This window comes from Lineus longissimus, chromosome 17 (assembly GCF_910592395.1).
Source record: "Lineus longissimus chromosome 17, tnLinLong1.2, whole genome shotgun sequence".
Classification (NCBI taxonomy): Eukaryota; Metazoa; Nemertea; class Pilidiophora; order Heteronemertea; family Lineidae; genus Lineus; species Lineus longissimus.
This window is the reverse complement of record NC_088324.1, coordinates 4,969,400-5,030,347: the sequence shown is the minus strand read 5'-3', so window position 1 is coordinate 5,030,347 and position 60,948 is coordinate 4,969,400. Positions and strand designations below refer to the sequence as shown.

The 60,948-nt window shown below is 40.9% G+C and overlaps 1 protein-coding gene and 1 long non-coding RNA gene across 2 annotated transcripts; one reads left to right on the top strand and one right to left on the bottom strand.

Annotated features, from left to right (window-relative positions):
• Positions 1–11,081: 11,081 nt before the first annotated feature.
• On the top strand, positions 11,082–30,518 carry LOC135501870 (70 kDa neurofilament protein-like). The gene is made up of 13 exons (XM_064794267.1): positions 11,082–11,652; positions 14,344–14,555; positions 17,594–17,780; positions 18,550–18,645; positions 19,310–19,471; positions 20,355–20,480; positions 21,330–21,437; positions 23,846–23,955; positions 25,502–25,605; positions 26,409–26,551; positions 27,032–27,136; positions 28,257–28,367; positions 29,041–30,518. The coding sequence occupies exons 1-13, from the start codon at positions 11,335–11,337 to the stop codon at positions 29,077–29,079; spliced, it is 1,821 nt and encodes a 606-aa protein (XP_064650337.1). The 5' UTR covers positions 11,082–11,334; the 3' UTR covers positions 29,080–30,518.
• LOC135501871 (uncharacterized) lies at positions 19,568–26,598 on the bottom strand. The gene is made up of 3 exons (XR_010449658.1): positions 26,468–26,598; positions 25,421–25,948; positions 19,568–19,774 (listed from the first exon to the last, which is right to left on the bottom strand). It is a non-coding gene; the product is annotated as an uncharacterized LOC135501871 (long non-coding RNA).
• Positions 30,519–60,948: the final 30,430 nt, after the last annotated feature.

Here is a 60,948-nt window from a genome sequence, read left to right as displayed (position 1 = left end):
ATACGCAGCAAAAAACGACCCCACACAGTGAGAATTTGCCTGTCGCAACATGCACGCGTGTCACTTGCATCACGCAAATTTTCACCGTGTGGTGCAGGCTTTACCGATTGCCAAGTGGCGTTTAATCATTACTTCTCAACAGAGCAATTTGGAAGATCATTGATGAAATCCAAATTGGTTCCCAACGCAACCGCTATAAACCGGATAGCGTTGGTATTGACCGCCATTTTGTTAAGCCATGTTATGTCATACACCTAGTTTTCTTGGAGCCCCCTCATCGCCATGTTATTTCTAGTCGGAAAACACCCATGCCAAGAGTTATTTTGAGAATGGAGCCCCCCCCCCCCTTGTGGCCCAGTTAAATAGAAAACCACTAATACACAATGCCGTAGTGCAGTTATTATGAATACAAATTTCTTGAAAATTTGTATTTACAGTATTTGTATATCAGTCTACACAAAGGCAAAAAGAAAATTATATTCAGTATGTTTTTAAGCAATTGAAAGCATTCAAATTCAATCACTATTTCAAAATTCTAACGAACGGCGTAGACCTGTAACCACGTGGATGATGTCTATATAAAATTCTCTATCATCTACATGTATTTTCCTTCTGTATTTCCATCAGGGGAGGGGAAGGATATTCCTTCTTCTAACGATTATGGCATTAAGTTATAATAGTAACGCCAATAAACTGACTTGCGTGTCGGTGTAATCCCGGAGAAATTCTCGTTTGCTATGACTACAACTGCACCTGCATCGGCTATTGATGGTTCATTCTATTCGGATTACAACTCGTGATGAACATGCCGTGTAAAATGTAAGATTACCTGTGTGGACGAAGTTGTATGAATATGGAAAGCTAGGTGGAAAAAATTCAGGACCCAAATATCACAGTGTCACGCGTGTGAGATCTCCACTGTACTGTTAAGTATTGGGGATGGGAGCGCATCAGCGAAGAGGGGGGGGGGGGGGGTAAATAACATTGATTTTGTTATTGAACACCGACCGATGACCTTGGGAGAGTACCAACGCAGTAACTTAGGCCAAGACAAAATAAATAATATCATGTGGTAACTTGAATTTACATTAGAATATTTTGAGACAGTATCAAGTTATAATTGTATCCAGAACGAAACTCATAATTTTTGGATGTCCTGCGAAGATGTATATGCGTAGTGCAATGCAAACAATTTTAAAGGAAAAATGTTGTATTGCCGATTTTGTAAGTACTGATATGATTCTTGCAAATATTCGATACTGTCTCAAAAATAAGCTATGAGGTTAATTTAAGCAACGGCGTGTAAGATAATTTATTATCTGCAGCGCATATCATCTGTTCAGCACAAAATATTTTACATTCCTGGGGTACATTTGGTCCTGAATTTCTTCCGTTTTGGCTTGCCATAACTCGACCACGGAAACTCCGAGCTGTCTCCTGACGTCAAATCTGGTAATCTCTCAGCTGGTCTAATGACATCACATATGTTAATGGTGAACATGGCGGTAAATACCAGGGCTACCCAGTTTATTGCGATGGCTTTGGGAACCAATTTGCGCCGAAACCAACAAGGGCATGCGCAGATGTGCGCTTTTTCACGCAAGCGTATTTTCAGAAAAGAGGCTTGATATAGGGGAAACTCGTAAATCTATATGCAGCACACATGAATTGAACATGAGCGGACTATGCAGAAAGCAGTCATTATGTTTCTAGTCCCCTTGACGATGATTCGGTGGGTTTAATGGCAACCGCCCAACATACGTCATCTACCGGCCGATGGTGAAATAAAAAATACCTTGAATAGACTGAAAATCTCTGTTGATATTGAAATCAGGAAAAGTGTTTTCCATCCGGGTAACGCGAAGAAACTAGTCACGTGTTCGATGCCAAAGTGTGTTATTTTTAGCTCTCGGACGGTTTGCTATTTTTATCTCCCAACCGAAGGGTGAGCCTAAACCCTCAACACGAAGCAATGTGTATAGAGCTGTTACCATGGACGCTCCCCCCCCCCCCATTACATACAAGTATAACTTTTGTATGAATTCTATTCTAGGCCTGAGAATTGTTATTTGACATACGAAAAACACTGCGCCTTGCACCAGGCGGAGGCAAGCTTACTGATCAGCACTGCACTCGATAAATCGCCCCTTTCATCAAAGGACAGACAACAGGCGAGTCGAAAAGTATGCCTCACTAAATAGTTCTAAAATCGTTATTTTCAAGTCATTTACAAAATTTAAAAGAGTTGTTATACAAAAACATGCATTTGTTTGCGAACTATCTCGTTCCCAAATGCATCGCGGAATAATGTTTTCCGGTCCCTTTTATTTCATAATCTTTAGCTGGTAGTAAATATTCGCAAGATACACAAACTGAACGACTAATCTCAGGGTAACCTTGATAAAAAGTACCAAAAGGAAGGCCTTTTTAAGGGGGGGGGGGGTACTTTCGCCAAAACCACCAAAGGCAAAGAAACGCAATGGCGAAGAAAGATGAAAGTAGCGACAACTCGCCAAACGGGGATCGTTGCCTGGCTTATTAGCTGCGAGAAACGTGCTGCCCGAGAACACATTAAACCTGCTTCTCATAGAACGGGATGCATTACCCGGGACACATAGAACAAGGAAGCATAGGAATGACTCCATCACTACCGAGTTATCGGCAATATGTACATGTATTTTGAAGGTGTAACCAGGAATGGTCGGACAATCTCAGAAAACTGGTCCACCAGTGTCAGTTCTATAATACATCTATGTTTCTTGCTCAAAATAGTTCTGCTAGATGTACTTTTTAACATCTACACGAGACCTCTCGGTGACGTGATGAGAAGCGAAAATGTAAATTCATTTGAAATGTATGCTGACGACAATCAGCTACTTGGTATTTTTCCATATGGTAATCTAGGACTTGGAAGTTTAACTGTTGCACGATTGGAATGTTGCATTCGGAGTGTGGGGCTATGGCTTCTTGTGAACGATCTATGCTGCAATGGCTCAAAGACAGAGTTTTTGGCAATAACTTCTTCTCGTAGAAGTCCGTCAGTGACTCAACTTAATGTTAACGGGACCGTTATAAGCCGCTGTGATGCTGTGCGAGACCTGGGTGCTTGGTTCGACCAACACATGGACATGAACGTCCATGTGAGAAAGATTTGTCAAAGCGCATTCTCTAATTTGCACAATATTGGCCGAATTAGAAAGTACCTCGACACCGCCAGTACATAGCGACTTGTCCAAGCGCTTGTGATCTCCCGCCTTGACTATAATAATGGTCTCATCCACGGTCTTCCCAAGAAGACTATTGCCCCATTGCAAAAAGTGCAAAACTCTGCGGCCAGGTTAATAATAAAGACACGGAAACGCCACCATGTGACTCCAGTATTGAAGCGGTTACACTGGCTTCCAGTGCACCTGCGATCGCAGTTTAAGATCATCTGCATGGCGCATAAGGCCGTCTATGGGAACAGTTCACCTCTCTATCTCAGGGAGCTGGTCAGTCCATTTGTTCATTCCCGCACTACGCGTGCTACATCATCAGGATGCAGTCTTGCAGTGCGACGCACCAGAAGCAATTATGGGGACAGGAGTTTCTCTGTCTGCGCTGCAAGGCTGTGGAATGGCCTGCCCGGCTCTCTGAGATCAGCTGAGGACTATGTGTCTTTCAGAGGCCAGCTAAAGACTTGGCTCTTTGGGAAATTTTAATTATAAATCCAGGTGGCGCTTTTAACAGCTTTTTCCGTTCTGAGAAGCGCCCTAAAAATGATCTATTGTATGTATGTATGTATATGCTATCCAAGTCTGAGACCTTGCTTTCATGTATCACACAGCAATTAAGAGTACAGATGTACTTTGAATGTGTATAGGCTTACGAATGCTAGCCGTACGCAGACAAATAGTCATTGCCAGTTGCATGCGTCACGAATAACACTGAGCCGCCGTGTGCGGATGACTAGCGACTTGTGCACAACCTTAGAAATACTCGGCGATTTGACGGGCCTTTGCGCATGCGCAAATGGAGATGACGCCATTAAACGAATTGCATATTTTGGCTGTTATTTATGTAATTCACCTTGCGAGCAGGAGGAGATTAAAAGGTATCAAGAGTCCTGCCGTCAGGTCTATCTGGTGCAGGTTCTGAAACACGAAGAGGCCGCGTTACGGCCAGACCACACAATTTGCGTGAATTACAATAAGAAAAGAGACATATTTTTTCTATGCAAAACGTGTCGGGATGTTGCAACATAATTTTCCTCTCATATGTATGAAATGATACCTTCAATGACAAAAGGCAAAAACAATCTAAGAGAGCCATGTGACGTAAAGACGCAATGTGATTGGCTCCATCGTTACATCTGCGCTGTTGACAGCGAATACGGCTGAGCCACGAGGTGCAAGCGCCTGCACATAGCTACCCGTGACTGCGCCAAAAATAACGCTGTGCCAAATTGGCACTTGACATCAGACTGATTTGATTTTAGAAATATGGCTGTGTCATTTGGCGCAAGCTCGAATAATGCTGAGCCATCGCCCACACAGAGGAATTTTCCGTGGCTGTACCACTTCAGATACGACAGTGCCAAATAAGGCTGTGAGCACCATTCGTCTGCATGCGGCTAGCATACGTAATATCCTTTCTCCGTGGTTGCACCCGCTTAAGTTCGAAAAGTGGTTAAAATGGGCCAGTCGTACAAATTCGAACTGTGTGAGACTTTGCGATGAATCAATCAAGAATATCTGCCGAAATCAGGTTGGAACATGTAAGCATTCATCCTGACAATATCAGGCCACTTCACTCGATACATATTTACTCACTCAAAGCCCTGATGAACTCGGTCTATTTTCGTAATGTAGAGTGGCTGCTGCGTTTTCTTCCCCCGGCTGTCCGAGTGATGTTTGCATATGTACTGATAGATTTGTTATAAACCGCGAATAAAGTATCGTAAAAGCTTCCTTAAACTTGAAAATTCTGACTTTCTTCAACTCATGACGTGAATTTTGGAGTTTGATTGTGTCTTGTAGTAATTTAACCGTGATTTCATGTGTTTACGGCTAGGGTGCATCCACTATGAGAAGAGCCTAAAGATAGCCCCCTGATTTCTTGGGGATTCCCAGAATTTTTATTTATACCCACCAATCTTTCTGCAAAATTTCACTGTCCAAATCTTGTTTTTTCTGGAAAGTATACGCAGCCATGCCGCTTTTGCGGCGTGGAGGTTTTGCAGAAGAATGGGAGGAAGATATTTCGTGGGACTTACAAACATCTTGTGCCCACAATAGCCTGTATTGAGACTGCGAATGCAGACTCGCGTGTTTGAATCGCGCCTCATCCGCCATGTTGATTATCTTTTCTACTTCAACCTCGGTCACAGTAACGAATTTGTACACAGTTGTATTATTATTATACAGAACTTATATAGCGCCCTAATCAGAAAATCTCTCTAGGGCACTTTACAGAGATAAAACATTCATTGCACACAAATATTGAAAAAGATAAGATATTGATAGTACATGTAAAAACTTGTAAAAATTTAAACATTGTATTAGCTTTTAAAAAATAAGGTCTTCACTGACTTCTTATATACATCGAGACTGGAAGATTGTCTTACGGCCAAGGGCAGTGCATTCCACAGGCCAGGTGCCACCTGTTTGAAAGATCGATTTCCATGTCGTACCGTCCTGGTTCTCGGTAACGACAGAAGACACTGGTCTGTGGAACGCAACGCTCGAGTTGGCGCGTGTCTCTTTACTAAATCCTCAATGTATATTGGCGCTGTTCCATTCAGTGCCTTGTAGGCATACAGCAGAATCTTATACTGTACCCTACAATGCACCGGAAGCCAGTGAAGCTGAAAGAGAACCGGAGTTATATGGTCTCGCCGTTTTGTCCCTGTTATTATTCGAGCTGCGGTGTTCTGCACTTTTTGCAGTTTCGACATCAGTTGGTCAGTTATTCCATACAGAAGGCCATTGGCATAATCGAGTCTGGAAACTACGGTGGCTTGGACAAGAGATTTACATGCATGGTCATTTAGATAGGGTTTGATTCTGCTGACGTTTCTCAAGTGAAAGTGACAAATGCGCGATACATTATTAACATGTTTTTCCATTGTTAAAGAGGAATCCATGAAAGCCCCAAGATTTTTAACACAGTCAACAGGCTTGATCGAACAACCACCAACTCTAAGACATAACTCCTTGCAGAAATGCTCCAGGTGTTTAGGATAAAATGCAATAAACTCTGTCTTATCGTCACTTGTAGTGTATGAGATGTATGAAATCGGACTTTCCTGACCTGCCGTACAGGTTGGCTTGATATCATAATGCGATGCTCTGATTGGGGAAACATTTTCTTTCGCGGCCACCTCAGGAAATGGCGCGGAATTCAACAGGGTTAGAAACATGCGTGTTTGAATCGAGCCTCATGCGCCATGTTGATTATTCTTTTTTCTACTTCAACCTCGGTTACAGTAACGAATGTGTACACAATTGTAGTGTATGACATGTATGAAATCGGACTTTCCTGACCTTCCGTACAGGTTGGTTTGATATCATAATGCGATGCTCTGATTGGGCGAAACATTTTCTTTCGCGGCCACCTTAGGAAATGGCGCGGAATTCAACAGGGTCGGAAACATGCGTGAGGAGAAGTCGTGTTGTAGGCCCTGTTTGCAAGAGGATGGTAGTCACCATGCGTCGCCTTGATAATGCCGTGTTGCAATGAATAAATCGCGGCACTTTTAACCGGAGTGTGGCGAATGTAATTCAAAATTCCCTCCACGTTCCCAACACTCATGTGGTTATCATCGGGCGGCAGCACCAATATCGGGCTCAAATAATTTCGAAGCCTGGATAATTTGCGAATATCCATTCATGTATTCGTGTTAAAAACAAAGACCACCATCACAACACCATGCTGCGGTGAAAGTATTCCGGAACTAAGGCGAAATAATTATGTAATATGCAGTTCTACAAATTCCGTCAATCGTCTGGTAGGTAAATTCCAGTCTAAAAATAGATTACGAAGGTTTCCTGCGGAATTTTCGCTCGTTATGTGATGAATTGCTGTGTGTGATTACACCTTTAAAGCTGAACTGCATGCACAAAACCAGAGCACCCCATGCGGCAATAGTAAGAAATTCCAACGACCGAAAGGCCCTTCTGAATACGGCCTGAAACATGATAGACTTCGATGCGCTTGATTTCACAAACCAGCAAGCCGTGGGACGATGCGGACCTTCGCAGAGAATTCTGGAAGGAACAAAATAAAAAGGTCCTCTCATCGGGACCCGAACTCGAGACCTCTGGTTTTATTTGCCGACACTCTTATCCTCAAGGCCGCTGGGCTGCTGGAAAGGTTCATGCCCATTTCGCCTTGTCTTTTTTCGCCTTTTCCCATTTTGCCTTTAAAAAATATACATTTCGCCTTCTCCTATTTCGCCTTTTCCAATTTTGCCTCTTCCCAATCCGCCTTATTCTATCTCGCCTTTGTCTTTTTTCGCCTTTTCATTTTTCGCCTTATGCTATTTTGCCTCTGTTTTATCTTGCCCTATCACAAGTTGCCTTATCCATTCTTGCCTTCGTCTCAGTTTGCCATTGTCTTAATCTGCCTTCTCCTATTTCACCTTGTCCTAATTTACCTTTGTCCCAATTCGCCTTCATCCTATCTCGCCTTTACCCGCCCCGCCTTTGTATTATTTCGCCTTCTTCCTACTTTGCAACAAACTTGGTGTCTTTACCCATGTTTGTTGAGTCAATATTTCATATGAAAGTGTCTTCAACAGTGTTGAAGGGCTTCTAGGGTCCATTCGGGGGTACCCCCAACCAAAACCTGGTGGACATTGCCAAAATTACAAGTGTAGATAACTTCTCAGCCATTATAGTCATATTACATTACATACCATATTACAAAAGACTTTTGTCTCTTTTACCCATGTTTGTGGGACCAATCTTTCATATAAGAGTGTTTCCACGAATTATGTTTTGGTACCCTACCCAAGGCTGCTGCTTAATTACCAATATTTTCAAATCTTCATAACTTCTGAACCATCCACATGTAAGCTTACATGTATCTCCAAAACCAACTTAGTATCTTTACCCATGTTTGTCAAATCTTAGAGTTTTCCAAGTCTTTCATGGAAATATTTTGGCATAGTGTTTTGGCATTCTTTGATAAGTAAGACTTGTGACCTGGTACTATATAGGAGGGATGGGGGTGCTAAGTATTTTATTGATCATTCAAAGTGTGAGTGCTTCTGAAGTTCTTTATTATGGACTATGGTCAATAGGCCTACTCAAATCCAGCAATCTGGAAGATGTATTCCTTTGATCATTGGGGAATTATGAGGCCTTCTCACAGAATGAGTTAGCTCTCAAGAACGTCCCACGCAGTGTTCCCTTTGGATGGTTTTGGTATGTTTGATGTTCTTCATTCTCAGCAATGCTATAACTTAGCATGAGATAATACAAGTCCCAAAGTTTTTTTGAACAGAATCATTAAATTACTCAAAACACTCCCCCCCCCCCCCCCTGCGAATAATAGACCCCTTGCTTAACGAAGGCTGATTGATAAAAGGCGAAGTGAGATATGGCGAAACGGGAGAAGGCAAAATGGGAAGAAGGCGAATTGACACAAAGGTCAATCAAGAAAAGGCAAGATGAGATAAGGCAGGATGGAACCAAGGCAGAATAGGACAAAGGCGAAATAAGAAAAGGTAAACTAGTATAAGGCAAGATGAGAGGAAGGCGAGTTAGGAAGAAGGCCAATTGGAACAAAGGCGAGATAAGACGATGGCGAAATCGTAGAAGGCGAATTGAGAAAAGGCAAGTTAGGAGAAGGCTAAATGGGAGAAGGCAAAATTGGATAAGGCGAATAAGGTTAAGGCGAAATGGGCAGATACCGCTTGAAATGCTTGTCGTTTAATACGACTTTATAGAATGTGCAAACATTTGTGTGTAATCTTTGAGCGGCTTCCAGTGGGCAACTGCAGGAAGAAAGTAATTTTTTCTTTGCGGTGCGTGATTATGTATGCGGAGTCTACGTTTTCCCTTAGCAATGTTCACCTTTGTCTTGGTATCTTCTTCTATTACATGTACTTGAGAAAATTTCTGGTTCATCGCTCAAAAATAAAGCATAATCGCCATTCATATATTTGCTGGCAGCAGTTCACAAGGAAGCCCCCCCCCCCCCCCAGCTCAGACTGTTAGAGCGTTCGTATTCTGAGCCCGACCTTCCCGGGTTCGAATCCCTGGAGAAGATTTTGATTTTTTTCTCTTCCATAATTATCCGAGACTGTCCGCATCGTCCTGTGGCTTGCTGGTTTGTGAAATCAAGCGCATCGAAGCATTGGAGGTCTATCATGTTTCAGGCCGTATTCAGAAGGACCTTTCGATCGTTTGAATTTCTTACTATTGCCGCATGGGACGCTCTGGTTTTGTGCATGCAGTTCAGCTTTAAATGTCACGGTGCTTAGAAGTTATTTTACAATGCTATGATGGGTAGATATGTTTTATCATTCCCGTTTAGGTTTTAAAATGATGACGGGAATACCAATCAAAAACATTGGCCGGGCTCTCCTTTTCTCCACCTTACCGCATACATGGTATATATATATAACAATGAGAATAACCCTTCCCATTCCAAACGCAAAACAATTGAGCTGGACTCTTATTCCTGTAGGCGATTAGCACCCCCCCCCTCCGCCCATTGACATAATGCGTCATGTTGTCCGAAATGACTTTAGTGGTCGCACATGAAGGATGAAAATCGGGAAGCTCCCATACACAGTCATTAATTTTTCCGACTTTTTAGAGTCGTAGGACGCACCCCTGAAGTTAGGCAGTATTTTCGAAGATGTAGCCAAATGCGACGACTTTCGCTGGACATGAATGTTTTCGACTCCCTGGTCGCCTTCGTATGAATAGCTAGCGTATGAATGTAATTTTGTCCGAAACGATTGGAAATGAGAGTGCTGGATAGAGTTTTGCAAATCTAGCCGCGTTGATCTCCTATCAAAATCTGGCCCTTGGCGACAAAATTACTATAATCAAGTGACGAAAAAACATTTAAATTCGCCGTTTTTTACTATCGTGAATCTGATAGAATTCGAGTTAGAAACGTTCTAGTAGATCTACTTCCCAAACCAAGTTTCAAGTGATCACTATATTGGGGCTACGTGAGAACCATGCTGACGCCACCTAGTCCTAGCCTTTGGTATAAGAGTCCGCATCATAGAATAAACTTTAAAAAGTACTGTACTCCCGGTGGAGTCGTCGTTCTCGGATTGGATAGCAAAACAAGTATCATAACGTCTCAGTTGAGCACTCCAAGGTGGAACTTTAGATCCAGGCCTTTTAATACATGTTGCATTATGTGTGGATTTATATACTGTTTCTCCCTTGCGGAGGTTACAATAAACAAAATATAGAAGATGGTCGAGAATGTTATGGTCACATGGCTCCGAGTGGCTATGATTAATTAGCAGCAGTTTTGTGATATAACACACGCCATATATTGGTGCCCTTGGACACTCTCCGTAGCAGAGGCTAAGAGTTTTGTCAGGTTTGATTTTTACAGTTTTTCGTTGTTCTCGGCATCACGAATACGACCTTCCAGAAAGGCTTCACGGTGTTTCGAGATGACGGCGAATATAGTGTCAAATGTCTGTATACACCCTCATATTTTTCAAGCAAAATTCCTCATTTCAAGAGCAATATCTGGTTTATGGCCTGCCATATATACAATTATCTTGACTTTCTTAAAAAAGGCAACCATGCGCAGGTTCAACTAATGAGGTCGTGATCACATAAATCTGTCACCCGCTAAATATATGCCTGCACAATACCGATTAGTGTTAGTAGCAAACTTCGAAAAAAAGTTATTTTCTCTGTCTTATCATCGTGGCAAGCAGGGAGTTGCAATACGTTGCAATACAAAAGACACGCCTTTCCTACTTTGATAAACATGTGTATCAAAAGGAGATTAGTTAGAATTTGATTTTCCATTCGAGTTCCATGTTGCTCTGCTAGGTGAAAATAACACTTCTCTTCTTGATTACAGGGTAATTGTCCATTTTCGAAAACCGGCTTTCTCCACATGCACCCCTATAATTGAATAACAGTCAATCAAGAAGAAAAAAACGCAGAACAAAGTACAGGTTAATCAAAGCAATTCTTGTCTGAATTGGGGTGCGGCCGACTATAAAATGCGAAGAAACAGGAGGCCGATCGCCTTCTCCAATTTCGCACTATTCAAGGAGGGAGTCCACATCTAGAATTTCCTGATAGTTCCTGTTTCGTTTGCCCCTCTGTCTCTCAGTGATTCACTTTCGTTCTTACCATGTCCCGAGTGACCAAGACAACGACGTCGGAGCGGAGGGCTGGCGGGTTCAAGAGCTCCGAGGCGCCCGCCTCACCTGAGGTGATTCAAACGGAGTCTTTCTACAAGTCCAGTTTCTCGCCCCGACAGACCATCATCCAGCGGACCGGGCCAGGTAGTTTGGGCAAGAGTTATAGCAAGTCTATAGAGATGAAGAACGCTTCAAGCCTTGCCGGGCACACTCCATCTGCCGAAGTGACAGGGGTAAAAAACACCCGGGAGAGAGAGAAAAGAGACATGCAGGATTTGAATGAGAGGTTCGCTGGCTACATCGAGAAGGTAATTTTGAACTGAATTATTAATTATCAAATTGTACGAACTAACCCAACCAACAACGGCTACTCATAACAGAACACAGTTACTGGTGTGCGTTTAATGTAATGTTCACTGAAAACGAGCCAGCCAGTTTTTCAGAGGAAGAGAAAAACACGCCCTTTTTAGAATTTGAGTAACTCTGAGATGTATAAGTGCACAGGAAATATTCTAGTCCCATCCGGTTATTGGTGGAAAAAGGGCGCGAGTAGGTCAAATGGGTCATAGTTGTACAAGCAACATTTGGTGATCTCTAATGTTAACTACAAGAAACTGGAGACCTCAAAGTAAACTAGAGCGTTGCTATCTATATTTGACGAGAAAGTGTCGAGGTAGGGATCCGACCACACAACGTCTTGGCATGCTTGGATGAAAGGCGCTGATATATACAAAATGTACTAAGAAAATACCAATCTTATCGAACGAACTACACCATGTAACCCAAAAACAAAAATTATAAACGAAAATATCAATCATATGATTTTCTTTGTGGATGGTACCGACGGATCAAAAACTGTTTAAATTTATATCTGGTATCCTTGGGCAAGAATAATATTGGTGGCGCAATAATTGAGGCAAAGGTTTTGTAAAAAATTTCAAGAGAAATATTGTGTTAGTCTATATTGATTTTCATACAATCGAAGATATTCATCTTGACGCTTTAGATAGGGACACCATTTTTCCTCAGAAGTTTGAAAGTTGACCGCCGGTTGTATTGGCGGCCTATTTATGGTCCCACGCGTGCCTTGGTCTCTTGCACTCTTCGTTTCGATTCATGTCAGTTGTTATACGACATCAAATCGCCTCCTTGACCCATATTGCTGACTCTCTATTTGCGAGTTTTCTTTTATCCCATTTCCTGCAGTGATTGTCTTTGGCTTCATGAATTGTGATGGTAGATATGTTAAAATCACTCAACAAAATTTTTCCCAAGTACGATATTTTACAGTATGTACGTCTTACTGGTATTCGTTCAGCCATAAAATACTAAAAGGAGTTTCAAATGCGCAAAAACCTCTATGCCTTAGCGATAGCTTGTGTGGGCTACATGCTGTTGCCACATCACATATCCTCCTTGGTATCATTCTGCTATCTCTGTGCCACCTTGTACGTAAGGGAGAACAGCCAAGAGCCTAGCCCTGCTGAAAGGATTAGATTTTGAGTGTTTTATTTGTTTATGATTGAACAGCTTTCAATCAGGGGAAGCTTGGGTATATCATTTCGACTTGTATTTGAAACAATCCCGAGACCAATCGGAATAATTTTGTGATTTTTTTATAACTCTTATGCTTCCAGGTGGTAGTTTATGAGTTGACGCATTTTATATTGAAAATTACAGAAATATTCTGAAATCCTGAATATTCACCTTCAGGCAACTTTTATTCGCCATCTAGGTGGCCATGACCATTTTACTTTATGTTTCTGAATTACCCAGACCAAGCAGAAAAACACACATATCAAAAGCTCAGACCCCAACCAATAAGACCTGTAGTTGGAGGAGCGCGATTTGCATCGAATAGAAAACTTGGTAAAAAGCGAATGGTGGTGTCACCTCAACCTTGGCATAATGCACTAGGATGCCATGGCGGGAATGGTTTTCTGTTCAAGCCATTCCGTATAAAGGTTCGTGACTAATAAAGGAGACACTTGGTTTCCCATTGTCGTGACGGAACCTTTGGCTTTATGTTGTACATGTATTTGTTGCCCCGGAAGACGTACGCGGTGGTCAGTAGCACAAACTCCGACAACACAATGATATCCTCTTCCGACAGATTAGTCAGGTTGTCATATGTCATGTATTATTACATTTGTATGGTATTATCATGAGCTAGAAGCTACTTGGATGAATCTCATTCCAACCCAGGATTCCGAGTTGGGCGTGGTTCGGGGTTAACTCAGGCTTCGACGCGATGCCGACGTCGAGTTGGCGTCAATCTCTGAAAGGGGGGGGGGGGATGCTGGGTCTCATTTGAACGCTGGATTAGGCATATATATCGCTCGATATCTACACTCTTAAAAATAAGTTTAAGATCAATGAAAAGCCCTAAGAGTTTTTGAGCGAGTACAATATCTACGGGCTGCATAATTGGTTGGCAGAAAAATCCTTAAAGGTTTTCTGGAATCTCATAAACCTTTTAGAGTGTAGCAATACACTAACACTAGGTCAACTTGATGGTTACATTGATTTCCCTGTTAACCTCTTTCCGATGCGGCCGGTTAGATAGCTGACAGCTAGTTAAATAAAGGGTACACACTTCTTTTTCGCCAGGCGCCTGGCATTAAATATAGGAATTTTGAAGTAAAGGGTGTCCCATAAGCCAAAGCTGACTGGTCCTTTCATTAGAGGTTACACTATCATTAAGTACCCTTTACCACGCAATTTACCGTTTTCTGATTAGGCAGTTTTGAAACATTCGTTACAATTCCCACAGTTTAAGATCAGTAAAACGGTCATTTGGTGGTTTATTTACTATTATCGTCTGATTAAATTTATAGAACTGTGTCTTCTCAATGTGTCTACTTTTGCTTTTTGAAAATAGGACTATTTCTGACTGACGGCGCTTAATACTGTGTCCGTTAAGAAATTGTTCAATCATTCATTGACAAGTATACAAATGTTCTGTTTTTACTGACAAAAATGTATTCAAACATCTTCAGGTTCGTTTTTTGGAAGCCCAGAATCGCAAGCTCGCCTCGGAGCTGGAAGCCCTGAAGTCTAAATGGGGGATTGAGACGTCGGAGATCAAGCGGCGGTATGAGATTGAGTTGAAGGACGCGCGGTCCATGATCGATGAGCTGACCAAGGAAAAGTCTAAGTGGGAGATAAGATGCCACACCGTGGAGGAGGAGCTCACAGACCACAAGGCAAAGTGAGTACAATGTTGCTATTCACTCACGAATATAACTGATAATTTTCATTCGAATTGCCCATCAGGTGATCGACATCTATCCCAGCAATAAAGACCCAAGAAAAACAAAGTAGAAAAAGGTATTGGGCAAGGCCGTCATATAATACCAAAACTAAAAAGTTGAAATTGGACCTGTATCATGTGTATTAAATGTCTGACAGAACGGTTCACGCACGGCATACGCTTCTGTATTTTTTGCACGACAAGAGAAATTGGCCATTAACCAATAATGAATAATGACAAAGTCATATGATGCATTTTAAAAGTCATTCAGACGGTGGTCTATGACTTTCATTTGCCGACCTTTATTCTCAATGCAAAATGATGAGGAATAGTTGTCTATTCGGTCAGAATTTGCTACTTTTTTCTGATGCCTGTATCAGGATAGTCAAGTGCAATGAGCAGGAATGGAGTTCTGTTACACCATTTTTATCAACTTTGTTTTTAATGAGCCGAGCTTACAACACTACTCCATCTTCATCTTGAGTGATAACTTGATACTTAGCTGCTGTGGCATATCTAAACTTACGAGTCCATCGATTTATACTCTGTCATAAATATAGTTTTCCGTCTCACAGTTGTGCAAGAAACTAAAAAATCACTTCCGCGCAACAATTACCGACAAAGTGATTGTTTTCCCAGCCAGAATTACGGTAATTTGTCGGATAATAAGCAAAGCTAAACTTTTTCCATAATTGCGGGAAAACGTAGTTTTTTTACACAACGTGGGAAAGTTCAATGACCATTTAATTCTGTGATACGTTTTTATGACATGTTGGTTGATAAATATTGTTATTCACTATATATAAAGGATTTACTTTAAAGTGGTTTGTTGCCGGTCTCGCTCAACTCTTTTCATCATTTTGTCATCTGCGTTAATATCATGAAGAGTATGGTCGTTAACATATGAAGCATTAGTCGATTTACGGCCTATTTATGTTTTGTCCGCATCGTTTCGGGCTCTTGGGCGTGATTTGTAGATCCAAGCTTTGCAACTAAACATAATATTCGGGGTCAGCATGTCATGACATCTTCTGTGAATCTCAATTGACGTTTGGTCGATATCCTGGCTGGGCCATGTTTTGTTTCTTGATGTTTCTCATTTATACTTGGCGCACTCGAAGATGGACCCATAGAAATAGTAAGATGAACACGTCATCCATATTGGTCGAGCAATAAACCGTACAGAGCAGAAAACGCCAAAGGTCAATGCACTACAATGCAATACAAAAATGCGGACAAAACATAAACGAATGGACTTGTGGATTACTGGCAAGATTGGGTCAGCTTAAATCATGATAAATTGGGTGATCACATCACATAATAAAGAAGTTCCCACAAAAATAGTTCCACGCTAACCAGATATACCGACTTTTATCACGGGAATATTCCATGCAAAGTCCAGTTTTTTGGTTCACTAACTGGCTCCCAGGTGGCCAACACTGCTCCATCCAGTGCTGCAACATAGGATACAATTCTATTCTAGAACTAAAATTGCTATTTGATATAAGCTCAGTTGACTGGAATCTATTCTTACTATTGTCAACACATCTGATTTAGGAGCAACTATTTTTGTGGGGACTTTTGTTTTATTCGAAGTAGGCCCCTTACTTACCCTACTATCATTAATAACAATGTTGAATATGCCAGTCTCATGTTTCCATCCTGAGGAAATCAAGGGTTAATGTTCTCCGGCCCTCTGTGTGAGAGTCGGAGAAGCGAACATTAACCCCGAATTCATCAGTATGAATGTTTTATGCCAATTGTAAATGGCACTACTACGACTCCCCTGTCTGGCCAATGGTTTTGCCCGTCTGGTGTTACGCCTTAGGGTCTTCAGTCAAAAAGGGGATGCTTGTCTAACCACCTATACTTGTTTGAGCCATAATGAAATCAATCATTCTGTATGTTTTTGAAGAAGTGTGCTGTGGTATGTTAATTAATATGCCTGAAATTGAAATACGATAGCTACTTTAGAATTCTGGAAATTTGTCTAACAAGTAGGCCTATGTTGTAAAAAAATCCAAATGATGACAAAAATTCACAGCCTGTGTCGGTAAAAGTTCAATTGCCACTCAAGGGTTACGGATAACGATAAAACCCCTGAAATTTACGTTAAAGCTATATTGTTATATCAACAGTGTATTCGGATTTCAGCAGGATGCGAATTCCGGTTAAGCCTCGGCAGCAAAACCTGTAGCCTAATATCATTAGGTCCTACGTGGTGGCGCTGAAACGGCTACTGCCGTGGGCCTAATTCTAAACGATTTTATTTTTGTTATCCTTGACAAGAATTTGGTCAAGGCACAATGTTTGACAAGGAATTAGTTTAGGTATTTAAACGACGCAAAACAATTGCGAACAGTTGTTTTTTTCATATGAGTATGGACTAGCAGATTTAATATATCCTTGTTTGAAAATCGACGACCAACCTCTGTAACATACGTTGTCCCCGTAATGCAAGAGAGTGGTTGAGTCACTCTGCAAAAAGTGTCAAAACCAATTGATCTGCCTGCTTAACTTTCCCAAGTTAAGGACATGGCGAAATTTGGGTAACTTTAACGTGACATGATTAAATGTTATAGTGGAGAAAATGTCATTTGACAGCCTTAAGCACAAATGGAACCTACATATCATATCGGTACTTCATCTGCATGGCCGTGGTGTGGCGTTTTTAGTAGTACTAACTACAGTACTAATTTAGCCACCGCCGAATTAAAATTGTCTATTTTACTTTCGTCAATCGTATTGTAACAACATGGTTAAGGTTGAAATATGAATGGTGCGCACATTATGACAATCACCAACATCGTATCAGGACGCCAAACGCTCATAAAAGCATTGTTTTAATGTTATACAGTGACCAAGCGACAATACTACCCCTTGGCAATAGGCTTAGACTGTATCAATTGTCCACTCCGTGTTCCTATTCAAACTGCTCAGTTAAGTGACATGCCGGTGTTTCTAGCTCTCATACATTCAATCTGTTTGCGTTTCAGGCTTGATGACTTTCTCAACCGTCACAATGCTGATCGTGAAGCGCTGCAGAAGACTCACCAGCAACTTTCCGACTACGAGTCTGAGATTGCCCTCCTGAGGCGGCGCATTGCATTCCTAGAAGAGGAGCATACGAGAGATAAGGTCACCATCAAGAAACTCAATGATGACGTCTATAGACTCAGAGTGGTAAGATATTCTGCGTGTTACACACGAATACTGTTATGCTGCATGCAGAGCATTGTCGAAAATTGATATATTGAAAGGGGGGTAGCCGCACGCTGAGTAAGTATGAATTTTGATCTTGTTTGGTTAGCCGCTCGCTAAACAAACTGATAATCAATAATCTCGCGCAGTTAGCAGGACTTACGTTGTAGTGAACAGGTTAGGAATTCGGCCTTGTCTGGCAAGCCGGAGAGCTTACAAGCTGTTAGCCAATCACAGAGAATTGACGACAGAATATACGCGTAATTACCAATGGCGGATATCACGCACTGTATTTAGCTTTTGTCAATAATCGATATAAAGTGGCACTCGCATTTTTAGGATTCGAAAGAAAGTTGGAACATTACGTTATTTGTCTTTTTATCGGTTTAGGCTTGTCGACCCCATGACATCTGTTTCACGGGGGTAGATTTTATCAGGATATGCCCTAATAACCATTTAAAAAGATAACACAATGGAAATTAGGCCTAGGTGCGACCTGGCTTTGTTTAGAGACAATAGACCGAGTAATGTTTAGGCCTGAATACTTTTGACTGCGAGGCAAGGGGCAGAATAAGATAATGAATGTAAGATATCTGTATTCTAAACTATAACTAATTTCATTGTGTGCATTTTTTGGTTCATCGCTAGATCGCTATTTATTTCATGAAAAATTCTAAGTGATTCAACAGTTGTGCTCTATTTTGTGAATGGTTCTCCAAGAACATTAAGGTACTAACTTTTTTTCTTCAAGGATCTGGACAATGAAACACTGTTGAGGATTGCCGCTGAGAATGAGAGACAGACACTGGAGGAAGAGTTGGCGTTCTTGAAGACGATCCATGAACAGGTGAATAAGTTGCTCATGTCATCATGCTTTTTTTGCTCACCTGAACATTCATAACTGGCTTAACATACTTAATATACTGTTGCCATTCGATCAATGAAATAGTAACCTGAATATACAGCAACAAAATAAGATTCGGATGTCGAAAATAAATTGTAGTGTTATTTAACCAAAGAGATGATTATAATTATGGGGTCGGCATAAACAACCCGACATTCGAAGCATTTAAGTCTTTACCATTGGCAACAAGAAATTATGCAAAAGGTATTAACATTGCAAGCTGCTGATTGGCTCAAACAATTATGACGTCATCAAACTGCCGTCTTCATTGCTCCGGTATTAGAAAATGGCCTAATTTTTTCCAAACCTTTAAAAGCTCCAAAAAGTATTGAATTTTGAGTTTAACTGAACCTGCTTTGCTTTCACACCAATCCGCTTAGGTTCAACTCAGCCTATAACAATGCCATCAGTCATGTTAGTCTTCTCACAGTAAGTTGCGAGATCGGACGAGAACAACTCGGTCCTCGAGAAGCCTTTGCGTAAAGGTGAAACTATTGACCATCTCGAGTGAAGTCATTAATCATTAAAGTTTTCAAGTGTTTGTCCCCTGACATGGCTGAACGAAACCATAAATTGTCGTTGCTGCTAAAGATATTCTCTCCTTCAGGAACTGAAGGAACTGGCCGCGCTTGCCTACCGTGATTCGACCGCCGAGAACAGGGAATACTGGAAAAGTGAGCTGGCTGTGGCGATTAGAGATATCCAGCATGAATATGAGGATAGGATGGGCAGCATCAAGACAGAACTCGAGGCTCATTATAATCTAAAGGTGAGTTCTATTCGGGATCTGGGGAGGGGGGGGGGGGACGAGCCAAGAGCGGTGCTTTCAGACTTTTCAAGACGTACTGTCGTCAGAACGTGATTTAATAGACTGTTCTGATTTGAATACATCGCATTGCTATTATGGTCAAATCAGCTATTTAGCTACTGATGCATCGTTAATCCAATTGATAAATCCAATTCGATTTGAAGTTTGAAACACAGCTAGAGGTGTCCGGAGTTAAAGTTCCCGGGGCAAACTCGGAGGGTTCTCCGCAGCGTTTGTTGTTGCAAATCATCTGATCAATCTTCCCTGAAAATTGTAAGACGATAGCATTAATATCAAGCGAGCTACAAGCTGAGGTAAAAAACACATTGGAGCTCATTATTATTCTAATCAGTTACATACATGTAACTGAAAAAATCCAACCCACATGCACAACTTCAACATATCACCTATCATCCCTTAAAATTTCAGGGCTCTCTGCCAAGCGGTTAAGGAGGAGTTGTCCGGAATTGATTTTTTTCTCTCAAAAATTGGCCAAAATTAGCCAAAAAAGCAATAGATTTCATGGAAATTACGTAATCAATGATAAAAAGGACAATGCCATTTTCGTTTATATCCCCCAACTACATATATGTGTGTCAAAATTCATTGAAAAAATCCTAACCGTTTGGGCTCCAGTGGCGATAAGAAGAAGAAGAAGAAGAAATATTTTTTTTAATTGAGTAAAATTAATAGTCTTCCCAGCTTGTTGGTTGTGACGTACATGCATTGATGGTTATGTCACTTTGAGATTTCATGTAGCAGTCGGGTGCTCAGATCAGACTACTTCAACCATTTCTCTCCCTGTGAAAGCAATGTTGTTTAATTTTGTGACATTGTGTTGTAGATGTCCCAGGTGAACACGGGCAAATCCAGGCAGAACCTCGAGATGACCCATTACAAGGAGGAGACGCAGAAGTTGCGAAACCAGCTGCAAGAGCTCCGCAGTAGGATTTCCGACCTTGAGTCCAGAGTAAGTATTCGTGAGTGAATAACTGAACATCTAAACAGAACGGTACCTCAAGTTCCAAGATACAGTAACTCGGGGAACTCCTTTAGAGCTACAAGTTGACTAGAAGTCATGTTCCTGTTGTACCATCAGTTAATCGACCCCTCCAGTGACGGTAATTTCTACGCGATGGTGTATATTGTCGCCCTGATCAACAAAATGCAGAGGTTGCCTCAGGTGCTCCGTGACACCGGACTGGCTCTGGTTCCGGTTCTAGTTCTTTTATTCGCAGTCCTCCCGAGGGGAGTTTAACGCGAATTCTATTGGCTGTCAAATAGAGATATCATCAACGCTTTGAGTATGTGGAGCAAATTTAACTGCATTAACTGAATTTCGCAATTAACAATAACGGGTGTTATTAACCATTGAGGCTTTTATCCATGCGTTTTTATCCATCCGTTATGTGGTATCTCGAATACGCCGAAACGGCTATTTTTGGGGGAGATTATTAGTCTCGAAGAAAAGGCAGTTTACAAACCTCATGATAATTCCCACATGTCTGACATGAACAATCGAGTGGCAAGAGTTTGTAAAGAAGGCATAATAGGTCTTGCCAACCAGGCTCGTCCATAAGACGTAGAAGTCGCGCCAGAACTTATTCACTGCGCGTAGGATTTTATTAACTTTCATATTTTGTTGGTTGCAAGTCATACGGACTAGATACAGAGCGAGCGAGAAAAATAGGCCACAGGGTCATGCTTTGGAGTCATGTACCGTTATGTGGGTCAACGTAAGCGAAGGATTTATGATTGATTCCTGGCTCTTGTATAGTGAGGTATTTAACATAGGTATGTATCTTTCTGTGTTCTCTAGTGTTCCAACCTGCAGAAGGAGTACGACATCCTGTTGCGCGAGTACCAAGACAAAGAACATCAATGGGACCTGGAGAAGACCGAGCTTATCCACGCCTACAATGATAAGGTATGCGAAACCTTTGTCATACCTATGACCAATTTGACTGCAGAAGCAGACGTTACAAGCATTGCAGTAGCACATATGTCGATAATTCGTGTAGTTTGAAAAAAAGAGCTAAATATACTCTACCCACTGTCTATTAACATTTGCGAAAGAAGAAGGGCATCCCAGATATCAGCAGTGATTTCAGTCAGCCATGATGATAATCTACCTCGTCTTATAAAAAGGATTAATTTTCTTAACATAAGGGTTCTACCCCTTGATTTCAGCCCGATCGGTATGGGACTGAGCAGGACGCGATACCCTTCATTATCCTGTCGGGGATGATCGAGGTGGTCGACTCTGCGATATTTTTAGTTTAAGTTTAAAGGAGCATGTGCAGGCTACACCAAGTCTCCTGGTCAGGTCAAACTATAACACCTCATTGCTGTGAGAAAGATCACTGGTGGCGTAGCGGTTAGAGCTCATATCCAGGAAGTCGTGGGGTCGATTCTCGGACGGGTCTCAGCTTTTTCATCTTTGTGTCCTTTAGCAATGACCCTTTATCAAATTTGCTTCTCTCCACACATGAGTAAATGAGTACCTAGCTGGCAGAGATGGCAGACTATGAATATTAGTGCTGAGCGCTTCGGACCTGTAATACTCCCAGCGAGTAGAGCTCGAGTCATGAATATACAGGCCAATAGAGGTTCTTCACTGTCGTCACATGATGACGTTGCCAATTGTTTTGCACTTGTCATATTTGCCGTCACACGTGGTCACGACGTAAAGGAAATGCATTGGCAGGGATATCTCCCACATTCGCCTAATCCACTTTCGCCTAATCCACATTCGCCTAAACCTTTTTCGTCTAAACCTTTTTCACCTAATCCACATTCGCCTAATTCCCATTTCGCCTAATTCCATTTTCGCCTAATTCCTTTCTCGCCTAATTCTTTTCCGCCTATTCCATATTCGCCTAATTTTGGCATATACCTAACCCCCCTGCGGCACATAAAATGGGTCATTCCAAAATGCCATATCTTATGGTCAGTGATCTTAGCTTGGGTTATGGAATATTCTTACTCATAATATGGACCATTCCTTTTCAAAAAGTCATTTCCTTGGTTCAGTGATCTTAGCTTGGGTTATCCATAAAATGGACCATTCCTTTTCCAAAGGCCATCACTCAAGTTAAGTGGTCTTGGCTTGGGTTGACAGCTTTGAATAAATGATGAATCATAAATTTTTTTTTTGTCTTACATAATTTGTGCTGATGCTTTTACTGATGCTTTTACCTGTCTAAACAAACTGAGATGGAATCGATCATATATCTTGATTTGACTGATGTCAAAAAGATTATGAATTGTACATTAATGTGCACACTTCTTTTTTCTGGGTTGAAAAGCATCAGTTACTAGCAATAAACCCTCCGAGCCCCATCCACTACCCCCCCCTCAAGTTAGGGCAACCCCTTAGTAACAGGACCTGATATTCAGAGATCCCGCATCACTTAAAAATTCTACTCTCCATAGTCTATACCTTGGGACTCGATTATGAAAATAATGAGCCGGTGATTTAAAAAAAAAGAGTCTACCGTATAGCTCAAAATCCCTCCCCCAACCCTAACACCTGGCACAGGAATCTTAACCCCTCTGACTGGAAGGGTCCAAGTGATAGGGGTGGTACCTGTTAGGCGAATATGGAATTAGGCGAAAAATGAATTAGGCGAAAAATGAATAGGCGAATGTGGAATTAGGCGAAAGTGGAATTAGGCGAAAAAGGAATAGGCGAGAAAGGAATTAGGCGAAAATGGAATTAGGCAAATATGGATTAGGCGAAAAAGGAATAGGCGAATGTGGATTAGGCGAAAGTGGAATAGGCGAAAGTGGAATAGGCGAATGTGGAATTTTTTAGGCGAATGTGGATTAGGCGAAAAAGGATTAGGCGAATGTGGCATAAACGTTGGTAGGTGGCCGTGAAAACGTCACGTCGTGACGTCACGTGAAGAACCTCTATGAAGCACGTTAAGCTGCTGAAAGCAATTGGATTTAGCGCTAGCTTCGAAACCTCTTTCTATCAGTGACAGAAAAGTCTCTTATCCAGCTTCTTGTACTTTTTGACTGATAATACTGGCAATACTCACACATCCTCGGGCCTGTAATTATGGAATGATCACTCGGCCAAAGGAGGTGGTGACGTTTTGACTCAACTCAGGACATTAAGGCTGCGGACCTTTAGGCCTAACATGTTTCAGATGTTAACAAAACAGAGGATTAAGATCAGTCTTCCAGTGGTAAGAAGTACCATAGCAAAACGGTAAGATTATACAATCGTGTCATGGGCGGGGTCTGGTTTGCCCCCCCCCCCCCCCCCCGCACGAGGCTAGCTAGAAGAAACGCGGTACCAACGTGTGTTCAACTTCGTTCTTTCAGGTGTCCGAGATGGAGGCGCTGACTATCCAGTTGAATGAACTCCTTGACGCAAAACTCTCCCTTGAGCTGGAGATTGCCGCATATAGGAAACTCCTCGAGGGCGATGGAAGGTGCGTGACTTCGTGCTATTTATGGATAATTTATTTTCCAATTGCTATATGCACTTACCAAATTTTCCCACATTAGGATGCCAATTACTCATTTCTTCATCATGAATAAACCAGGTTTTGGTTCACATAGGTGAGCTTATATGTCACTATGTTCTGTTTGATGCCCTACGTCAGCAATGGTGGCTCGTCTGTTCATCATTAAGTTTAGAGGGTTACAAGGTGGTGTGTGGATGTGGTATGACAACATGACTTGACAAATGAAAACTCATCGCTATTTAACCTACTCTCTTGGTTCTAGCTGGCCATTTTCGATAACATTCTTTTGTCGTCATCTCATAGCCAGAATCACGAAACTTAGATTTTACCTACATTTTAAGGTCACAGAGATCGAACTCAGATATTTTATCGAAGGTGAAATGTTTCGTCAGTAGCTGATCTAGACTCTTTAAATTTGATACGTGGACACCGTCATATTAGTCATCTCTACGTGTTGACAAAAATTAAGATCACTGTGACCTATTTTTCAATTGGAACTTGAAACTTGGCCGATAGTGGAACGTTCCGTTTATTTGTCCTAGGTACATCAAATTGGATACGTATACACACATACATTGACATAAGGCATATCTGCATATTACCAAAGATTGAGGTGAATGTAACATACCTTTCAACAATTTCAAGGTCATAAAATCTTATATGGGTTATATCTCAAAAAACTTTTACTATCTGATCCTCAACCTCAAAAACAGTCACATTGTTCTGGAATAATTTTCGACTTGATCTAGTTTTTGATATCACAGAAGTCCGACAAACTTAGGAATTTTTCTGGTAGCTGTACGATTTGTCGTCTTATTTATGTTTAAATATTGGTAATAACTGTACACATTTTTAGACAGTATAGAAGCATATTTTGACCAAAACTAGGTCGATGTGACATTTTTTCGAGGTGATAAAATGAAAACTCTAAAATTGCACCGATAGTGGTCAGTTTTGTCTGCTCATTATTATGGTTAAAACAAAAGGTACCAGGAGTATCACTGGGTCACGAGAACATTAAGCTTTACTTAATTTTCAATCTACATGTGAAATTTGCAATCCCTAATTAGAAAATGCGATGGTTAAAATCATTCATTCATTCATTCACTACAGTTGTTTTTTGTCGGTTGCCCCGTGTAAGCATATTGTCTCTGGGACATTTCAATTAAAGTGATGGTTCATATCGTTGAGCAATGTACTCGTCTCAAGCATTAGCCATCGAGCAACTAACTGTACAGGGTGGCCCAGAAAACTTTTCCCTTGCATAATAGAATTCTATTGTGTATCCATTGTGTGAGGGGAATGTTTTATGGGCCACCCTGTAGAGCAGGCATTTTATGTGCAAGCTTCAAAGGCATGATATTGCAGGGTTCAATGATATCGACCAGAACGGCATTCAGCTGTGTACATATAAAGTCAGAATACTTACCGTTGTAACAAAAGCGATCATGCTGTAAGTCTGGTTCCTAGCTATTGTACAATGAATTAGCGATCTCTCCGTTAATTTCAGCCTTGGCAATGTTGTTGAGAAGTGGTATGACTGGACCAGACAGCATGGTAGCGAAGCGCACCTCAAGTGGCTCGAGGGATTCATGAGCTCCGCTGAACATAGTGGTAAGCCTTTAAATGCTCAGGCAGAAATGGGGACTTGAAAGTGTCAGTTGTTCTCTAAGCCATTTCTTAATATTTGTTTAACCCCAAGCTTCAGCAAACAGTAGGCATCTTTCACAACACTGTGTCCCGTTTATTACGTCTTTTGCTTGAAGTGCTTAAACCAGGCCAGCCTCCCCCCCTTTCCTGAATTATAGCGGTCCTGAAGCGCTCGAGTGGGCAAAACCGTTGCAACTGGCACTTTTTGGCGGGGGTCCGGGGACTTCAAATATGAGTCAAAACCAGATATTGGCAATTGAGGAGACAACAATCTTCCGGTAGGTTCCTCCGTCGTTTGGCACCCAACCTAAAAGAGAGAAAGCTTGGTTTACTCGGGGCGTGCTCTAGAAGGCCAGTTAGCTTCAATACACCATTTGCCATGCTTGGACAAAACGGTGTTGCTATTTTCCCTCAGAAATTGTGGTCCAATTTATAGTTCTCTATGAGACTGGTCACATACAATGATATTCGCTTAAAATAGCCGATAAATAATCTCTGGGATTTTTGTTTTAATTTCATTAATTTTAAACAAAATGTTTGTGTTCGCTGATAACGAAGAAAAATTAACTTTTAGAAGGATGCGCTATGATAAAATAAACATTCCATGTCAAGCCAGCAACTCGCAAAGCCTCGTTACGTTAACTGACCAATTGCTAGTTGTCAAATAATTTTCAACTTCTTATTGCACGACGCGAAATATTCATTTAGATATCATAATTACATATGACATAAATTCTTAAGTTATGTGTCTCTATTGCACGCTTTAGAGTCAAAGGGAATTTCCCAGAGCATGGCGGCTGGCGAGATGTCGGCGAAGACCACTTACCAACGGAGCGCAAAGGGAAACATCTCCATCAAGGATGCTGCAAGTGATGGCAAATCGGTCACTCTCGAGAACACTGGCAATAGGGTACGACCATTGATATCGGATGTTGAAATCGATCCTCAGGCCTCGGGGTTCTAAAACCCGGCGGCCGAAGAGTGGACCCCTATAATAAATCATGTATTAAATTAAGAGGAGTAATCAGCAAAATTACATTATACATGTATATGTAATTTCACAATTTTGACAATAGTCCTGTGACTCAATTGCTGCACTCCGGCAAGACATATAGGAATACAGAGGTGGTGCCGTGATGGTGTAAGTGGCTCAGGTCTCTAACTAGCATTCATGAGGTCCGTGGTTCGATCCCCAGACAGGTCTCTATGCCTGAATTCACCCCGGTCCTTATCAAAATGGGTAACATTCGGAAGTGCTTGGGTTGTAGTACTGATTGAGCAGCTCGTCTAAGTTGTTAGTTACAGTAGCATTGACGGCAGCTGTTCAAATTCTGGACACTGGTTCCTAAATCATTATCCTCCATGAAAATGGTTTTTCTTTTTAATTTAGCCAGAGGACATCACCGGTTGGAAGATAAAGCGTATAGTCGACCACAAACTGGAGTTTAGTTTCGACTTGCCTTCGACGCATCTAGCAAGAGGACAGTCAATCACGGTCGGTAATATTATAAAGCGTTTATTATGTTGATTAGTCCTTATTGTTTGATAACTGCCATTACCACGGATTTTTAAAGGAAGGGATACTAGCTTTGTTTTCTTGAGAAATTTTACAAATTTGGAACTGTATTACAAAAAATAACATGAGAATACCGTTTGCTAACCAGAATGAGTTGTTGATTTAAAGTAACTGATGTTAAAGGAAACAGTTTTTCAAGTTTAATTCATCTTCCTGATTATGAAAAACAAAAGAGTTTTTCAGAGCAGGAGTGAGCAAATGTGTTTGTTTCTCTACCAAATGCCAAATGCTAAAATGTCATCGGTAAAGGGCAAGCTGGCATTTTGAAGAAAATGCTGTTATCACTAGTGAATGCTCAAACTCCTTAATCGGTTTTTAGGTAGTTAGTGGGGTAACAATCTCACAGCAAAGGCACACAGCATTGCCGAGGGAAAAATGAGAATATAGGGTTTGAATAGAAAATAACCATTAATTCATGAACCATAGGTGAACGGTTTTTTCAAAATTCTGGTATTTTTTTCTGACTCGATTGCCCAAGACCAACACTTGATATTGACAGACTGTGATGTTGGTTTGCACATTGTTTTCAAAATTTCGTATTAGATACGTTTTCCGACTTGTAAATATTCAGCCAGTATCTCTTGCACCAAAACAATGTCCACACGTTACGGCGATCATATTGCTTACGAAAACGGTGTGCAGTTACTTTTATCCAAGACGGTGTAAAAGTAGAAAGGGTTCCGCTGGAAAAAAATGCAGTGTTAAGTTTTTGAATGTTTCCGTTTCGAAGTGCTCCCCTCATTATTTGGGACACCGAAAGCTTATTGTTTGAGAACACTAAAAGACAGATTGACACGTTTTTCTGGTTTTCCCTTATTGAAAAGTTGTCTATAAATATTGTAGCTGTCTATAAATATTGTAATGTATAGAAATCCTGAATTACTTACTAACGCACATGATAGAATCATTTGCTCTCCGGACATTTCATGCTATACTGGGACAATTCAATTTTTACACCGGTCTAAAGGGAATTGTTTCATCAAAATGTGACTGGTAGGGCAATAGTTCTCTGTGCTTTAATTGCCGAAGTATCTTGCAGGTGTTTGCTAAGGGTCAGAAACCTAGTGGCGCCGAAGGATACGAGACGTCCTCGAATACCTGGGGTGTCGGTGCCAATGTCACCACGTATGTCTTCAACGTTAACGGCGAGGTAGGTAAATCAACAGAAGATGTTCAAACACTGAACCGTCTTAAATTGGTTTTTTGATGTTGCTCTGACAACCAATGCTTTTTTTACTGATAAGCCTTGAGGCAAATTATACTATATTCACCATTATCAAGATGTACGAGACACTTATAATCACTGTCAAATGATTGACAGATACCGGTTCTATAAAAGTGCATTTCGATAGTTTGATTACATGAGACGATTTCACCACCATCACGGCTAAAATGTAAATACTGACGAATGCCGTCGTTGACAAATTCGACACAAATTCACAATCTTGCGGGATTTTATTGCATAACCCTGGTGCACCTGGTTGGTCCCAATGTGCATTCCCTAAAACTTATCATCTCTCGTTGTTAATATTCATGAAGCAGAAGTGTTCACGAGGGGCGCTTTATAATTGTATCATATTATATTATCATTACAAAGTTATGGCATAAATTAATTACCACTTATCATGGTCATTTGTAAATGCTTAGTTCACATTGTCTGGGGCACTGGGGCAGAAACTGTTGGTCCGATTTAGATTGGTGAAAAACTAGATTATGTAAGAACAATTTTTTCCCAGATGCACCTCAGTTTTAAAGGTTCATGAAGGCTTGCCATCTGTAACACAAATATTCAATATCTAGTGATTACTATTTTTACCCCACAGGAACGAGCGACCTACATACAGAAGACCATGTACTCGTAAACGGTTTGCTATCAAAACTGGATGAATCGTAGCCATTCGTTTATAACGTGATATAATAGCGGTTAAACGATGTCCAAGAAGCGTTTCTGCTCGGATTTATAACTTTCTAGAACTGCATCACCCAACGACAATGAAGTCAACCAGTAATACAAGGTGCCTTCTAAATTCAGCAGACACAATTAAGACTTGGCGTCTCCAAGTTATATCTCATGTATATTATGTGATCTGTGTTGTTAATAGCGACTTTCGGCAAGTTCAAAATTCATGCCCGCTTTGCGTATCCGTATTTTTATGGTGTTTTCATATCTTGTACATTCCCGATGCGTTGAATATGCGATGGGAAGCTGATTTACATGCAAATGATACTTGATTGAGAAGTTACTTGGAAGAATCATATTCATTTCACCTTTCAACATTGTACAGGATGGGAAAATTTCATACGTGAATTCGATAGGGATACGTAACAAGGGTGTGAAATTTGCCATTTGCCGAAAGTCCCTATTGTCAAGCTTCCTCCCCGTATTTCTCGGCGCACAAAGGTCATCGTCAGTAGAATCCTGTATAAGTTCGGTGTTTCACTCCTGGGTAGTTCATTATTTTAGCCAGTGTTTTACTGACACGTGCAACATCCTTCTTCGTGAAGTTACAATTGAAGCATTTTGTGGAGAGGCATGAAACCATTGTTGTACATGTCGTTGTCGATGCACGCGCATTATATCGGTTGAGGCTTAAAACACACCTAAGGTATAGCAAAAAACTTATTATGAGTATTAAATGTGAGTAGTATTATCTGTTAGATGCTGTTGGTCACTCTGCCTTTTTTTCGGTCTAAGAACAGGAAATTGCTCATGATGACGTAATGTGAGTGAAGTATTTACATTTCGTGAGAGTGTAGTATTTATAGCCATCAAACGTGGCACCAAAGCAAAAACCAAAGCCGGGTGCGTATCTAAGTTCCCTGGGTTCTATGTGTCCCGGGCTTTATATGTTCCCCCGATATAAATAGGGTTCTATGTTCGACAGGTCTGTTTAAGTCAGCAAATAAAAAAACTAACAAACGTTTTACGCATTGGCTATTCCATCTTGACCACTTAGGTTTGTGTACCCTGACCCTTGCCCTATTCCAAACTTATGAGAGAATAGCCTTAACCAAGGCGCTACATCATTCCGGTCATTTTCCATTGTGGTCATTACTTTGAAATCCATAAACTTGGTTTTTATTGTTTTTAGGGTGCATATATAGAACCCGGGTAACATAGGACCATGAAATCACAAGGATTTCCCATGAACAACGTTTAAGTCTCTCACCGGCATTTCATTATGCAGCTTATGTTATGGCTTTCGAACAAATACAAATAAACCTTACTACATTATTACAAGTTTGTATCCAGAGCTATATATGACCAATAAATATATATACAGATTCATTTCTAGTATATTGAAACAGTTTGTACTGCACGTATAGCATTCTACAGTTTTTGTAGCATTTTGCTTAATTATGAGAATATTTTACCGTGTGATATAGCACTATTACCCAAATGAATACCGATGTTTTGTCATGCAATCATGGTCTAAGGGCAATGATCCCGCTGAACAATTAGCAAACAACAGTGGTGAGACATTCTGAACTTCCAGCGGTATTACCTCAATAGCCTCAGCCTGAAAGCTGAGCAATGTCAGTACATTGAGGGTCAAGATGTGGTGAGAGGGCTTCACTATACCGGCCTAGGCCTTTTTGTCTACTTTCAAATGGACAGCAACTGATCTTGAGGCCTGGGTTATATATACATGTACAGGGTGAATCAAAAAGTATACAGTTTGATAAATTCCCCCAAAATTAGCACTTTATATTTTTGGAAAATATTTTCGATGGATATTGGTAGGTAGGGGTTTAGTGCATATCTGTACAAAATATCACACCCATTTTCACGCATATTTAAGTTGGGCATCCGCCTTGTCTTCCACAAAAGTTGCTAATTACAGCGTTAACCCTTTGGCCTCCACATCAATATTAAAACGGTATAACTTTTGATTAATTGCCCCCGTATTAGGATTTTTTATAATTTAATTGTTTTAATTTTTGGAAAATGTTTCCATGGATATTGGTAGGTAGGGATTTAATACATACCCTTACAAAATTTTAGACCCTGCTTTTCACGCATGAGCGAGGAAGGGCAAATTGCCTGAACCCAATTAAAAATTCGTTTGCACCGAAAAGGGATGGCATTTAAAGAAAGAAAATTGACATGGAGGCCAAAGAGTTAATGCTGTAACCTGAAAACTTTTTGGTCTTGTTGCTGTCCCTGTAGGAAGGACAACCGGTTCATCAACGTGACTAAACTGTCTGGTTGTCTAGAACAGCCACCGGTCCAACGATGAGATGAAATGAGCAAATTCATGACTAAAAGAGCAGCACACAACCTTCGACCATCCTATATCCCTCAAGGGAGTCAAACACCTATACCCCAGGCGCCACTCATATCTCAAAATAAATTTGATAGAACCAAACCCTAAACCAAGCAACTAACACAACACCAAAACTAAAAAAGACATACAACATCACAAATTAATTCCAACTACAACAATGCACATTCACACTCCTACAAGGGGCGTCGACGGGAATTCTGAATGCCCCATATGCGTGTCTATCGTAGCTCACCTCGCCAACCGCGCTAAAACATTCCTGTCAGATCAGTCAATTCGATGAGGCCTGTGAACACATGTAGAGTCTGCACTTTGAAAATGACATGTGCACTCTCATTTCGAAGCTTGTACAGCGGGTTTACTGTCGGCAACCACGGCGCAGATTTAGATTTTCATTTGGCCTCTGAGAGGTTTCTGGCGAGGTTACTAGTATCTTCAAGCTCATACTGACTGCCCTGAACAATGTACGGCAGATGGTAGGCGGATAGTCCGGTGCTGTATGGGTGAGTAGACCAAGACTTCATTGTTGGGAAACGGCTTATGATTTTGGCTCCAGATTAATGGCAGTGTCAAAAGAAGATTAAGGGTAGTTTTGAAACAGTAGTTTTGAAACTCGGCACATATATATTAGCAGCGCAGCTTCCATAGACAGTGAGGTCTATAAGATAAAAAAAACCCACAGGGTTAGTGCATATACCGAATCAACCAACGAAGTGATGATCTTCCGCCAATCATTTTCCCCGTCGGTGAACAGTCATTATTCGCCAGTAATTTTAGAAAGTGTACGGTGGCCCATCAGGTAGATATAAATGTTGATGATGCACGTTTATTAGACGTTAAATTATATTCATTCAATCATGTTCACCATAATGCCGCAATGCATTCCAATTTCTGAGTATAATTATGAATACTGAATAAGTGCCATTGTTCAATTATTAGGCATCACTTTGTTTCTTTCTCACTAAATGAGTTAAAAGCATTGACCGCTTCCCCTCTTAACACTCGATGGATGGCTGTCAAGTCATGGTAGGAAGGCCACCAGTAGCAATTGATAAAGGCCAATTCGGGTGCGAATATATGGTGGTAACAGTGAAATATGTCCATGTCAAATAGCACATACGTTCGTACGCAGCGGTTAAGTTATGTCTTCAATTCAACCTTTACCACTACCGCCAGTTGGGTAGGTTTTCTGTACACGACGAGATATCGTCTCACAAAATTTTCCCTCGTTTGTCTAAATATATAAAATACGAGAATTTCTAGTTTGAGACGCCTGATTATTATTAGCCGTATCATGGGTTTGAGTTTGTTGGATTTCGTGTAGTTTTTGGTGGCCATGGACTTCATTGTTTTGGATTGTATATTCTTGGTGATGTAGTATTGCTTGGTCACGGTTGATTAGTGCTGCAGCCCTCCTTCGCTGCTTGGCCTTTGGTTGAATGATGTTAGGATTTTTTCATTTTAATTTCTCTAGTTTTTATTCCTGTACCAGAGAGGTGACCCCATTGATCAAGGTGACCTGATCAGGTTTCTAGACCGGTGTAACATCTGTGGTTGTTTCCCATGTGTCAGTGTTTCCAAACAATAGGCAGCTATAGAGACCACGACTTTTCAATAGGGGGGATACACAGAAAAACTTGTCAATCTATTTTTGAGCATTCCCAAACAATGAGGGGAAACACTCAAAAACAGAAACACTCAAAAACATTACACCGGCCACGACCCAACAAAAGTCCAAAGAATCGAATCCAACCCAATCCTGCACTCAAGCACGATACTCCACTTTGGAGAGGAAACACTGAGATCAGCACGAGTTGTGGTACATATAGTTCCATACTTTCTCTACAAGGGCCGCCACTCATGCACAAAATAGCGAATGTGGTATACACCCGTATCAATATTTTTAATATAAGTATTGAGTTCCAATCTAGTAGATTCCAGTCCGGATCCGTTCCGTTAATTCGAAAAGGCCCACTGCTTGAACATACTGCGAGATTGATTAAATCCAGGCGGTGCAATCCAATGATGCAAGACCCAGCATCCAGCTTTTACTAATACCTAGCAACAACCCCCTCCTTAAACTTCCAACTATATTTCGGATTGTGATGCATATCGATTATGGTTTTTTTAAATTCACTGTTTGTTAGACGAGTCACGAAACGGTGGTTATGTGGTGGATTCCATTTGGAAAGAAACACAGATTAGACAAATGAAACCCAAATAAAAATCCAGTTGATCTAATTCGGAGTGTTCTATTTGAGAACTAATCACCTGAGTGTAATTACACGAGAAACCTAGCGACCTATTGATGATTGAGCGTGTCGGTACCAGAACAACTATTACTGTGGATGTTGTGGGAATTGTGAACTATTGTAGTTGACACAGTCGGAGCAATCGTCAAATGTAGTTTTTCACCTGAATTAATGTCCAAATTGAAATGATTACACTGACCTAGACATCTAGATCATGTGCAGGCTAGTTCTGTGATTTTTAAGTTGATGGAAGTGTTGGCAGATCTTTACAATGCATAGTCAATATGTTAGAAAGAGTCAAGGACTCATCCTTGCTTGCATTATGAAAATTCTTAAAAGGGGATTTTGTATTTCATGCTCAGGATCTCAGGGTTTGCATCTGGGTCATGCATGGAGGGGGGGGGGGGGTCCACTAGGGGAGAATGTATTTGTTTAAGTATTTCTTACAATGCACCATTTGTTTCCCACAACGCTAAGGCAAAATAATGAACTAGAGGTGTCCGGTGTTTGCGGGCCAAACTCGATGCTTCTTCGCAGGTATCAATCTGTTAATATGCAAATGAGTTACGTAACTAAAAAATCCAACCCATAATGCACAGCTTCAAAATCTCACCTATCATCCCTGAAAGTGGCAAAGTGCTCTCCGCCTAGCCGTAATGGAAGACTCGCGCGTAAATGTTTTATTTTGCATCTAATACCTACCTAAAACAGTAGATTTCATTATCTCATTAACAAAGAAAAATGTCAAAGTTTTCCTGACATAAAGTTGCTGCAAATAGTCTGATCCACCCTCCCTGTAAACCGGGTGACAATAGCAATGATAATATGTGAGCTATGAGCTAACGAGGTAAAAAAAAACAATAGAGCTAATCATTATGCAAATTATTTACGTAATTGAAAACAACCTAACCCACACGCAGAACTTTGACATATCAAATATCATATCTCAAAGTTGCAGTGTTCTCCGCCGAAAGGTAACGGTGGAGTTATCCGAAAACAATGGACGGATGGATCAGATGATTTGCCACCTCTTTTGTAAACTATAGGCAATATGTTGATATGCTGCCTCGCTCATGAGATAATTAGCGCTACTTTTTTTAGCTGATTATAAAATTAACTAAAAAAAGTAGAGCTGATTATCTCATCTCCATCTGAACTGAAAATTGCACCTCATTAATGCTGCACAAGTTGCCTTTAGATTGAAAATTGGTTAAAGATGTAACAATACACAAATTTGTTGGATCGAGGGTTAACGTGCTACTTTGTAGTATCCTGTATTGGGCAAAGATATGGCCCAAATTCAGTCCGTTGGTGAATATGTCTCAAAGGACCTATGATTGACCTGGCACATGGTATACCAGGTCACCTATCATCAATGGTGAACTACTCCGAGAGGACACCAACTGATCCTCTATCGGTGTCATTCCTTTATTCCTGCTTAACACCGTCAATGGTTTATTACAAAGCTTTTTAAATCAGTTAATCACCTTCATTACATTTTGCCATCGGGAATCAAAGAGGCGCCTGCGCCGGTGGACTGGAATATTGTGATCACTTTCATGCTATGTCAGAAAAGATAATGCTGTTTTCGTGCATACTTCACAATCGGAGTGCGACTCCTTTAACGCGTCAATAGTCGGTCACTGACCTCTTTAAACAGCCGTGATCATGGAAATGTAAAAATACATTGGGCGGATAAAACGCGCCGGACTACGGGGTTAATGATTGTTGATGGTTATTTCTTGTACTCGTTAACTTTTCTCCATATTATATAGATCTGTCACAATTTTGTTCTTTTCCTGGTTACCCTTCATTTTGCAGCCAATTGAAATAAACTTGTCAACCATTGCAATGTCCAAAACGGTCCATTACACGTTACCTGCAGACATGGCAGATGTCTGATTAGGTGTCATGGAGGACGATATGATTACTTTTAGAACCACAGGTTATTTTTCTAAGTATGTCTTGTTTCGTTCCTCATCTAGATATCCTTCTTATTTGCATATTTGGTCTTTTATGTAATTTGAGGGTAAAACGCCTTGCATTTCGTCCCCCCCCTCCCCCCCCATATTGACACCTGGCACCAGACAAAAATATTATGTTTTCCTTGCTGATTTATGACGTGCTAAATACAGTGCATGCTTGTCCAGTCATTCAGTTAGTTTGTATACCTAGACAATTACATTTAAGTATTGCCCTAATGAGGCAATAACGTTTTATAGCAGCATAATGGCCTTTGCCTCAATTAAAAATGACAATTTTCCGATCAGTCGTGTACAACCCAGTTACTGTAGAACAAGAAAGTCTTTGCGTGCAGGACATTTTCGCGACTTTCGACAGTGGGACATGCACTCCAACATATTATGCCACGAATGCTATCAGTGATTTTCTATATAAAAACATCGGGAAATTAACGATGCCACGCGCTCTTACAAAAATTCCAGCGATGACTATGGACTCCTCCGAGGACGACATGTTGGCGATGTTGCTCTAGATCGAGCTATACCCATCCATGGCGCAAAACTGCCCCACTTCAACTCGTGATTATTCATTAACAAAATGATTCAAAAAATGGCAGGATTACCCAGAAAAATGAGCTTTTTGGGAAGGTCAAAAAGTCACCTTGATCAATTTTATGTCAACATGCTATGTGCTACTCCGTTGGAAAAGACGCAGCCATTCCTAGCGCGTATCCGTATGACCGTCGATTATAAGATACAATTCTAATCATGCATATAATTAACAAAGTATATCTTTTACTTCACATAATTTCTCTATTTTGGAAATTTCGGGGAAATCTACTTGAAAGCCCCAAAATCCGCGGTTATACGGACAAGCTCTAGTTAGTTAACAGCACATTTCCATTTTCAAAATTTGAAAAATGTTTTATAAAAGTGGAGAAAAACTGCTTGACATTTTGAAACTTTATTATTCACGTCGATTTGCTTACTATTTACAGCACGAGCCCACTAGAGTGTGTTTCCAAATATTATGCGCAAGTCAGCGGACCATTGAAAACCAAGGCTTATAGTTGACTGAATATTTACAATCAGTGGGAAGTAGCGGACTGGTCAATTCAGTAGGATCCCAGACCACAAGATTGCATGTTGGATAATTTGTGACCACTGGACAGTCTAAGGTTGCATAACGCATGAAACGCACTTAGCTTTGACGCGTGAGGTCATCGACGGCCGCTGTCACATTTCAGGGTTGCTATTTGCGGTCAGGTATCATAGCATAGTTCCTCGAGCTGCCTTAAATCGGCGAAAAGAGTGTTGGCGATTATATTCATAATTGAGGATGATTATGATTATGATAATTATGATGTGTTACACTCCAAAGGGTAGCTTGGAATGCGCTTGCCTTTGGGAATACCTCTATATCTCGACCTTAATTGACACTGAAGGAAAGCGGAAGCGGAGGTAACCGGGGACGGTGTGTTGTAGGGACCATTTCTTGGTACGAAGCATGCTGGAAGAGTTCCAGTGATCATGCAGGCATCTGATTGATAATCCAGATGAGTCCGCTGGTCTCTATTTTTGTACTGAGTCTTGGTCGGGTCCCAGAGAAAGGGTCTTTCCTGGACATACGCACACACCTTCTGAGTTATGAGAAATAAGTTATGAGAAATTTTCTCAACTGCATCTGTATTCAGCATCTTGGTGCTTGGGCTTTAGGTCACAAGTTGGTCTAAATAGGTTGTTAGCGGAATATTACATGCGATTTGGTTTCAAAAATCTGTTTAAAGTCCATTTTGTTTGCAGTTTGTATTGACCTGTTTTTTTTAATAGCACACTTGACTCGCGAAAGAAGCTGCCGCGAACAGCATTCTCGAAGATTTAATGCCGCGAAAATTTTCTGTTCAATAGGTATTTCTTCTGCTGGTACATGTACAGTCTAGCTCATAGTGATATCAACACCCACTTCATGAGAAATTATAGCAGGAATGTGATTGCATAAGTTTTTCATTATGTAATCGGCCATTTAAAAAACCCTTACAAAATACTTTTTATTTCGGACTTTTATTAAAGTATTTTTCTTTTGAGTGATAAAACACCAAGTTCTAAGAATCTTGGTTCTTAGTTCATTAAAGTCGACCAATCATAACTCTAGATATGGCAATTTTAAGAGAGCGCACTTAGATCAAAACAGTAGGCGTAAATAGGTGTGTTCTATTGTTAGAATGGCAAACCATTGTGTTGTCTACACAGTGCGTCCCATAAAATTGCATTTATTTTGTTATAACTCCACCATCGCTTGTTCGATTTTGATGAAATAAAAACTAATGATCTTAAAATTGTGTGCTCTGTCATTTTAAGGCGATTTTTTTCCAAAAATGTTAGAAATAAAAGGTTTTTTGAAAGTTTTTTTTTAAATAACCGAGTAAATCAGTCCGCCGGCTTATGTAATTTATATGCGTCTTTTGGGTACAGTTTATGAAAATTTCAGAAATGGTTTGAGCTGACGTCAGAAGTTCAAAACCGCCTGTTGCCAAATTTTTGTGACGCTATAACGGCGGCTATCTTTGATGGCCGCCTAAAATGACACTTTTCGCTCATATCTCGAATTTTACTGCAGCTAGGAATTTAATTTTAACACCTATTCGCAGGTTTTTGGGTCTGTCGAATGAAACCATCGAAATCGAGGCGAGGTGGCCGCCATATTGGATTTCAAAATGGCCGCCCAAAAATAAGTTTTTACCTTAAAGGGAAGGGCCCGCTAAAAAAATGGGGAGTTTTGGACGGCCCGGTCAAAACCTTAGGCGGGAATAAGGTTTCATTGATAAATATAAGGAGTTTCAAGGACCCCAAAACACTTGCAAGGTTTAAGAAATACTGGTCTGTCATTGGTTTACGTTTTCTTATCATCAACATACTCTCATCTTGAAAAATAAGACAATATTTACGACCAATGCGACCAATTTTTACATTCATTTTGCAACATTATCGAGAACGCGCCCCTTGCAGATTCGTAAGGTACATGTACTACATGTAATTGGATGTTTTGCGACAAACTGCCTAGTCTAGTTTCTTCGTTTACGGATAGACGAATAAGTTACACTGCCGTTCCTTACTGTTGGAATCGAAGGAGAGAGGATAGGCCTACTATATTCATCTGATGTTGCTAAGTTCTTTTTTGGAGTCTTCAAGGCCTAGCCTTCCGCTGCCAAATACAGTAGGCTATCCCGATGAAAACTGATGCGCCCAGGTATGTGTAACGTTACTCATGAAAGCATACATCACATACACGGCGTTTTGTCTGGTATCGCCATATATATCATGTTCGTATCGTAATCAGTCCTCTTTCTCAGGTTATTTGGTTTCCATGGTTTCCACGTCCCCACCCGACTCAAAGTCCATATATATGTACTACTATTCTTTGCATTCTCCATCTTTTCTTTGCTAAAACATCACTTCTATTACTATTGACGATGTAACATGTCCTAACTGCATTCCGCTATCATCGCCGACTTTATTTATATACCAGAAGATTGGCCTCTGTGTAGCCGATTATGTAACCCATAATGGAAACAGCTGACAGTACCCAGGGGATCCACGTGCTGCTCGCGAATTTTCACCTCGTAGTAAACAAAAAGTTGTAAAGTTATGTAAATAAGCTTCCTTATATGGAACTAGTGACGTCACACAGTAGTTTGTAATTTCGCTACAGATGTCACTACTGCTCTCGGTTGTAAGACGACTCAATCTCTTTAATCTCGAGTATCATGATAGATAAATATGCGTTTTCAATGCCTGTACCCATCAAAATTTTGCCTATATCTCGAAAATCTACAGCAGTTAGGAATCTAATTCCAATGCCTACCCCTAGGTCTTTGGGTCTGAGAATCGAATGGAACAATCGAAATCGAGGCCAGACGGACGCCATATTGGATTTCAAGATGACCGCCAAAAAAACCCATTACGGTCTGTTTCTCGAGTAGTAGAGCAGATAATTGATGGATTTCAGCGCCTAAACCCAGCTATCTGAACCCAACCAACCATCGAAATTCCGGCCGCCATCTTTGATTTCAAAATGGCCGCTGAAATAACACTATTATTGCCCATATCTCGAAAAATACGTTCGAACTATATCTCCAGTATTGTTATAGATGAAGGATGGATTTTAAGATGAAGTTGGTTGCCGGGCCAATGCAGATATTTTCTAGTTCAGATCTAAAAACACTGCTGTGATCCCTAACCATATACTATCATGTTAGCTGAGGTTCAATTCCTGCTGACATAATTTCCAATATACAGCTTCGATCGATGTCTGTACCCGGTTAGATAGTTACTAAGCCATTGCAGTGAGTTTGACCATCATTCCACCTTGTCCATAATATATGACGCATGACTATTTCCATGCGTAATTGCAGCATTGATTATTTATAAAACGGTTTTTTTGGAGGTGCGTGACCGTAAACTTTTTCTTGCGGGCTATTCTTACGCGAACGCGCAGTAACGAAATCGCCTCTCCTACCATGCCAATTGCATTAAATTTTCATAAGAAATTCCCATATTTCTCTGAGACATTAGCGCCGGCGATTCACAACATACTGTAAAGTTTGCGATAAGCGGTCGTGGCGCGAAACCGGCAATACAGAAGATCTATGAATGTTCATGTTATGGGCCGGTATTTGAATGCACTGGAATAACCAGGCCGAGTGCGTAAAACTAGGGGTACTGGCTATTCACCTTTTGTAAATAAAAATCGATAAGGTAATGAAGTTAGTGTCACGTAATTTTAAAGGGAAAAATTTAAAGCCAAACTGTATGCCATGCGACTCTTCGTGAAGTACATGTACTGTACCATGAATCTGAAGAAAGTAATCTGTGTTTTTTGCCTCCTGGCACACTTGGCCTTTTCTATGGAAAACGGAGGTGACGCTGTTGGTGATGCTGATCCTGAACCTGAGGATGATGATGAAGTTTTTGCCGCGGCACAATATTCTCGCCGCCATAGGTCATACTCAATTCAAGAAAAAATTCGTCTAATCGATGATTACCAAAATGAAAACATCAGGGTTCCTCGCGGCGTGACTGCGGTAGAGTTTGCAAGAGCTCACAGCATCCCTGCAACAACTATGCGCCGATGGCTTAACGAGGAAGATCTCCGAGATAGACATCGGGTAGCCACGACAAGGCAGAGCCACATGCAGAGACAAAGAGAGAGAGGGATTGGTGAGTGTTACCTTCGATGAAAATGCCAAAACTAGTCTCTCACAGAGGAGTGTGGTTATGTAAAATTTAGAATTCGGAAGCATTAGTTTTTTTTGGAAAATTAGTACTCTTTATTCTTTCAGCGTATTGGCCCGAGGTGGACAGACACGTACGAGAGTGGGCAGAGACTAGGCGGTAGCAGGGAGTACCCGTTTCCGGTGAAGACTTGATGGAGAAGGGACAACGGTTTTTCAATCAATGGTGGGCAGAGCTTCCAGCAGCGCGGCAGCAAGAGTACCGGGATAGTACGCCTCAACTGGTTGAGTTCAGAGCAAGCAAAGGATGGCTGAGCGGAGTTTTAACAAGAAATGGCTTTAGCTTCAGGAAGCAATGCAAAGATTCGCAAAAAATACCAGAAAACGCTGGGCAACTTGTGGCGAATTTTAGGGATGACGTAGCTCAGAATGTTGAGGAAAATGGAATCAACCTAGTCGTGAACATGGATGAAACTTCTGCACTTTGGGATATGGCACCCCAGTACACGTACGATGTCAAGGGCAGGAAGCAAATTGACGTGCGAACTCCTCGCGGCAATTCTAAATTAGGTTGCACCGTAACACTTGGAATTACGTTCGATGGCAGAAAAATGACAGCAAGTGTCATTTTTAAGGGTCTCGTCGCAGATGGCGACGAAACTCAAAATTTGAGAGAAAACGCTCCTGAAAATGTACAAGTTAGCGGATCTGAAACGGGCTGGGCGAGTTGGAAGACTATTCTTTCTTGGGTCAACGTATGCCTTCTTCCTTTTGTAGGTGACGCCTTCCCATTTCTCTTGATATGGGACATGTTCCCCGCTCACCGAAATGCACAAACCCGTCAGGAAATTGAAGATGCCCCCGGTTTCATTGAGATGATACCGAGGAGGTGCACACCTTTAGTGCAACCACTGGACAAGACGATTATCAGATCTTTCAAAAGTAATCTCCGCAAAAGGTGGAAAGCGTGGACGATTGAGCATAACGATGAGCGAGGGAATTCCCCTCCCATAACAAGGGGTGAAGTGTTAAGTTTGATTGGCGAATCTTGGGCCCGGATAACCGCGGAGGGAATTCACACCGCCTGGCGAGCATGTGGCCTGCTTCAGGCTGATGAACCCGTCCCTGAACACGTAGACCAGGACATTGTACACTTTGATGACCATGATGACGAGGACAATGATCTGCATTTCCTCGACGACGAAGAGCTGTAATACCCATTCTTTCGAATAAAGAGCGCCTTGTTATGAACTACTCGTTCGTTTCCATTGAACTTGTAGGCCTAGAGGTCCACAGTATGTAAGATAACATTGCAATAACAATGAACGTGAGGTCCGAAAGTTAAGAGTAAGACATTTGTAGGTTTTTTGTATACAATGCCGTCGTCCTTGGTCTGTATCCTGTTACATGCTAAAGCATAGATTTCTCCTTGACGCTGCAGGTTTGGGGCATGTCAAACGAACTGATTTTGAGGAAGATAGACCAGCTTCCCTTCCTGGATCCATCTGGATGTTCGGTTCGTGCTCGTGCGAATTTCAAATGAATAGCTTTGGCGACGTCGAGGGTACTTTTCAGAGGTGGTGGATGCGTTGAAAACGGACCAGTGGTGACTTCCAGAGTTGCCCCAGGTGTAATCCGGGTTTTGGGATCGATAATGCTGCCGAGGACCTTTCTTCTGATACCGGTCTGAACGCGAGGTGTCATTCAAGAGTAGACTGACGGCAAAATGAATAATGATGTCGCTAGATTCGCGGTTGAGAGAGAAAGGAGCGCAGCGCGTTAAATGTATGTGTAAAATAAGACACTTTGGTCAGCTGGTGAACCGAATGGGTTAGAGTAGAAGACTGTATTAGGTTAATGTCTTCTGTATGTAATCAACCTGGTAGTGGCAGTTGTTGTATAGTGAAAGGTGGTAATGTATATCAAGTGCTATATGAAAAAAAAAACACTATCATTACTCCGCAGATTATAAATAAAAAAATATAATTCGCCGGGTAAGCGTACATGTATGTGAAAAAGTTGAATATAGATACCAACAAATGAGATTTCTGACAATATTGTATTTATTCAGGCGAGATTGGCCTTCTTAGCCTTGGTCGAAACCAGTGTAGAAGAAGGAACACTCCGAGCAACATACCCGGGTATATCTCCCTCGTTAGCCTCGGCCGGTAAGACTTCTAGAAGAGGGAGACTAAGCTAAGTACGCGTGGAAACATAATGGGATCCAGACTGAATGAGATGCAACAAGTGATAATAGAATGTTATAGCATTGTGACTGAGACATTCAGGAGAAGAACACTGTAGAACGCCAAGGGAATCCGAAGAATACCTAACAAGCTGACATCTGCTGCCGTTTCTTTTCTTCTTCTGAATAACCCGACATAATATGTCTGCTTCTAGGGGTTTTCACTTCGAACACCAGGCTGCGCTAAGAACGACACAAAAACCACAAACATTTCGATTTGCTTTTTTGCATTTTGAATCAGCATGCATGTCAGGAATACCTTGACTGCAGTGCTGGGATGGCGACTATTGATTGGGCCGGGTTTAGAGATACGTAGGGAACAAACACTACGTTGGCTGTGAGCTTCACTTCACACACTACATGTACAATGTATCAATACGTATTCATGCTGTACTTTACGACGCGAACTTCTGGAAGAGAAGTTTTTTGGTATGCTGGCGAATTTTCTCCTTTTAACCAACATAATCTTGTCTAAGCTAGTCGCACAGGCTAATGTGGATGTGCTAAGCTAATGTGGATGAGTGCAAGTTTCAAATAATGTGTTCCTCTAGACAGGCCAGACAGCAAGAACAAAAACGATTTGAGTGGAACGCTTTGAAAAAGGATTCTTCCTTGCACTCGGACGCGGGGTTTGGTACAAGGCACTTTACTTTTTATTAAGATCTTTGGCAAGACAACTCCTTTGCGCTGCGATAGCCACTATACTGTGCGATAAGATATTGGGCGTTGGATAATAAACTCAGATATGAATATGGGGCCTTGGGCAAGACACTGAACTTTGTGTTAAGACATTGGGCCTGTGGAAATACCTTACATCTCAGCGAACATTAAATGTGCTTCCCAAGACCCAAGATCATTTGCATCGGCAAGACAACACTTTGTGCGAAAATGTGGGGCCTTCGACAGGTCACTTTACTTTGTATTTTTGTACACGATAGTGCTGTTTCATAATATATTCTATTGCATTGCCAAATATGATGTACGTATTGTGTAGATTCGTTTCATGACCAGTGCTTAGCGTTCCGGTGTGCAAGGGATAGTAGTCCTAGGGCTGATAGTCCGTGTCACAATAGCCTGCATTGCTAAATGTTTTGGTTAGGGTTAGCGGTACAATAGATCATGCTGCTTAATTGGTCAAATACAATGCTACCGGACTATGACTCCAGGGGGACTATATCCGCTGTCACACCGGCAGTTCAATTGTGTTCTGAGCGCCGTGTATGGACAATGTTCGAACCGAACAAGTACGACGGTCGCTCTCATTTGCAATAGGTTTCTCTGAATAATCGAAAACTAAGAAAACGTTTAGTCTACTGAAAACTATTTATCCAGTATACTGTCACGCACCAATAACTCATAGCCAGACAGAAGCATGTAGGTGCTTCTACGATCATAATAACCACATACAAAAGACTACGTATGCCATCAATGGTCATTGATAAGAAATTTGAATATCTTGATAAGTGCTTAAACTCGTATATGGTGATATTACTCGCATTTCAATATGATCATCAATGTCTGGTGACATCCTGTTTATGAATAACTATTTAGATGTTAAGGACTACAATATAAAAAAGAGAAAATAGTACAAGCTATTCTTCGTCGCACCATTCATCGTGGTCTAGTTTCTTTTATATGCTTTATAAGTACTTTTGCATGACATGTCACCAATCGGTTGTTCTGATAGTTTTATTGATGCGCCTATCCTTATCTCCGATTTACTAGGAGTCAAATAAATTTAAGATTGTGAACACGTCTTATGGTAGACATACTTCAAGATACCAGACACGAACACACAAAATAAATTCTTTGTCGCTGATTGTAATATGATATTTTGCCACTTGCTAAAAATAGTACCACCATATAAACAAATGCACGTGGCAGTCATTTAATCCTGATGACAAGTTTTTGTTGCAGTTAATTCACAATAATAATACAGCAAATGGTAAATATTTGTCATTGATAGTTAGTATCGTAGAATATATTTTAGTGCAATTTATTGTTTATATGCCGCATTGGGGATACTAGCATATACCCATGGAGCGGGCAAAGTTGAAATGTAACATACATTAGTTAAATGGGCACGATGATTGAGCTACATTAAATTTCTAACGTTACTGAAGTTTTATTAAAGGTTAAACACGAAATTAACTGCATTTAGGGACTTATTGCTGCTATCTACATGCAACCCCCAATAGATTGATTGGAGTACGCTATTTTGCACAATGCATTGAGACCAGTGACAGCAGGTCCTGTTCCAAATAAGGCCATCACATATTAGGCATATCACCTATCCACTCCCGTACCCAATGCCACTGTCGGACCAAAGCCAGGCGCATGGAGAGATGCAGAACGCAATTCAAACTGACAACATCAGTCAGTAAAGAATAAAACAAAGAGCAAGCGCTGGCCACTGTACATATTTTGTCCATCCTGGCATAACTGTTTATTGATACCCTGACTGCATGTTCCGGTAGGCCACTCTGCAGAATTTGCCTTATCACTCAGGTCAGTGTTTCTCGAATAGAACTAAAATAGAACAGGCTAATCATTAATCTCCCTGCTAATACCCTGCACCATGGACCAGGTTGTATAGCACTACATACGTGCTGGAAGCTAATACTGATGTGGCAGGGAGAATATGCGTGAAGTTTGTGTATGCTTTTGAGAATCAGCGGGGCTCTCCAATCGACGTGCTCTCTGAAAAGTTGTTATTTATTCTAAAGCCACGAAGATATTCGACGTATGACACCCTCAGTGACACTCTTACGTATGATCCAGACCTACGAAGCCAAAGGTTGCAAGAATTCGACGCATTTCCAAGGCCCAATTTTGAAACAAGAATAACCTCCTAAATAGCGGCCACAACGCGCATTATAGTATAGATTAACACAGTAATTATAACCAAAGGTCAAGAGCGACACCATCACAAATTGGTAGAAAACATGCACCACACTAAAACCCTGTAATGTTGGTATTTACTGCCATATTTCAAAGCCACGTTGCGTCATCCACCGAGTTTTCTTGGTGCCCCCTGCACGCAGCTTTCGATGGGACACCCCCTGGCCCTATGTCACGAGTTGTTCTGAGATGGGAAAACCAATCATCCACGTGCGTAATCTGGATCTAGATGATAATCGACAAACCTCCAGTTGGAGTATGATGTCGATGAGGTATGGAGTCCACTATAGGCTACTGTCCACCTATGTGGGATCTTTTACTTGCCCTGGCATAGACACTCAGGTACAAGGGACCACGGCTTTTTGTCTCATCCGACAGACCCTCGAGTATTTCATACGTTAATGGCGTAATGTCAATGCAAAATGAAGATGTAAATTATTCATACGATCAGGGGCAGTGGGTGATGAGGGTAAAGTAAAGTGTTGAGCTCACGGTGGTTGTTCAACACCACCTGGTCGTCGCAGAATCTCCGACCTCATCTATGGTAATCGATCAGTTCGTCTAATAATAGCGCATGCGTTAATCACGTTGTCATGGTGAAATGGCGGTAGTGACCGACGTCACCTACTTTTGCGACTATGGCGGAGAGAACCAACATTAGAAACTATCGCCACTTCATCAAAGATGGTGGTATGCAAACGACTGGGGCGATTCTTTCAACATTTGGATTTCTTACATAGAACATTTTGCACAGATTAATGTTACGTCTCTGCGATCTATGCCTTCCATTCAATTCTTTGCGAGATTATTGTACGTGTCATTTCTTATATATTTTAACTCCTATAATGCAATAATACTAATGATATAATGATGTCTATATGTCTGAACCCTGGATTTCATATCAGACACCTCCGCACGCCAATAAACAGAGACCCATACAAGACTGTGTTTTGGTTGCCGTAGCAACTTTGATTGCATATGACAACAGGTTGATACGAAGTGCATTAGCAACCTCGCAGATAGACTGAGCTGCATGATTGAATATGATTCCCTACGGTCGCTGCGATAGGATACCACTGCAAAATATATTTTCCCAATATGCAGGGTGAGTCAATAAAAGGGTTAGTACGTCCAGAATAATTATTGTGTCGAAAGTAGTTGTGCCATGCAGTATGATCTATGACAAATCCATTGGCAACTTGATTATAATCCTCTGATTTTGCATGGTTGAACACCTGCACTGCCGCTGAAGGGGTTATTGTCGTCCTGGGTGATGCGCAATATCACCCAGGCTCTATCTGGCGATGCATAGCATCACCCTGGGTGATATTGTGACAACATCACCCTGGGTGAATAAATCCTCGGCACCTTTCTCATGTTTATTTGTTAAGCGCACATATTTTTGTTTGATTTCCCGTCCTTTGGCAACTAAAGATGCCCTTTCGACTTCGGGAATAGCTGCCAAATGATGTTTCAAGTCGCGCTGGTGAACCAGATGAACGGCCGCCATTTTTTTTTGGCCGTGAACATTTCCACGTCCGCCGATTCGACAACCCCGTCACCAATAGCGAAACGAATGCATAACATCACCCTGGGTGATGTTGTGCATGCACAATGTCACCCAGGGTGATGTTATGCATCACCCAGATAGAGGCTGGGTGATATTGTGCATCACCCAGGACGACAATAACCCTTTTGGCTGCACTGCCTTGGAAATGGTATATAAAAAACGTCTTGACTCACACAAGTTGTTGAGAAGTAAGGGGAGTCATTAAGTAAGTTAGAGTCATTCATTTAACTCTAATGGTACAAATTCAAATTCAAATTCAAATAACCATGAGAAGACACCAGCTTGATCAATAGATATCGACTCATTTGAACATGATTTTAGAAGGTATCGTTCATCCCGGCTTCATCACTGGATGTATGCTTATAACATTGTAATATATCACATGTCGGAACTGTGGACCTTCGGAATTATGGGTCGTTTTCAAAATGGGATTTTTCCTTTGTGGTCTTATGGACCTTCGGACTTATGGACCTTCGGACTTGTGGACCTTCGGACTTATGGGCAGTCACCCTTATTTCACTATAAAACCATAGCCACATTTTACTTTGAAACCTTCAAAAAATTAACCGATTTGTATGAGCAAAGACGTTTTTGACATACCTTTTTCAAAGCAATGGTGCTCAGCGATGCATGATCGGGGATTATAATCCATGGGTCGATGGGTCAATCGTAGCTCCAAATGTATGGAACAACTATAGTTTTAGCCAACAAATGCATATCCTGAAAGTTTTACGCCTTTACTTTAAGATTGCAACTCAGACCCAAATCTGAAAATGACTTGTTTGTGGGGATTCGAATTAGTGACTTGAATTCATTCATGATATACCGCGTAGGCAAAACAAAAACATTTTGAAATTAAACCCTAACTATTTAAGTAGGATTTACATTATCATTTTAAATTACATATATCATAAGTCCTTCAGGTTATCTTCCATCCCACAGCTCACTCGGGCAATTTACTCAAAGCAGTGGTGACTAGACCAATTTTTATTCTTCTTCAAACTGAGCTGGTGCTAAACTGATGGCGAAACATGTTGCTTTTCATGCGTTTGGAATGACAGCTGCTATGCTCACTAATATTGGACGTTAACACAAATATAGAATGAATTGGTACCATAGATTCATAGATATCGTTCCCAATTTTTTGTAATAAGCCTCCAAAACATGCTTTTGAAACGCGAAATATGCTGTTGCAATTAAAGAATATGTTATTGGGTTATTTGGGGAATCGCGATCCAAGGTTGTACTATTAACATATTAAAGTGATACTATGATGTGATTTACAACTTTGCGGAAACGTCCGTTTTTAATTGTTGATCACAAATGTAAAGCTCAAATTTTCCATTTTTGATTAGATTTATCATAAAATCGCTGAATGTAAACCACCGCGACCGCTAAAATGTTCATGCTGTGACGTCATCAACGAAAACGTCGTCGGCGTAGCGCAATTTCAACGGCATCGAAGCGAGCCGTCCGGGCCGGATTAAACCATCAATTTCTAGAAAATGTGCATTTCGATTCGAAAACCTTACCGATTTATGAGAAAGTGACGTAGTCATTTGTCAAAAACAGGTAAAACATTATATGGTGAAATTTGACACGAGTTACCCTTTAACATATATGGTCAATAAAATGTCTCTTTTTATTGTAAAAGAGCACAGTGTGTGTTACACGAGCCGGCTTTTTAACCAATTGCTGCTGGATGAAAACCTGTCAGAATTCAGATTATTGACGGGTATTTTTAATAGATTAACTTTAATTCTTGACAACCATGACTATGGCTTAAAGGTGACCTGAAACGCTTTTATTAAAATTTTAACTTGGGGTATAAATAATAGGGCATAAGAAACACAAGTGTGAAAACCACAAAAAAAACAAACTATACTTAAAGTTATAGCAGTAAGTCATTCAAACATTCCATGAGGTGCAGGAAAAACAACTTGATGATGTGCATTGTGGTGTACTGAAGTAAAGTTTTGATAGTTTCATGCTTATATTCTAATTACCTTGCCAGAGTTGTGAGCTTTTAGTGAATATTTTAATGTACACTTTTAAAATATAGGTATGAAACTTATAAAAAAACTTTATTTCAGTACAGTACAATGTACATTATCAGTTTGTTCTTCCTGCACCACCTGGAGTGTTTGAATTTTATTCCTGCCATTACTTGAAGATAGGCGGTTTGGCAGTTTTCACCACTGTGTTTGTTATCTTATGCACTATCATTTTTTCCCTAAGTTAAAAAGTGTTGCAGGTGACCTTTAAGTTTATTCACAACGTCCACAGTGCTTTTCATGGCTTGTGTTGGGGGTTCCCTGTGGTTGATTTCCAGTTCGAAAAGTCGAGGGTCGGGAAAGATCGAAGTGACCGTGTCAGTTCATAACTGCTTTGAGCACAGACTAGGTCCGAATCTTTCAACCTCGTTGTTCGTAGATTGCAGGAACAGATTTTGTTTACACGAAGTACGAAGGAATCGGTACTTCGTATTCGTTGTTCGTAGGTCCGAATCTTTCTACCTCGTTGTTCGTAGATTGCAGGAACAGATTTTGTTTACACGAAGTACGAAGGAATCGGTACTTCGTATTCGTTGTTCGTAGGTCCGAATCTTTCTACCTCGTTGTTCGTAGATTGCAGGAACAGATTTTGTTTACACGAAGTACGAAGGAATCGGTACTTCGTATTCGTTGTTCATAGCCATGCAACACACACCTATTACAATATGCATAGACATTTTAGTGTATGAGTCTCCGGACACTAAATACACTTGTACTGGCTGAGCGTGAATCTGGGTTAGAAGTCAATCTCACCCAGAACGTTTTTGTATACCTCAGGTGATTTGAAAGGGCTTGTCACTCACAGGTCCGGGCCTGAGGCATCGCCCCGATTCTCATAGCTTAAAAGGCAAAATAAGTCCCAGGCGGCAATTCAGTCGTGAAAAGTTTGAATGTCCAAATCTCAATAAAGATTCCTTCATAACGTGCAATTCTGTCCATTCATTTCTCGTTCATTGTATGCTTGCAGGCCCCCCAGACGAATATATCATTGATTTTCTAAGTGTGTAGGCCTATCCTTTGTTGTGTTTGTCTACTCTCGGGACAATCGCCTTTGCGAACTAAGTCTATGATAAGGACAGCGACATAAAACTTGCTCTTGGATCAATCAAAATAGTATTCGGCACGATATGACAAATTGTATAAAATTGGGTGAGCCCCAGGAAAGTTATGGAAAGTGGTGGAAATAGTCGCAGAATACATTTTGCTGTGTCATTCTTTACCGACCTCTGAAAAGGCCTTGTAACGTTACATCTTCAAAAATCTACTTCTTCTTTGTAGGCCTACTCATCCACTCATTCGTTAATATTCTGTCCACATCATCAGTAACTCTATCTATCTGTACTCTGTAGGAGTCAACAATGTGCTTTGTGTCTCTGACCTATGTCTTATGTTATTTAGTTGATTTTGTGAATTTTGTAAGATTTCATCCGGCAAATGAAATTGCCATTTTCGCATGCTTTGGTTGAAAATCCAGCATGCACGTGTACACATTTCGTATTAATAGGGTGTTTTCGCAACACGACTGGAAACGCCATTATGAACGCATATACAGTATGTTCAGGTATAGACGTTTGCGTTTGTGTTGGTTTTTCCACTTGCAAAGTGGGTGCTTGTTCGAATAAGCGTACTTGTATTTTTTTCCGATTGTGTAGAGAGTGGCAAACGAATGGGCTATATTAAAACATTTAGGTTGCAAGAAACCACAAGAGAGTGCATGGAGCAAGAATTGTTGAAAATGATCCCATCCTGCTTCCATGCGCCACATCCCGACAAATGCTCATAAGTCCAATAGCATTCCGCGAAGATGACGTCACTGCAGCTGCTGCCCTCTATTTCCCCATCGCTGAATTACAGGCAATGTCGGACAAACATGCGGTTTCGTACTGGATTTCGGCTTTCTAACTAGAGCAGTTAGATTCAATCTGGCACATGTCCGAGTGTTGGAAATACTATATAATTGTTCTGAATATTTCTCTCTCTGACTCTATGGTATCATTCATGTTAAAAACAATGCAGGGTCAAAGATAATTGACTTTGAAATAAGCTCAAATGCGAAGTAAGTGTCGATGTCCGACTGTCACGTGACTAAAACGTCATCAATATCTGATGCAAATGACCTTGTGAGCTATAAATAGTAACTTCGCGGAATGCTATTCGGAAATATAGAAAATCAACACTCATCCCAATCAAGGTCCATATTTACGTCACATGTAAGCATACAGTGATTACGTGACTCATTTGCAATTTTGTTCCACGAAGAGTGCGAATTTGTTAGACAAACGTGAGTCTGAATACCGCCAGGCATAGGCTTGAATGTTGGCGTTCTCCCGTCTTATGCCCGTAGAGGGACTTAAACTATAGGCTGTGTACGCGTACGCGTAAATTAACTACGCAGCCATTGGAGTAGGCGTTCTGCTTAAAGCCGACCTGTCTATTGACATTTCCTAGTGAGGCCGAAGACGAGCAACCGGGAATGTTCGAGTTGTGCGTTTGTGTCTTCTACTTACTCATTACCCCCAGTGCACAACTTGAAAGCTAGGCATTCTCTGCAGACACCGTTGGGTGTACTTCGAGCAACGGCGTCCACAGAGCAATATATGAAGTCACTGGCCTCCGCTCTCAATTGGTAAGGCTTTCATGGAAACATAGTAATGCAAAGTTAGATTATCACTATAGTTCCTTCGGTTTAATCTCAGGATGGTCTCAATATACATTCTTAAATCTTATTTGACATCTCGAAAAAAGATTTCAGAGAGATTGATATTGAAATACCAATTTGAGTAAAAAGTTAGCTTTCGCTATCCCGTTCTGAGAACATTACATACATTTGTATATCAGATATTTTCATAAATTGTATTTGAATTGAAATTTTGTTTATCAACAAGATGATGAACAATATTACCCATAAAAACGAACAGTATGGCTCTACCACTAAAGCGAATGCACGGTTGCGAATGAGAGCGTAGCCCGCACAACAAATTTCACATTTGTCATGCAAGACGGATTTTGCCTAATAAAATATTCGGCAGATTATTACCACATCTAATCTTGTGTTGCTCATTTACAATAAGACTGCTCAAAAGCTAACCAAGTCTTTCGTTGCACTGCATCAATGCATGACGTAAATGTAATGCAAAAAACTCCCTTTTGATGGTAAATCTGCCTGTCAGCAAGCTCAGCATGGCAAGAAAAAAATCTTTAATTTGTTGTGTTCTGTCGTCTGCAATCCTTCTAAACAGGAATCGTGGTATTTCTTTTACGGTCACTTATATGTCTTTATACACTGTCCACAGCAGTAAGGGCAGTAACATTCAAAATTGTATCATAATGTCAGAAATATCTGCTGCAGATCGAGCCACAGTCCCCTATCTCTTTCTTCTCTTTTGACGTGATCGTGGCATTATGCCCCAGGCTCTCAACTGATTTTACCATTATCTACACGATTGATGAGTCCCCGTGGAGGCAATGAGTGCATTCTATACAAAGATTTATAAATATGCTCAGGTAATCTGCATGGATCAATTTGAGGTGTCTGGCTCGGTGTATGTTAAGGTCAAATCAATCGATATCCGTGTCACAATCATTCAGCAGCTCTGTCATGGAAAAGTTGCGAAAACAGTCACAGATACCTAGCATGTTTCTAGGTCAATGGTTTGTCACTTGGAAAAACCTTTGGCCATAATCAAGGTCAAACACACTTTTTGAAACTTCAGGGGGTTATCCTCTCGCCTGCATTACTGAGGGAGATATTACGGGTTGAGAGGCTCCAAAGCTCAGGCTAAGGTAACATCGGACTCAGGGAACATGGAAGCCGGGAATAAAGAACCCTAGGAGCATGTGACCAGGGGAAAACACTGTAGATGCGACCCTCTCTGATATCAGCGAGCAATCCTGCACTACGATGATATACCCGAATTCCTCTTCTAGTGTCTATTTGAATCTCATCAACGTCATGACATCCACACTCTGCGCCGTACATACTCACGCACATCTCCCTGGGACTTAATATGCCCTGCGCTTGAATATGCAAGATATAAACCGCGACAAGTGGTACTCTGTCATTACAAGTAGGATTTCTTCCGAGCGCTTAGTACCAAGCATTTTCCTACACTCTGAATTGGACAAGATTGCCGTGCCAGAATGTATTCCTCATACTTTGTGATATTTGCCAAGTGGTAAGAATGCTCCGATGAATACATTTCATTTCATATTTCATGAAAAATAACCTGTTTCGAAATTGTGTTTTGTATTCCCATGATGACTCAACAGTAATTGTGCAATGCACAAAGCACGCGAAGTGTTGGTTCGAAAGGATCCCTCATTAAAGTCGGTGGCCATTTTGTATTGGATGCAGATACCAGGGTGACCCTCAAGGCTATTTGAAAAGATATCTTGACTCCTAACCCCAAAATCATTGGGAAAACCTGCAAATATTGACTAATGTGATTAAAAGGCACATGCAAGAACATAGAACTCGGCTTTCACTGGCAGCCAGTGTATTTCTTCGAGCATAGATCGTTGTTACGTGCTCAGATACCCGCCAGCGATAAGCTATCGTAGCAGATCAGAATGCGCAGGAATGGAACATTATTGGAACCTTTCGGAAGATCAGCACTAGCTACGGTACAGTACACCACATGGATATTAGATTTTTCATATTCTTGTTATTATCGAACTATTATTCCCCCAGTTCTAGAAGATGTACGATGTTAATAGACATATCCGTTTTTGGACATATCAAATTCGGTCTACCATACTGTCTTGCAACCGAGCGAGCAGAATTTAATGATACGCAAAAGCTGCAATAAAATCGAGGAAAACTAGCCAGGATCTTTTACTCTAGCAGAATGTTGTCAACAACCTCTCCAAGTAATCCAGCCTGAAGTTCTAAACAAGGCCCCTGTATTAACCAGTCATCAAATTTACAGCTTCCTCACTGAACGAAAGCTATACCAGGACATTCACATAGCTAGGTTGATAGTGAAAATAATAATAATGAGTTCTTATAGCGCTTTTGACTGTATTATCTACTGTATCAAAGCGCTTTACAATCGCAAACATCATTGTCCAGTCTATCCAGAAACCTTTCTGGAGAACCAAAGGCAGTCACAATCTAGCGCACGCAAGGACACTTCAGGCCAGTTCAGAGTTACAAAGTGGCACTGGCTATATATATCGGCCAGGTATCGAACCCGTGACCTCCCAATCACAGGGCCGACGCTCAACCGTTGTGCCACCGCGCTCTCAAGCAGAATTATGATTCATCATACTATTCAACTCTTAAACAAACACAGTTGCCTCAAGTACGCGAGTAGTCAAAGCACTCGTCACCACTGTTTGCAAAAAATTCAAACATTGCAGCCTTAGATGGCTGTTTGAAAGCCTGCGTGGTTCCATGGATGTCGTTGCGGCATAGCCTCGTCACAGTTAGCACGGTCCATGCAATGACCGTGTTAAGAAGTGACCACCAGCATGAAGTTGGATTTGTTGGGCCTGAAGACTCGGAGAGTTGAGGTACACTCGGAGAGGTTAGTGTCGATTATACAGGGAAGAACTTTCCCTTGGTAAAATGGCACACACGCACGATCACATTGCAATTCCAAACATCGAACCTGCTCTACGAAAGGAGACCTGTTACAGATCTGACTTTGGGACATTGCGGGCAAGTTTGTTGAGGACGATATGAAGGTTTCAGTCTCATTCACCATCCATGTGCGTTGAGAGCAATCAATATAGTGTGCCGATATGAGTCCTAAGTTCGTATGGGAAGACATTTCCACGCATAGTATCACCATGTAGTAAAACGTGTTAATTTTGAATAAGACTGCTCTGAATACGGAGTAATGTAACACTCCATGTTCGAAAGTTGCACGCTTCGAGGTACACTGACCGATAGCTACTGATAGTTGTCAATATTGAAGGCAACATCCGATACTGCAGCCTGTCAAAAAGAATCACATGGTCCACTGAGTTTTATGCCGCTGATAACTCTAACAGCACCAAGAACAAAGACTTAATCTCCAACATCTTATTTTCTGTGTCCGTGCCACATGCATTCGCCTACTCACGCTGGGAGAAAACGCTCAAAGCCTGAGTGTGTGAGTGCGGGGAGGGTTTGTACAGGGTTTACACCGACTGCTGCATAAGTAACTGGTCCTTGTATGCTAGATATTATTCGTGTTATCACATGGCGGTGGGGACGTGTCTGCTGTTGGTTTAACAAGCCTTCCCAGAAGGGTGTGGCATAGGTTTGCATTCCGTGACATACTTCTCATACACGCACTGAACAATCGTTAGTGAATCTAGGGTAGCCGTATAAGGCCATACTTCAAATTTTTGCGATGTGTTGTGGCAGTTTCATATGAGAAATGACAACAAAGTTGTACACACTTCTTTGTACGTTTGGTGGCTAGGCATGACATAAATGCAAATTGTTATGGTGGCCTACTGCTTGAGGTCTAGTCTCGTTCACCTGTTGAAGCTAAAGTGGGCCTCGGATTATATTGAACAGGGGCTCGATCGACTCCTCCTTATGCAGTTGAGATTTTATAGTGTTCTCGGTGCGTTTTATAAGAGAAATAGTACCGCTGTAGTGCATATTACCCACGGCCACATATTAATCGAAGGAGTAGCCGCATATGGATACCAGAATATGCATGCTGACCTATCAGGTTATTCAGAAAAACTGCCTGTCATCTCATCATCTGATCAAGTTAAGAGCCAAATCTGCTACAAAATAATCAAATATATAATAATATTATGTTTAGTATCGTACTAACAAGTAGAGAAGAAAGGTCCAGGATGCTGCCGTGCATATGGTTGTGGACATTTGAAGTGCGGTTAATATATGGTCCTAACATGCACCTGGCAAATAGAGATACAAACTACCGGAAATACATATTCAAACACAGGTCGTTAATTACACGTACTTATTAAAAAATCTCTCTCTTCACAGCACCTCAATGATTTGGCATATTTCAGTCCCGCGTTAAAATATTGCTCTGCGCATTGTTCTTTCAGTCCACATACCCAGTAGATGTTGATCAATATTCTTAGCTTAATGTCGATATCTTTTGTTTTATTTTGTGGGCCCGAGGTTTTTGGCTCACCTCATGAGTCTATGCGATGACGTAGCGTCCGTCGTCATCGTCGTCGTCCGTCTTCAGTGTATGTGTGAGCGCGGCACGTTTCGAAACTGCATGAGGTCTGGACTTAAAACTTGGTACACATGTACGCTTTCACAGCCAAATAGATCCATCCAAGCCTGTCAAACCATGACATTTTCGTTGTACGTTGTGTGTAATAATTTCAGGGTTTGGGGGGTCTGAAGTTAGCGGGCTAATTTTTGACGGCTTTTAGCACGCGAATCAGCTTTTTGACCGCAATGGGTTAATTTGAGGCCCAAAACCACATACGTAAGCAATTTGGCCTGAAACTTCATCATTTTCTTCATTTTAAACACACCTAATTCTCAATAAGAAAACATATATTTAAAATGGAAAATACCATTCAACTGGTAGAGTGAGACCACGCATTGATCTCAAACTGAACTATTACCGCGAGCTGATTGGTTTAATACAGGTGCGTGACCTTGGGCCCTGGAGCGAATCAAATAAAATTTCGTTCAAAAATTATTCTTTGTTTGGCGATCAGGGGGCGTAATTCAAAAACATAAAACATGCAATAGGACCCGTGATTTTGGTCGGGCTTCATGATTTGTTGTGTAGGTATTCTTAGCAATGATACATCATATATCATACGGGTTTTTGATTTTACCTACTGTTCAAGGTAACAGAGGTCAAAGTTCGATAAATCAATGATAGGTGGCACGTTTCGTTTCTATTTGAGCTAGAAGAATCTAAACTTGTGTTGACATCTGTCTAGGGACCCTTTATATTAACCCGAAAATTTAGCCCGCTCGGGTATTAGATATGGCCGCCATGCGGCCATCTTGAAAATTAAACAAAGTCCTGTTACTCTGACACTAATGATCGTATTGCAACCAAATTTCATGTGATTATATATCTATGTACTTTCTACAACATCCTTGATTTCCAGTCAAATCCGAGTGCCAATATGGCCGCCAGGGGGCCATCTTGAAAAATTAAACAAAGTCCTATTATTAGTATTACTCTGAAACTGCAGCAGCCACCTATTCCAATGTTTAGAGTACATGTATATACCAATGTACATGAACATTATTTGTACAGTTGCACAGTTATCAGATCGGACTGCTATACATTAGTGTCGGATCCCAAGTCCCGCCGATTATATAGGGCGAGTCAAAAAACGCAACTTGTCCTACATCGCTGATACCACCGTCCTGAATTCAGGTGTCAATGGATTTAGCCCAGATATTTCTCTTACTTTAAGATAAACTTTTCTACTCGCCACGTATCATTTTGTGTGCGCTTGGCAGAAACGTATTACCTGCTCTCGAACTGTATTACTCATTGATTCCCTGAACTTGTTTCCTGTATTTCTTGTGTTGGCATCCAGCGTTAAGTTCATTCTATATCTTCAATCATAATGTGGTGTCATCCAAAATTATGAGCCATAAAACCGCGTCAACGTTGGTCTCTTACGTGGATCTATGACATAAATGTGGCGATTCTAAGACTTTACAATTTTACTTCATTCTTGAGAAATAGTTCACATCAACGTACATTTTGGTGAACATTATGTGTATGGCAGCAGATTGGTTCTCTGCGCCACCACGTAAACCTGGTAGCGTTAGTTAAACTATATTACGTCATACACCCAGTTTTCCTGGAGCCCCAAGCAGCGCCATGTTATTCTCAGACGGAACCCCCCCCCCCCATGCTATGTGTTACCAGAGTCTTTCAAATAAAAAGTAGGGAAGGTCTTGTTTCAACATCAAAGCCACCGCCCGTTACGAAAGACGCGCGTTGGGACAGAGCTCTCTCTGGTCACGCGTTGACCCAAGCCAGTTCCGCACAACTTGATTTGAACAATCCTTCAATCAACTGAACATAGCCATTACAAACGCACCGTTTACAAGCAAACCCCAGCTAAAAATTCAATGATTTGTATAAAAAACTGTTAAGATATGTTGTCAAAGACAACATTGATATGAAAAGAGAAATGTTTCTTCTTTTTCCTTTCGACAGTTTTGAGAAGTAGTGGCACTGAGTTGAGAACAAAAAAAATGGAAATGCGTTTTTCTACTCCATATCATCATATATTTTTGTTGTTAGCAGTTTAGTATGTTTTCGGTGCCTAACAGACCATCTAATGGGATATTTGATAGTTTTGTGATTTTGAAGCCAAGTTTCTTGGCATTCAAGGTTAGAAAACGGTTCATTTTCCCATCGATGATGTTTTGGCAATCATCAAAGCGCAAAGTGGTTCGAGGTATACCGTCCCAATTTTGTTGAACACACCATTTGGCCTATGAACCTTTAAACCATTTGTGATGACATTGTGTATATTTTGAGTCATCTCATAAGATTATGTGGCTGTAACAAGTTTGCAATTGATTACAACCTAATTACGGATTGTTTATGACAAATTGCAAAGCAATCAGTGAGTGCATGTAACTTAATTGCGGTTTGATTATTGTTTTGTTTGGCAATTAGCTTTTGATTAAAATTAACTGAACTTAAATTTACACATCTGTCTAAATTGTTAGATCGTTCCCATCAAAATAAGTCAGCAACAGCAGAGTATATTCTTTCGTTGAATTTTTGGTCATTCTATTATTGTTTTGCACCTCAGCCCAGTTTGTAGCTGAATTGAGCTTTATCATGGCTTCCAGTTAATTGCCGGAGAGAGCTGTGTTATTTTGAGAACAGCAAACCTCTCAACCACATGGGTGATATCAATACAAAATGCCCGATCTCCTGTTTTCCACCTGTATCTCTACTTGGCAATGGAAATGATATTTCTTCTGTCGTTTATGACAATAATATGTTCTTAAGTAACGCCGATAAATTCAGAACAAAATTCTGATCTTATCCACATAGTGTTACCTGCCTTGTTTGGGATATCCACTGTATCGTATTGGGGATGGGAGGGCATCATCGAAGATACGCACAGAACCTAAATCTGGTAGAAAAGAGGGGGGGGGGGGATTTCATTGATTTCCGATGTTAGGTCAAGGTCACGCAAAGCACAGCCAGATATCTACTTCAGATGCTGGAGGGGAGAGGACCAGGGCACTTGCAAGGCAAAGGCAAACAAAAATCACGTATAGCTTTAATTTACCTCAGAACACTTTGAGGCAGTATCAAGTTAATGCAGGACGTAACTCGATCGTAACTCTTGTATTCGAATTTCTGTGACTCAAAAGTACAATATCACCATTAGAAAATGTATAAAATGCAAATAAACTGAACTTGATATTTTTCATCCATTACTATGACTAATGGGAAGAATCAGTTGAAATTTCTTATCTGTATATATATATTTCTAAATGGCAGCAAATTAACCATTTGGCAATGTATTGTTAGTCAGTAATTACGGCGGCAAATTCTAAGTGGCTTTTTATGTGTCCATATCATTCTTGGGAGGTAAAATATTATTCGCCTATAAATTTCTTTATCATGATAATTGATTACCAAAATTCACATGGCTACTGTCCATTTGGCCGGCGGGATCTTTACTTGCACTGGCACAGACATTCAGGTAAAAGGGACTTTTAGTCTCATCCGACGGACCCCCATTGATTCATCTCATATTGTGCCTCAAACTTGCTGTGAAAATCCAGGAATTTCAGTTGCATGAAAGACACGCCGGTTCATCCATAAATACAATCTAGGGATAGAACCCGGGCTCGTGCTTGGTAGCCAGCAGTGTCATCTACTTGGCTAAAAGACAGCTCACTTCCAAAAAGAATTTGCATGCGCACTGATAATTTTCTCACATTAAATGAAAATTTCCCATGCTCCGAATAATGTGGCCACGTGACCGATGTGAGTGTTTCATACCTCAAAGCGATGTCTTCCCATTGGGTCACCTCAAGTCCTGCGAAATAAACTCTTGTGTGGGTCTAGGGTGTTTTACAAAGTACAAGAATTTTCTAAGGGCCATCCAACTCTCTCTTTTAAGAATACTCAAAGTTCTAAAGTTAGGAAAATGTTGCTACGGGTTCACCATTCTAGTTCATTTGACTCAGTTAAGTCTGTTAATTTGGCTTTAACTCTTTAGCGACTCTTGCTCTGCATAGTCACACTGTCCGATCACAGACAAAATTATTTAATTCGCACGCG

What these genes read in the sequence shown, in the direction of transcription:
- LOC135501870 (XM_064794267.1), top strand. Translation starts at nt 11,335, where the DNA reads ATGTCCCGAGTGACCAAGACAACGACGTCGGAGCGGAGGGCTGGCGGG. An exon ending in AGGCTCATTATAATCTAAAG is followed by an intron (nt 19,472 to 20,354) that starts GTGAGTTCTATT and finishes ATTGTGTTGTAG; the next exon opens with ATGTCCCAGGTGAACACGGG. An exon ending in TCTTCAACGTTAACGGCGAG is followed by an intron (nt 28,368 to 29,040) that starts GTAGGTAAATCA and finishes TTTACCCCACAG; the next exon opens with GAACGAGCGACCTACATACA.